We start from the raw sequence: 62,103 nt of genomic DNA, 5'->3' as shown, positions 1-62,103 counted from the left end.
ACATTATCAAACAAACCCATAGGATTTATCATTTTATTTAAATGTCTTTTTACATAATTACTTATATATATATATAACATAGTCAATGGAAGTAATTATTTATTTCTATCATCTCAATATTTCTTTATTTTGGAGATAATGATAACTTAAATATCCAAAATTCTTAAGCATGATGGACTAATGGAATTTTAGCTTAGTGGAAGTGAAGGCAGAGTGCACCTTTGAAATGATGGCTGAACAATCCATGTTCACTCCAACTACCAAGTTGGAATAATTTTCAATATTGAGATTGAAAATTTTGCTATAAATAAATATTAAATAGTATAAAAAAAAATACATAATAGTTAGATTAAGAAGTGAATTAAATCCAAAACCTTCCTTTACATATATTTCCTAAATAAAAATCTACATAAAAACTCTCATACAAAATGTATAGATTTTTATGTTATGTTTTTAAAAATTTTAAATTTTGAAATAGTAAACATTTTTAATACCTCATTTTTTTAAAATTAATTATTAAATATTATTACCTTTTTCAATGTAACTCTTATATTTTATATAGAATTTACTACTAATTTTATATTTTAAAAAATATAAATACCAAATGTATCATAGGAACACTAAATTATTAGCATATTATGGTTAAAAATAAACCTCCTATATATATAAACCTTGACTTATATCCAATTTTATTATAATTAAAACATTATATATTTCATTCAAAAATCAATTAATTATAGTTGTGAATCTTGTGATCAAATTAATCAATTTTTATGTGGTTTAGTTTTACACTCATTTAAAAATTCAAGGGTGTTTGATAAAACTTAATACTTATTGCTTATTGATTTAAGTTAATTTTAAGTTAAATATACTTAGGTTATTAATTTAAAACTTATTACTTAATTCTTACTTTAAATATTAAGGTTATTTGATAAAATTAACTTAATTTTTTTAAAGAGATTATCAAATTAATATATTTATCCTCATAAATTATAATAAGGTATAGGAAGTTGAGTAACAATAAAGGTCATGGAGTAGTAAAGGAAATTGTGGGGCTAATTAGGGCAAATGAGGGTAAAAATGTAAAATAAAAATGTTGACTTAAAAATAAGTTAATTATTTTTACTTATTATTTAAAGTTATTTTTAATTTTAAGTTATACCATTAAATTATTTTACCAAATATACTTAGTTTACTTAATAATTTAAATTAAGTTATTAAATTATTTTAAGTTAATAAGTTGGTTTACCAAACACCCACTTATACTCATCTTAAGTAGGGTTTAAGACTTTATTGGAGATGCCTTTTTGTTTTTGACTTTCCATTGAAGTTAAAACCAAAATCATGATTTTCAAAAGATAATATTGGTATTGTAAAAGTTTTATTAAACTCGAAAAAAGTTTTTATATAAGTCAAAATTAAACTAGGTTTCATATTAAGTTATTATTATTATTTAAGTTATAAGCTCTTTAAATAAAATTAATTACGCAATTCTCAAAGTTCTTATTTAATTTTAAAAAGAATTAAACTCAAAAGATGAGTCAAATAGATAATAAAAGGGTGTTTGATAAAACTCAATACTTATTACTTCATGATTTAAGTTGACTTTAAATTAAATTATACTTAAATTATTAACTTAAAACTTATTATTTAATTTTTTTACTTTTAAGTATTAAGATTGTTTGATAAAATTAAATTAAAACATATTTTAAAACATCAAATTTACATATTCATCCTTATAAATTATAATTAAGATAAAGAATGTTGAATAACAATGAAGGTAGTAGAATAGTAAAAGAGATCATAGAATTAATTAGAGTATATGACGATAAAAATGTAAATTAAATATGCAGAATTAAGAATAATTTAATTAGTTTTACTTATTACTTAAAATTATTTAAAAATTTTTATGTCATACCGTTAGATTATTTTAACAAATATACTTAATTTATTTAATAACTTAAATTAAATTATTAAATCAAATTAGTTTACGAAACATCCATTCCTTCCTCCGTAAGTCTTATGAAAAATGGCATTGTTTTATACACACTTTCTACTTGTCATCACCCCATCCGGCATACAATTGTCCTAAAAGCTCTTCACCTATAGGTTATATACTCATTTTATAATTTGATGAAATTAATGTTAAATTTATGAAACCCATATATATATATGATTGGAAATTTGATATTAAATGATTGGATAGGAGGTTTCGGTCGTCTAGATTGCAAATTTGGAGGCTTCTTTTGACCTTGTATTTTCCGTCAAAATCCCACCTCTCTTTTATGTTTTCATACCACTTTTGGATAAAAAGAAAAAGAAAAAGAAAAAGAAAAAGAATTAAATTAAATAAATTAATGATGACGTAATACTTCAGAATTTTGATATAAATTTCATATTATATGTTTTTATTGATGAAAATATTGCAATAAGCACGCGGTATCGTATCGTGTGAGTTGATAAAAAATAATATAATATTCGTCTAATTGCATATAGTAAAAATAAGCTTTTCTTCTTCTTCCTCTCTCTCTCTCTCTCCCACTAATAGCATTTAAAATTTTCAATTTTGCCCCTCGCCGCCGGTAATGCCGCCGCCGCCCACGATGATGTTAGTGAACTGCGCCCACTGCCGCACCCCGTTGCAGCTGCCGGCGGGGGCGAGATCGATAAGGTGCGCGATATGCCAAGGCGTGACACAGATCGCCGACCCGCGCGCCGTTCCTCCTCCTCCTCGCGCGGATCACGCGCCGCCTCCGCAGCCGCAGCTGCCTGCTCTGTCACCGTACAACCACGCGCCTCCGGGGCCTCCGCCCTCGGCTCACGGCCGCAAGAAAGCTTTGATCTGCGGCATATCGTATCGGTATTCGAGGCACGAGCTCAAGGGTTGTATCAATGATGCCAAGTGTATGAAGTATCTTTTGATGAATAAGTTTCAGTTTCCTGAATCTTCAATTCTTATGCTTACTGGTACGCTTCATCGATTAATTAATCTCCAAATCTCCATCTTCATGTACATATGGTATGGATGTGTTTGATTTAGCCATTTAGGTTGTGTTTAATGTGATTGCTGTTCAATTTATGGAAATACTGTTTGCAATCACTCTAGAGTTTTGAAGATATTTCCAAGTCTGATTGATTTAGGATTTGATTTTATCTTTTGTAGTTATTTTTTTCCTGTGGAACGCTGAGAAGTTTACTGGTATAGTTTATATTTGACGTTGGGCTTTGATATATAGTAATGCAATTTGGAACAAAAATGGGAAGGAGAACAATGAAGCCCAACATTTTCTAGGCAAATAAGACAGTAATAATGTAGCCCGACTTGATTGATTTTTTCTTTTTTCTTTTTTCTATTTTGTGCAGTATTGTTTGCTTTTACATGTGATTTTAAAACCTTTTCTTTGATTGTATGGCTAAATCTCCATCTCTCTTATAGTTTTGATTAGTTTAGGTCATTCATCTTGTCATCAATCATATCTTGGATTATACTTTAATTGTCAATTCTTGTGTTGTAGTTTTAGGGGCGTGGAATGCTTAGAATTTTACTGGTATTGTGTCTATTTGATGTTTAGTTGATATGTGATAATGCAATTTGAAATAAGTTTTTGAAAAAAGAACAAAGAAAAAAAGAACAATGATAGGAAACCTGTAATGAAATTCAAATGGAGATCTCTGACTGCATAAAATAAAATGCTTAGACCTGTATGGCACTGAGTGGATTACTCATTGATATAGTCATTTAGTAATTTAGGTTGAACATGAATATTTCAGCTTGAAGAGTAATATTTACTTAACTAGGAATCCGCCAACCTAAGCTCCTTCGACATTGTTCAACGATGAAATACTTTATCATTCGGTTTTCCATTAATGGTTGTCAATGATTTTTGAGATTGTTAGAAATGAAATATTTACATTACTAGATATAAAGAGTTTGTATGTGTGCACATGTGTCCACTGAATGAAGGAGATGAGTTAAGTGCTCTTTAAGGATTAAGTGATGATGGTCATTCCTCTTAAAAGTGGTAGTATTATTTGTTGAGGAGATGTAATTCTTAGTTTTGCAGGGAATAAATTTTGGTAGTAATTGCTTGAACTTGTCTAAAGACAATTAAGGATTTATCTAATTTTACAATTGTGCTGGGAATTGGCTTATAATTAATTATATTTTATATTTTTTTCTATTGGATTCAAGTGTGGTATAGCAGGCATAATTACATCAGTAAACAATCTTTACTTAAAAATTAAAATAAGCAGTTAAAAGTACACTAATGCCAGGATCTTGGTTCTGGTGGGATCTCACACTACATGGCGTTGTCTCCCTGTCTCTGTCATAAAGGAGCCTCCTTCCAGAAAGGAGATCTACAGATGCCCTTAGAGAGATGCCTATATATTCAATGGGAATAGAACCAAAATTGGAAAGAACATTGGAATTTAATTGAGGTTAGGACTGTAAATTGAACCACCTCAATTAGTAAAATTAAAAAGAAGAAAATTACACGTGTGAACAACTGCATGAGTTTATGTTGCTAGATAGAGAGGATACCAATTTATCAACAGAGCATGTCGCAGGGCTCGCTCTTTTTGTTGTTTGCTTCAACACATATTATTGAATGTAAGTTGGAATGTAACCTTGTAGGGAAATAGAGTGGATGTTGATAAGAATTCCTTAGTATTTACATGTGACATGGAACTATAAATTGCCCTAGAACATAAGTTATCCAAAATCTGTTTCCCTTTTTAGTTCTTTATATAATAACTTATTTTAGTACATTTCACCAATAATATCACTTTTGGTTGCTTATGGTCATCTTTTATTCTGTGTAGACATTAATTATTATTATTATTATTATTTGATAGATAAATGGTGGAACATATTAAAAAGCGCTAGTAAAAGATGCACAAGTGCACACAAAGTATACAAAAAAGGCCTAAAGGCTAGTGTTAGCCCTTGACATGGACCATTCAACACTAAGGCATCATGGGGTGGCACCTTGGCCTTATGAGTGACCTAGGACGGTAACAAGGTGGCACAAGGGCACAATGCCTTGTGCAAGGAGATGAAAGGGGAGTCGTGGGCACAATGTCATGACTCGGGTGTGCTGACCAAGAAGAGGGCTTGGCTTGCACAAGGGTTGTTGTACATAGGTGGATCCAATAGCAACACAAGGAACAAGAAAGCAGGTTGCCTCGAAAGGGCTCCAACACTTGGCCGGTTGGAGCCACGTGCACGTAGGCCACGCGCACAGGAAGTGCACGGAACACGCACAAGCTGAGTGCATGGGATACGCACAAGCTAAGTGCATGAGCTGCGCACATGAGACGACTTAGATGAGTGATCCCAAAAAGAGAGCTTGGACAACACGTAAGTTATATATATGCATGGCCTGCAGCATGAGGAGAGAGACTCTTGATGCATGAGACTCCTAGTTAGAGTAGGAGATTGAGTCCTAATGCTTGAAGAAGACTCCTAATGCACGAGACTCCTAGTTCAGATGTGAAGCAGAGTCTTGATGCACAAGGAGATAAAGTCCCGAAGCAAGAAAACTTGAGAATGAGTAGGAGTCCTTATTTCCATTGTGATTATAATTGTAGTCTGAGAAAGACTCAGAGTCCTAGTGGGAATGGTCGGTGTCATGGCATATCAGGAAGAGTCCTAGTTGAACTAGGATGAGGAGTTCTAGTCCAATAAGGAGTGGGTGATAGCCACTCTATAAAAAAGGGATGGGAAAACCTCCTTGAGCACTTTTATATTCACATAATCATACAGAGGGATCTAGAGAGAGAGATCTTGAGAGATCATGATCTCGTCAATGCTATTGTGGGAGCCTTGCTAATCTGTGTCTTGTATTCTTATTCGGGATAGTAATAAAATACAAGTTGGGGGTGGTGCCCTGTAAACTCGTGTGTGCTTGTGTGGGCTCTTTGATTTAATCTTGTGTGGGTTGTTGGAAGGGTGGCTTAGAGGGGTGGTTAAGCACCTCACATACGTAAAAATTGGGTGCTAGATTTTGTGTGTGTGATAGCTAGCAAGAAAGAAAAGGGCAGAGCTAAAACTGACCACCCTAACATCATCCAATCCCACGCCCAACAAAACTGGACGGACCTGGCAAGAAATACCCAAAACCTACCACGCAAGAAACAATTAAAGCCTAGGATGGACAAGAAACCACTTAAGAGCCCTTCTGCAACCAAAAACCATAAACCAAGTTAGGGGTGAAGAAAGCGACCTCATAGAGAGAGAACTGAAACCCCATTGCTATCCCCCTTTTCCCCTGATAGAAAGAGGAGAGCAATTGTAATTCATTGGACATTCTAGCTTTCGAATTTCCCTCTCCAAACGAGTAGACAAGAATTTCCTACTTCCCCTTGAGACCTTAATCTCACATCCTTTTCTTAACTTTATTTTCCTCAAAAGGAAAGTAATTTCATTTTCAAATCCCACCACTAGCAACCCTAAAAAATTACTAAAATCAGCAAACTTACTGGGAAGACTCGCAGAGTAAGCTCCTCCCCCTCTAACAAGCAATAGGCCTCCATGACTTGCTCACCAACTCCTTACCTGAAGGACACTTCTCTCCACTCCCTGTAAGATCCAACATCCTTCCATCTTGGAGCATCATTTGAAGAGGTCGAGAACTATAAATTAGAGTCCCCGAGGGAGGCGTCACCCTTGCATGACATGCTGACCCAACATCGAAAGCGAGAGACCTAGCCAAAAAAGAAGGAGGTGAAGGGGGAGACCTACCTTTGAAGCCTATTGCTTGTGCCATCAAGGCTTCATCCATACTTGAAACCCACCCTATCGAACTTTAAATCGCCACCTTTAGAGGGGATTGGCAAAGAACACCAAATAGGAAGCAAAATCGCCAACATTAGGGTTCCTCTGACGCCCTTCTTAGGCACTAAAAACTAGGGTTCCAAAAGACATGGGCCAACCTAGCTCCTACCCTCGCCTAGACTTAGGAAGCCCAACTTGGCTCCCTTTGGACAAACTTAAAGAAGAGGTTTTCGGCAGGCCCTAGAAGAAACATGGGCTCCCTTCACCAGCATCCAATTCATTTAAAGCCTTATGGCCCAATGACCTGCAAGGAGGCCTAAGAAGCTCCCCATCTAAGTTGTTTCCTGACTTTGACTGCACACGCTTCTCCATATCTTTCACTAAGAGACCAGGCACAACCCTTAAGGCCTGCTACTCAGTCATCTCTTTCTGCATTACATCTACAACACATCTCCCTTCTTTCACCTCCACTTTCCTAACCGCATGTGAACTTCCTTCTCTAACTCTAGACTTTTGCAACTCCTCTTTGAAACCATCGTTGACAACCATGGCGGAACTTCCCACCACAAATGGATGACAAAAACATTGTCTCTGTCCACAATCTTTAACTGATTAGACACCTTTTTTCCACTAGATTTAACGAGTAATCTAGCCCATTTCAGGTGATGCCTCTCCTCTGCCTCTACATCCATCATCATAAAACCTCCTCAGGCATCACCCATCCTTTAAAGAACTCTTTTCCCATAGATGCATTGGTAGACCCAACACCCTCACCCACACTTCACTGATGCAGGCACCTTCTTTGAAGCAACCAAGATCCGACTTCCACCAATCCTGCTGCAATCTTCTTCCCTTAAACATACTAGACCCCAAAACAAAACCCTTTTGACCTCAGAACATTTTCAAACTCAAATAAAATGAGATTGCCTCCCAAAAAAAGTAGATTCAAATCCCCTTTCAAAATGTCGAGCCCACAAATTTAGTGCATCCAAAGTTGGCAACCGGTTTGAAGAACCATCCCACCTCCCCACTAGACACTTCTTAAGAAACCCCAAGTTACTTAATACCTCTCTTGACTCACTCTCAACCCACACTTCATTGCCCAACTCCCTCTTGCCTCAGTTCGACACATCTACAAAAGAAGCTTCCTTAAACAGATTATCGCCTCTCTTTTCCTCCCGATGCCTAACCTGCTCCTTTGACTCCTCCAAAGGCCTAGACACAGGGACTACCCCAATTCCTAAGATTTGAGGTAAGAATCTTCCAACCCCTTAGGGAGCCTTTCCTTCTAGAAAAACCAAGGAAAACCTTTTTTCCTTTATGCATGCAACTGAACACAACAGAAACCTTCCAGCTTTGTTGCTGCACAACTCCAACTTGTAGCCCCTTCCCCCTTCATTCCACACCTTTTTGAAGGCTCTCTGAACTTCCCTTCACAACAATCTTCCACCCCCTCAAACTTAGCATGATAAGGAACTTCTTAATTAGCTTAGACTGATGTATCATCAAACAAATTTCTTCCCTGATGAATAGAATATTTTGTTGAAGAAAAGGTAGAACAGAGGGAACAAACTGTATGTCCTAAAAGACTCTCAATTAGGAAGGACAAGCCATGTAGGAATACCAAAATCACCAGCTTTTTAAAAACCTCCAACCTCCAACCCCAATGCACACAAAGATAAAGGTACAAGAACCACTTCTTCAAGTTTATCAATGGGAATCATTGAAAGTATGTTTGTTCCTCTCCTTCCATCAAAACTATTGACTTCAATGAGCTCCAGATGAAGAATAAGAGTTCTCCTTGTCCATATAAAGTCCACTATATTTAAACAAAATAACATTGGATGGTTTCAACTACCAAGTCATCCCATGTTGTTTCCCGAATATGTCTATGTTTTTATTTTCTTTATAGGTATCAAAGGTCCAGCTTTGGTTGAAACTTGTTTGCACCCAAGTGAGATTGCATGCTCATGAAGAGACTAGTTCAAAAAGGCAAAAATTTCTCCTTGTGAAGTAGAATTTCTACAATGGTCATTGTAGAGTTTATGTCTTCAATTTATCACCATTGAGGGAAAAGGTTAGAAGTTTTTGGAGGAGCTTATCTGAGCCCCCTACGCATAAACATCCCCTACCAGTATTGAGAAAGCCTGAATCCACTGAATGAATAATGTCAAAGAAACCATATCAGTATCTTCAAAACCTTTTTGATATGATAACTTTATGAAATAGACTTTCTATAAAGACAAGTTGAGACATTGACTTGACAGCTGGTCAATGCATTAGTAACCCGCTGGTTAACAACACTCTCCCAATGGTAGACAATGTGTCTAGTTATGGGATTGTCATGGAGAGTCCTTTCTCCATCCTACAACACTATACCTTACCCAACAACTGGCTAACCAACATTGGAAGGAGAATATTAAGTGTAGTTTTCTTAAATGTATAAGTGTTTAAGGCCAAAAATTTATCGATTAGCTTAACACCACTAAGCGCATCTTTGAATATCATGAGATACTTGATGATAAGAAGGTCAAGCTTGTTATTTGGTTAAAAGGAAAAGTTTTGGCATAGCACAGATAAATATGTACCACGAGAGAGTTTAGAGATATGCCTAGAAATTTGGATTGAAAAAATAAAGAAAAATGAAAAAAAAAAATTGCCTTTTAATTATTATGGTCACACAATGAATCAACGTTTTGAATGATCTGAAGTAAAGAGGTTGTTAGATAGTGTATAGTTATTTAGGTTATTTATTTTTCCTTTTCCTTTTCTTTCCTTATTGTATTGTGGGTCCCACTAACATGTATATATATACCCAAGTCCAATGTGTATTCTTTACAGTTTTTCAATAACAATAATTAGGGATTCTCCCTTTTCTCTCTTTTCACATGGTATCAGAGCCTAGGGAGAAAAAAACCCTAATTATTTCTGGTTTATCCGTGAATCCATTCTGGGAAATCTTTCAGTGACGGTGTTTCATTCCGGTCACCCTTCCCATCTCCTAAAGCTTTCCGATCAATCGTATTGCCGTCAGAAAACCCTCACCGCCGGCAACTTTTCTGGCGACCTTTTTTCGGTGCAGTCCTTTTCCAACACCGACCATACCATTAGGTGCGCAAGGAGGAGATCTTCAAGTTTTCTCAAAGCACCGGAGGGAGAATCTCATCCACGCGCCAGCCACGCGCGTTTCTTCTCCGGCGCGTGAGGGCACATGGAGCACTTTTCGGCCACGCGCCTCCACCTCCAGCCTCACCTGACATCGTCTAGCCACCCTCCATCTGTGCTTATGTCATCCGAGCCCTGAAAGTGCATTTTTTGGGGTTTTTTGTCTCCGCCGGCCCTCTAAACAGACTTTCTGGCGACCTCCAGTGACTTCCTCTCCACCCCGAGCCCTGCACGTGTCTTAGGAAGTGTTCTTCTACCCTTCCAGTAGTGCCACATTTGTTTTTCTTTACTATTTGGTCTCTTACAGTCGCGGACCTTCGGTTTTTCTTCTTTCAGCCGCGATTTGAAGCCGTATTAGGGCTCTCTTCGATCCAAACATATTTCGTTATCCAGATAAGTAGATATGGCTACTAAAAGTTCCACTTTTTCCTCTGTCATATCTGGATCTCCTATGATTACTTCGAAGAAATTGGTTGGCAGTGAAAATTATTTGTCCTGGTCTGCCTCTGTGGAGTTTTGGTTTATGGGTCAAGGTTATGAGGATCACCTTGTTACGTAGGAGGCGGATATCCCTGAGGTTGACAGAGTATAATGGAGGAAGATAAATGCACAGTTATGTAGTGTGTTATGGGAATCAGTTGATTCTAAGATTCTGCTTCATTTTCGGGCCTACAAAACATGCTTTAAATTTTGGAATCAGGCAAAAGGGCTATACACGAATGATATCCAACGTCTTTATAAGGTGGCTTCTTCTATTGTCAATGTCAGACAACAAGACATGGATTTATCTACTTATATTGGCCAGATTGCCTCTCTTAAGGAGGAATTCTTGACCGTGATGCCTCTTACTACTGATGTTGGGGATCAACGAACACAGATTGACAAGTTCTTCATGGTTCTTACGCTTATTGGCCTCCGTCCAGATCTCGAGACCGTCCGCGATCAGATTCTTGGCAGTTCCTCCGTTCCATCTTTGAATGATGTGTTTGCTCGCCTCCTCCGTATCTCCTCTACTCAGACTTTGCCATCTGATAACACTTCAGATTCTTCTGTGTTAGTTTCTCAAACTAACTCTCGAGGAGGACGCAGTGGTAACCGAGGTAGAGGCCAATGTCCTCATTGCAACTATTGCAATAAGCTTGGCCACACTCGTGATCGGTGTTATCAGTTACATGGGCAGCCTCCCCGCACTGCCCACGTGGCCCAGTCATCTGATCCTTAGTCGCCTCAGCCTCCCAGTTCCTCCACATCTCAGGGTATTTCCCTCACTGACAGTGAGTATGATGACTATCTCCGCTATCAGGCCACCAAGTCAGCTTCTGTTGCTTCTGTTGCCCAGACTGGTAATGCTTCTGCTTGTCTTATCCACACATCTTCTCTTGGACCTTGGATTCTAGATTCTAGCGCTTCTGATCACATATCTGGTAATAAGGATCTTTTCTCTTCTATTACTACTACCTCTGCCTTACCTACTGTTACTTTAGCTAATGGTTCCCAAACTATGGCTAAAGGTTTTGGTTTCGCTCATCCTCTTCCTTCCCTACCTCTCCATTCTGTCCTTTATGCCCCTGAGTGTCCTTTTAATCTTATTTTCATCAGCAAAATAATTCACTCTTAACTGTTCTATCACTTTCTCTGATAAATTTGTGACCATGCGGGACCGGAGTACGGGGAAGACGATTGGCATAGGACGTGAGTCTCAAGGCCTCTATCACCTCACCTCGCCTTCAACTCCTGCAGTTTGCATTTCCACTGATGCTCCCCTCCTCATCCACAGTCGCCTGGGCCACCCTAGTCTATCCAAGTTCCAGAAAATGGTCCCTAGTTTTTCATCTTTGTTGTCGTTTGCGTGTGAGTCCTGTCAGCTTGGGAAACATACTCGTGTCTCGTTTCCAAAGCGTTTGAATAATCGGGCAAAGTCTCCTTTTGAACTTGTCCATACTGATGTTTGGGGTCCTTGTCGGACCGCGTCTACTTTAGGATTTCAGTATTTTGTCACTTTCATTGATGACTATTCTCGATGTACTTGGTTATTTTTAATGAAAAATCGAGCTGAGTTATTCTCTATTTTCCATAAATTTTATGTTGAAATCCAAACCCAGTTCAATATTTCCATTCGTGTGTTGAGCAATGACAATGCCAGAGAATATTTTTCTGCACCATTTACTTCATTTATGTCTCAACATGGGATCATTCATCGGTCTTCTTGTGCTCATACTCCTCAACAAAATGGGGTAGCTGAACGTAAGAATCGACATCTTGTTGAGACAACTCGTACTCTTCTTCTCCATAGTCATGTTCCTTTTCATTTTTGGGGGGACGCTGTTCTTACAGCATGTTATTTGATTAATCGTATGCCATCATCTGTATTACACGATCAGATTCCTCATTCCCTTCTTTTCCCTGACCAACCACTTTATTTCCTTCCTCCTCGTGTTTTTGGTTGTACTTGCTTTGTTCATATTCTCACTTCTGGACAGGACAAACTTTCTGCCAGAGCCACAAAATGCATCTTCTTGGGATATTCCAGACTTCAAAATGGTTATTGTTGTTATTCCTTTGAGACTCATCGCTACTTTTTCTCCACTGATGTCACTTTCTTTGAGGACTCACCGTTCTTCTCCACCTCTGAGTCTCTTTCTGTTTCTGAAGTCTTACCCCTTCCCATTATCTTCCCACCTGATGCAGTGCCTTCTCGCCCACTTTAGGTTTATCATCGCCGTCATCGTGTCGCTGTTCCTCCTTCTTTGGCCAAGGTACCTGCTGACTCACTTCCTATCCCTTCGACTTCTCCTGCCCCGACTCTGCCTCCTTCTGCTGACTTACCCATTGCTCTTCGGAAAGGTAATCGCTCTACTCGTAATCCTCATCCCATTTACAATTTTTTGAGTTACCATCGATTATCTTCACCCTATTTTGCATTTGTTTTTGCTATATCTTCTGTTTCTCTTCCCAAGAGCACCCCCGAGGCTCTTTCCTATCCAGGCTGGCGACAGGCAATGGTAGATGAAATGACTGCTTTACACTCCAATGGCACTTGGGATCTTGTTGTTTTACCCTCTGGTAAATCTACAGTTGGTTGTCGTTGGGTCTACATAGTTAAGGTTGGCCCTGATGGTCAGGTTGATCGCCGTAAGGCCCGCTTAGTTGCTAAAGGCTATACTCAGGTTTATGGTTCTGATTATGGTGACACTTTCTCTCCTGTTGCCAAGATAGATTCTGTTCGTCTATTGCTCTCCATGGCTGCTATGCGTTCTTGGCCTCTTTATCAGTTAGATATTAAAAATGCTTTCCTTCATGGGGATCTTGCTGAGGAAGTTTATATGGAGCAACCACCTGGTTTTGTTGCTCAGGGGGAGTCTAGTTTAGTGTGCAGGTTACGCCGTTCTCTATATGGCTTGAAACAATCTCCTCGAGCATGGTTTAGCCGTTTTAGTTCTGTTGTTCAGGAGTTTGGCATGTTCCGCAGTACAGCAGACCATTCCGTTTTCTATCATCATAACTCTTCGGGACAGTGTATTTATCTGGTAGTTTATGTGGACGACATCGTCATTACAGGCAGTGATCAGAATGGTATTCAGAAACTAAAGCAACACCTTTCACCCACTTTCAGACTAAAGACTTGGAGAAACTCAAGTATTTCTTAGGGATTGAGATAGCTCAATCCATTTCCGGTGTGGTTCTTTCCCAAAGGAAGTATACTTTAGACATCTTGGAAGAAACCGGTATGTTAGACTGTAAACCGGTAGACACTCCTATAGATCCAAATGTCAAACTTATACCAGGACAGGGAGAGCCTTTAGGAGATCCTGGGAGATATCGGCGACTTGTAGGTAAACTGAACTACCTCACCATTACTCGTCCAAACATTTCTTTTCCTGTAAGTATTGTTAGTCAATTCCTACAGTCACCATGTGATAGCCATTGGGATGTTATAATCCGCATTCTTCGATATATCAAAAGCACACCAGGCCAAGGTGTGTTGTACGAGAACAGAGGTCATACCCAGGTTGTTGGTTACACAGATGCAGATTGGGCTGACTCACCCACAGATAGACGTTCCACTTCCGGGTATTGTGTTTTTATTGGAGGTAGCCTAATATCCTGGAAGAGTAAGAAACAAGATGTAGTGGCCAGATCTAGTGCTGAAGTCGAGTATCGAGCTATGGCTCTGGCAACATGTGAACTCATATGGCTGAAACATCTTCTTCGGGAGTTGAGATTTGAAAAGGATGAACAGATGAAGCTCATCTGTGACAACTAAGCCGCTTTGCATATTGCATCCAATCCAGTCTTCCATGAAAGGACCAAACACATTGAAGTTGACTGTCACTTCATTAGAGAGAAGATCGCATCAGGATGTGTGGCGACTAGTTTTATCAATTCAAATGATCAACTAACAGATATTTTTACTAAATCTCTTAGAGGTCCTAGAATTAAATACATTTGTAACAAGCTTGGTGCATATAACATATATGCTCCAGCTTGAGGGGGAGTGTTAGATAGTGTACAGTTATTTAGGTTATTTACTTTTCCTTTTCCTTTTCTTTCCTTATTGTATTGTGGGTCCCACTAACATGTATATATATACCCAAGTCCAATGTGTATTCTTTACAGTTTTTCAATAACAATAATTAGGGATTCCCCCTTTTCTCTCTTTTCACAGAGGTTAGTATTGAAAATTACACTGAAGAATTCAATCAATTAATTACATGAAATGATTTGTTTGGAGAGCAAGGAATTGATAGTGCATTCTATTACTGGTTCGAGGCTAGTATACAACAGGCCCTAAACTTATATTTGTTTTAGTCCCTTTGGAATACCTCCTAGAGATTTTTGGTGGTAGTGGAATAACAAAACAAGAGCACTTCACAAGTCACATGCAGACAGTAGTCCCTTAATAATGCAAGCCACTTTTAAGATGAGATGACCCTTATGGTTGCATGAAATAGTGCCATGAAGGCTGGAATACAATAGCAACATGCGTTAAGAACTAGAAAGTAAGCTTCCAACACTAAAATTCACCAAAAGGCTAAACTCTATGAAGATTTTGAAAGGAAGTAGTGTGGAAAGGTAGGGCATAAGTTAATGGGTTGTCTAAAAATGATAAGTGGTCATATCGATAAAGAAAAACAACATTTAGTAAAGGGGCATGACAAAAAATATAACTTTGACCTTGAGAGTGAAATAAGTTTGATAACTCTTTTATATTATGATACAAGCAAATTCTTTATGATGTGTAAATCCTTGTTGCTTCTGATACATAAGAAAGAAGAACTAGTTTATGGGAAAAATTATGAGGGAGATCCTATTTATGATGCTTATCCCAAGGAGGATGATGACGATATCTTACATGGTGACAAGGGTGAGTCTATAGTTGCATAGATGAGTTTGTTAAGCCCAAAGTATCATAACAAAAAAGATTGGCATACCATACTACTTGCAATTGGACTTGAGAGTGCAATTTGATTATTGATAGTGGAATTTTATGGTAGCATGATTTCTCAAAATGTAGTAGACAAGTTTAGGTTGAATCCTGATAAACATCATAAGTCATACAAGGTATCATGGTCTTGTAAAAAACATATGAGCTATTAGTTAGTAAATGATTCTTATTCCTTTATGAGGTGTTAGTAAATGATGATTAGTTTCTTTATTTATTGATTCTTAACCTGCTAATAAGGGTCAGTGAGATGTGTTGGCTGTAGTTCCATGCCATCTCTCATTTGGCGAGTTGTGGCAGTATGACAATAAGATGATGACATGATAGTTGGATAAATTCTTACACATTCCATAAAGGTAAGAACATTATTTTAGTGTCATCTAAAGAGGAAATTAAGCCTGTTTTGTAAAAAAAGGAGGGTATTAATTTATTATCACTGACAAAATTTGTGAACAATATAAAAGTTGAGAACATGATTGATTATATTTGTCTTCTTCATAATGAAGTGAAGAGGCATTGAGATTAGTCATGTAGAAGTATGAAGCTTTTGCTGATAAATACAGAAAAACATTGGTGTTTGATTTTGGTCATTTTATTTGGGATGTGTTGAAAAAGAATAGAAATCCAGCTGGTGCATACAACAAGTGGAGCCTCAGGAACATTTGTCCTTTAAGATTCTTGAAAGGTGTATGATGTGGTGATCCAGGCAGAGGTGTATAAGTGACAAGCCTACAATATTGCATCCTAGCAATTTTATATTTTCAACTAATTTAAAGATTGATTGACCAAGGAATTCTAGGGTACCTGATTCTATTATGCCTTTTCCAGTTCTTATCACACAAATTTGCTATCAAACATGATAAATATCTTATCTTGTTAGCTGTTACATAACTCATTGTGTTTGGATGGTTTTACAGACACACTATCTTTTGCCACAAAATTTGACAATTTCAATTTTGTGTACTAGCAAGAAAACAATCAAATTAGAATGCTATACAGGTCCTGTCTAAATTGCCAAAGCAAAGAAGCTTTAAGAACAGGAAAGATAGTAGGATGATAAATGGGGAATTATGAACTATGTTATTACACTTGGCCACTAATTTAACCTACTGTAATCCATAAGTACCTTGGATGTAGAGATAAATATTAGCAACCTTACAAATATGGAAAAACCATTGGTTAAAAGAGGAGAGCCTCATGGCCATTCAGCCTCAATTTTATTTTATTTTTATTTATTTATTTGATAGGCTACTCAGTCTGAAAAATTGTGATGAAGCCTACAAGACAAAGAAGAGGACACGGGCATGCATAAATTCTACAAAATATAGAGAATAGAAGAATTATAAGATAAAGGTTCCTTTGACAAACCTAATTCTCTGATCCATGATTGTAAGAATTCTACAACTTACAGTGTTTATTATAAGAAGATGGCTTGGTCATCATTTTTTCAGAACAGCCATTTTTTTTTTTTAAGTTTGACTTTGTCATTAATTTATTGCATTGTTCGTTTATATACCTTATGAGATTGAAATCACTTCAAGAGTTCCACGCCTAGACTTTAGAGATTATGACGTGAGCCAGGTTTTGAGGTTGTTAATTGCCATTGTCAGGTTGACCTTTAAAATGCTAGACAAATGGAATTTGACAGATATTTAGAGTGGAATGGTTCAGTAAGAAAGAATTTGGCCCTTTATCAAGTGGGTTTTCTAGGATTTTAAAGAAAGATTGGGGGCCTTAGTTCTGAAGGAGATGGTTGCTAGAGAGCAAGCAAGGTTGGATTTTCGAAATGGGTTTTTTTGGAAGAAATGAGCTAGAGGCAGAAATCAAGGGAAGTTTGGCTAAAAGAGGGTGATAGAAATACCAGGTTTTTTCATAAAATGGCAAATGCAAACAAAAGAAGGAGCACTTTGGGTAAGATAAAAATTAATGGGGTTTGTCTTACAAAAGAGACTGAGATTAAGGAGGGGATTGTTCGGGCTTTTCAAAACCTCTTGTCAAAGCTAGAGAAGTGGCACCTTAGCATAAAAGGGTATGAATTTTGGCAGGTTAAATAGGCAAGATGCAACAAAGCTAGAGGATCCTTTTGTAGAGAATGAGGTGTTCAATGCCCTTTTAGATCTGAATAGGGACAAAGCTCTAGGGTCAAACGGTTTCTCAATGACATTTTGGAAGTTTAGTTGGGACTTTGTGAAGGAAGAGGTGATGGGCTTTTTTAGTAACCTCCATATGCAAGGAAGATTTGTTAAAAGTATCAATTCAACTTTCTTAGTTTTGGTTCCTAAAAATGAGGGAGTATAGGATCTTAAAGATTTTAGGCCTATAAGTTTCGTGAGTAGCCTTTATAATTTATTAGCTAAAGCATTGGCGAATAGACTTAAAAAGGTGGTGGGCAAAGTGGTTTCCAAATTCCATAATGCTTTGGTAGAGTGGAGGCAAATTTTAGATGCGGTGCTTATATCCAATGAGACGATTGACTCAATGTTAAAAAGCAACAATTTTGGAGTGTTGTGTAAGTTTGACATAGAGAAGGCATATGATCATGTTTGTTAGGATTTTTTGCTTTCAGTGTTGGAGAAAATAGGGTTTGGTCAGAAGTGGATTTGTTGGATTAGTTGGTGCATCTCAACATCAAGTTTCTCGATTCTAATGGATGGAACCTCATCAGGTTTTTTTAAAACCTTTAGAGGTCTGAGACAAGGGAATCACTTTCACCGTATTTGTTTGTGCTAGCCATGGAGGCACTCAACTGTCCACTAAGGAGGGTGGTTGTTTATCAAGTTTTAAGGTGAATGGTAGAGTTAGAGAGGGATTGTAGGTCTCCCACATGTTGTTTGTTGATGATACCTTGGTGTTTTGTGAGGCCTCTCAAAACTGACCAACCCATTTAAGTTGGTTACTCATGTGGTTTGAGGTCATTTCAGGCTTGAAAATTAATCTTAGCAAGAGCAAGCTTATCCCAGTGAGGAGGGTGGAGAACTTGAATAAGTTGGCCTATGAAGTGAGTTGTAAAGTGGGTGAGCTTCCTTCCACTTATTTGGGGCTTTCGTTAGGTGCCTTTCATAACTATTTGGCGACTTGGGACGGGATGGAAGAGCAATTCCGTAAAAATTGGCAATGTGGGAAAGATAGTACATTTCCAAGGGGGGGAGACTCACTCTCATTTGGAGCATCTTATCTAGTTTCCCTATCTACTTCATGTCATTATTCTAGATGTCGAGGTTAGTGAGGTTGAGATTGGAACAATTCAAAGGGACTTCCATTTGGGTGGTGGTTCTTTAGAAAGAAAACCTCATTTAGTGAACTGGACTACTGTTTGTTCAAATAAGAGTAAAAGGGGGCTTGGGAGTTAAGCATCTCCCCTTTCTTAACAAGGCCCTTCTTTGTAAATGGAATCGACATTTTGCTAAGGAAATGGAGGCTTTCAGAAGGCAAATAGTTTGTGGGAAATATGGGGAGGATGAAAGGGGTTGGTCTTTGAAGAAAGTGAGAGATGTGTAAGAGGTTGATTTATGAAAGGCCATAAGGAGATTGGAGGAGTTCATTAACAGTAGTCTCCTTTTCTATTGGCAATGGGTAGAGAGTGAAATTTTTGAAGGATATTTAGTGTAGGGAAGAGCCTATAAGAGTTGTTTTTCCTTATTTGCCATAGCAAGCTCAAAAGAGGCATGGGTAGCGAATTTATGGACTCAATTAGGTGAGAGGGTTGTTTAGTCCCCTAGCTTCTCTAGGCATCTTAATGATTAGGAGATTGAGGGAATGAAGCGTTTCTTGTCAAGGCTGCAAGATAAAGTGGTTATTGGAGACAAGAAGGATAGCATTATTTGGTTGGAGACAAAAGATGGAGCTTCCTCTATTAAGTCTCTTCACACTATTCTAGAGCATGGGAGATCAATATCTTTTCCAGTTAGGGTTGTTTGGAATGTGTGGGTTCCTCCTAAGCGTGTTTTTTTGCTTATGAGGCACCTTGGGGAAAAAAATTGACTCTAAATCAACTTCAAAGGAGAGGATGACAATTGGCTAATATATGTTTTCTTTGTTACTTATAAAAAAAATATATATATATATATAGATATGTCTTCTTTGTCATATCAAAGAGGAATCAATCAAGGCATGAATGTTGTGGAAGCTTTTGTTCTCCTTTTTTGGTGTTCCTTGGGTGTTGTCCTCTTCTATTAAAAAGACTCTACTAAGGTAAAGAGGCTCCTTTATTGGAAGGAAATGGAAAAAAGTGTTGGGAACAACGAGGATGGCAATGGGCGAGTTTGGGACAAGGCACCCCTATCCCATTCTTGTCCCAGTTATATAATCCTTACCCATCCCTATCCAAAACCCGGGATCGGGCATGTTGATGAGTACCCATCCTCGTTTATAGAAAAAAAAAAAATGATAAATTCATCCCTACATTGTCTCAACTCGAATGTGTATTTATGTTTGGATGGGGAGGTTGATTTTTCCAAAACCAACAACATTACATCAATCCAGAAAAATCCCCAATGAACAAATTCACAATCCTCATGCCTCTCATACACTTTTCTAAAAAAAGCAAAGAATACTAAGAAAATTTTTAGAGATCATAATGGCCTTCAGAAGAAAATGTTGGAAAAAAAAAATGAATAGGTCTATGACTTGAGACGGATTCACGCTTGGAACAACACAGGATGAAAGTTTATTCATCAAACCAAATCTCAAATTAGAAAGAAAACAAAAAAAAAAATAAAATTTCCACAAAAATCAAATATCTCTACACAATCCGATTAGACAAAACCCTAAAATATGACTAAGGTTAAAAACCAAATCAAAACCCAAACCTTTAGAAGAGAAGAGGGCTTGAAAAGGAGGCTTTGAAGGCTTTGGCTCTTGATGAATATCGAAGTTGTCGCGATCGCAATGGAGCCAATTGCCATTGTGATCCCACTTCTATTTGAAGAAGAGAAAAAGGTTTCTCCTTGAACGGTTCTTGATTTTGTTGCTATTCTTGGATTCATACTTGGAGATGGATTTCTAAAGTTTGAAGTTTGAAAGAGGCAATATGCAGAGATGATAGGCAAGCAATGAGAGGAGAGCAGCTATTGTTCTAGGGCAAATGTGAAAAAAGTAACTATTTAAATAAGGAGTTGTTTGGTATTTTAAGATACTTCAAGGCTAAATTTGCAACTTGGCAGGGCGGGCAGAGCAAGGTACCAACCCATCCCTGCCTCGAACTTGATTCGGGTTTTGAGAATTTTCCCAAACCGTCCCATTCCCGATTGTTACCTTCTCATACCTGTCTCAATAGGGGCAGGGTGGGTTACCCGGATAGCCTACAAAACTATCATCCCTAGGAGCAGCACCTTTGTGCCTTTTTGGACAATGTGGAAGGAGAGAAATAGAAGATCTTTTGATACTAAGGAGCTTTTGGACTGAGGACTAAAAACCAGGTCTTTTTGTAACTTGATGTATTAAACCAAGTTGCATAGGTGAAGGACCATTATACTTATCCAACTTCATTGGTTGGTTGGGTTCTCATTGAGGGAGTATTTTTTGTTTCCCTTGTCCTTTTTTGGCGCCTTTTGGTGACTGTTGTATAGGTCCTGTGTACTATGGTGTGCCTCTTTGGCGCTTTATCAAATATGATTTGCATTTACCTATCAAAAAAAAAATAGCATAGATTTAGAGTGCCAATAGTCATGTTAATATATTCTTGTATTTTGTGTTAGGGGGTTACTATTGGGTGGAAATGGTAATGAAATGGAAGGCTCATAAATGAGTTCCAAGGGTTGACTAAGTTGCAATTGGGTGACATAAGTTGATTTTTTTTTAGGCCACACCTTGATAAAATGAACCGAGTAATAAAAGGAGGTTTCTTTTATTACAGCAATTGGAGACCACCAGAAACCAACATCTTTGATTCTGTGCTGTAAGGGGGTTTCTTTTATCACTTACATAGTGAATAAAATGCTAAACCATTTTCTTGGAAATTGAAATTGTGAGCTTACAAATTTTCTTATTAAAATTTAGTTGCTATCAAGCTTTTATAAATGAATTTCATTTCAACCTTTTGATTGTGTTTGCTTCTTTTCAATAGAAGTTTTGGAATACCCTTTGCCTTGTGCTTGTTTCCATATTTGTCTAAGGTGTCAGGAGTTAATCCTTTTCTTAAATTTAAACTGCAGAAGAGGAAACTGACCCCTATAGAATTCCAAATAAACAAAACTTGAGGATGGCGTTATATTGGCTTGTGCAAGGCTGTCAACCGGGTGACTCCCTGCTGTTTCACTATTCTGGCCATGGTTCACGACAAAGAAATTATAATGGTGATGAAGTTGATGGATATGATGAAACTTTATGTCCTCTGGATTTTGAAACTCAAGGTATGATTGTTGACGATGAGATCAATGCCACAATTGTCAGACCTCTTCCTCATGGGGTTAAGCTTCATGCAATAATAGATGCCTGCCATAGTGGCACCATTTTGGATTTACCATTCCTTTGCAGAATGAGCAGGTTAGTTTCATGTACCCTTGTTTTAAAATCTAATATTTGTTTTATTATTACTTGGTGAGTAAAGAATTGTATATGGATGCACCTAGAACCTGCATGATATCCAAGCATGTGATGAGATGAATTCCTATTTGTCCTAAAAGAATCCTGAGGATCCACTGTCCTGCAATCTTTCCTTCACATATTCTTACGAACTTTTCAAATTCTTTAATAAAATTGCATGACTTGGCTTACTCTTTCATCATGAACTCTGATTTTGTCCTTTAGAATGCAATATTTTGTCATTTTTCATGAATACAATCAATATACGATATTTTGAAATATTAACATAATCCTATTTAAAATTTTTGGTCTACTAAAATATTCACTTTACTTATTTAGTTTCCATTTGGATACACTCTTTGTTTTTTGTTTTTAAAATCAGAAATTTCGATATAAACATAGAATATCTTGTACAAAAAGTATAAATTACCTTATATCTTTAAAATCACTTTCAGCAATTTTAAAATTTGAGGTAGTAAAATTTTTTTGATGCCTCAATTCTTTTAAATTGTTTTTAAAGTCATTATTTTTTTAATGTAAGTCTCTAAAATTCTTGTATCTTATCTAAAAGTTACTACTGTTTTCTGATTTTAAAACAAAAAACAGAAAGTATATCCAAAGGAACACTTACTTTTTTTGTTTTAATCTTCAGAATGACATAACTTGCTTTTCTTCATCCATGCACCCAAATGCTGGTCTCATTTATTGTTCCAATCCTGATATGTTCCCAAATTATGCTTAGATTTTCTTCTAGAACTTCTTTACTACGGGCTTAGTAACTTTTGACCAGGTCCAAATTGTTCCTCACCCCAAATAGTTTTCCTGTCACTACTGTTTTACATATTTTTCCTTTGGAACAGGAGTGGACAGTATATATGGGAGGACCATCGCCCTCAATCAGGTGTATGGAAAGGAACAAATGGTGGAGAAGTCATTTCCTTTAGTGGTTGTGATGATGATCAAACATCTGCTGATACATCTGTAAGTTTCGGAATGACTGATTAGACATAGTCCTTATATATCTTATTTTCCCAATTGTTTCAAGACCTCAGACCAAAAAGCTAAATATGTGTATACTGATTTCTTTGGGAACAGGCATTATCACAAATTACATCAACTGGTGCTATGACTTTCTGTTTCATCCAAGCAATTGAGCGGGGGCACGCAGCTACATATGGAAGCGTCCTAAATGCAATGCGCTCTGCCATCCGAAGTGCAGGAAATGGCGTTGGTGGTGGTGGTGGTGGTGGTGCTGTGACATCTCTCATTTCGATGCTTTTGACTGGAGGCAGTGTCAGCGGTGGCTTGAGACAGGTATTGGTTCTTATGGTGATTACATTATTGTCATCCTTTGTGATCTGGCTCATCAATTGATGTTAGGACACATATAAAAGGGTTAAAATCATCTCAGGATCCCCAGATTTACAGTTCCTTCAGCCCTTTTGATAGAGAACCATGCTGAACATAAAATAAAATAAAATATGGATTAAAAAAAAAAAACCTTGTCCTTTGTGTAAAATGGGTAACTGGGGATTACCCAGCTTTAGATAAGGGGTGCTGGATATGGATTGCTTACACATCATTTATGCTGAAAATGACCAGAAAGGTCTAAATCATGTCTAATACGCCATTATCTTATTTCCTTCACTTATTGTTGTTTGAGAGAATTTGTTAAGTTGACTTGATGAAACTAAAATGCTTTGATAGAGGTGGCATCAATTGATGACAATGTGAGGGATATTCATCCTGTATATGATAGGAAATATTATTGAAAAGATTCTTTGAAGACTTACAAGAAAAGGGGAAGGTCAGTTCCAATGCACAAGCATTAATTTGGGGCACCAATGATGACTTAAGTTCTTCTTGAGGCTTACTGTAGTTAGTTTAAGTTGAATCTTTTGTTAAGTTTCTATTCTAGGTAGTGGTTTACCTTCTTATTGAGTTTCTATTTCTTGTAATCTTCTTGTTATAGTAGAAAAGTCCTTATTTCTTCTAGTTCCGAAATAACATTCCTTTATTTAATTCTATTCAGATAAGGAATTATGAAAGTAGTCCTGTTAGGGAAGAGAGGCATAAGGGCCTACACATACCTTATATAGTCTTTCAAAGGATATGACCAAACTTTTAATAAAAGTTCTCACCATCTATTATACTTCCATTGAATTTGTGATTGCTTCTTTCTAGGTATGATTACTTAGGAACCTTGGCGTGATTGCCAAGGATTTCTTTTCTTCTTTTCATCCATCTTTAGCCCTTTCATTTCAACTCAAGAAGCTTTGTAGTGCTTGAAGTCTAAGTTTCCTGCATCAATAGGCATGATTGGACCTCCTAATGAAGTACTTTTGTGAAAAGTACTGCCCATAAGATGCTTCTATTGGGCTTTGGGAGATACTGTGCTTCAGACTAGGTTTTATTTGGTATTAGTTAAATTGGAATTGGTGCTATAACTAGGTTCCTATCAAAGCTTAAATATAGATTAGCATTGCTAAAATTCAAGAAGGGTATTGAAAATTTTAAAAAATTAAGAACACAGTTAAAAATGTTGGATTCAGACCATGTTTCATTTCAATATTGGTCAGCTTGGCATCGATAGTACAATTGGGTTTTAGGTAAAATGAAAGATATGCAAAGAGTAGAACAAAATTAATAAATAAAATAAAATCCCACAAAAAATGTCATACAAAAACCATAAAAATTAAGACCACAGTGAACTTGAAGAATACCTATAACACTACATATATTACACGCGATCTGTTCTAAAATGTCATGCTGCTATTGTAGCTTATGATCCTACTAGACAATATGGATATGATACATCCAATACTATCCAACAAAGAAATTCTCTTTATGTTGAATAACTTGAATGATCTACCTTGTATTAAAGATCCATGGGAAGCTGTCTACATTTACTATTCCTAATAAAAACTGAAACTCCAAAAATAGAGAACAATAAAAAAGGCTTTTTCATCAGAAGTTCAGTAAAGGGATTTCCTGATGCGTCCAATGATCTACATATATCAAAAAGCCCTGTGGAATCTACATTTACCATCATTTCCTGAATTCTTTCAAGACTAATAAATTAGATGCACTTCAATGTTTATAATTTTTCAACAAATCATCAACAAGCTAATGTTAAGTACAAAGTCTTTCTATGTCATCTCTAAATGAGAAGATCTCAAAAGACAAATAAATGAAGAAAAAATCATGATAGCATTCTTCAAAGAATAAATGCGGAAACTATTTTTTTTCCCATCAGAGTCCTAGCTTTGGATCTTCATGGAATCTGGATAATCAGAAAATTTAAGCCACAGAGGACTTCTTTGTTGATCAGAGCTGCACCTGCTTGTGAAATTAGACAGAGAAGGAAACGAAGAGGGCCTTTTAAGGTTTTAAAAAATTCTGTGTGCATATTGTAATAGGGACATAATTATTGTGATGGGTGTTCAACCATCATGATGAACCACAAAACAGTTCTGTTCTGTGGGAGAGTCAATGCTGACTCTGGTGTCCTCTTATCCTCAATTGAAACTAATCCTGTTGGTTTGGGCAGATATTCTGTACTATAATTGGCAAGCATTTGGGTTAGGACTCTTCTTTGATTGCAATGGATGGAGTAATAGGAATAACATGTTTTCCTGGAAAAATCTTCATTTGAGAAGTTTTTCAGGCATATATTCTGTTGAGAGAAACCCTTTAAGTGCTCTAACATCCAGTGCAAAAGAAATTGAACTCAAGTTTCAAGCTTTGCCCAAAAAGAAAAATGCACTTCTCCAGACCCATTTTGTGTTGGTGTGGTAAGAAAGCAGCTTTGAGTGGCTAAAACACTCCTAAAATTGCTTTTTTGATGCCCAAAATACTAGGCATTTAGCTGCAAACATTAAACGAGGTCTGAGTACAAAGGAGTAATTTGCTTGGAGTTGAAAGTATCTAAAGAACAAGGGGCCAAAAATAGGTGGTTACATGTCTGCCAAGGATTTAAATGAGGATATGGTGTTTCCTTGATCATTGGATGCTAATAAGGAGGGGTGGGGGGTTATGGGTTTTGGTTGTTTTTGACCAGTAAGGTGACCTCCAGAATTATTTGGGATATGCAAAAACATTTTTCATGTCCAATACTTGAAGACAGGAGTGTGTATTGTACCATAGTTTTTTATGACAAGCTCATGGAATCTGCACGAGCAGATTCAAATTTCTTTGTAGTTTTGAAATTTTGTTCATAAAAGCAGAGTTAATGATCATCAACTTAAATGTTCTTCTGTTTATTTGTTTGGTAACAGGAGCCACAATTGACAGCCTGCCAGCCATTTGATGTGTATACAAAACCATTCTCCCTATGATTATTCATGTGTGTGTAGCGGTTGAATAAAGTCGAACAGAGATTATACTGTGAGATGACTTTCTTCTTTGTTTTCATTACTTTGTTATTTATTTATAGCTTGGTGAACTTGATCAAATTGTAAATGGTGGTGGAACAAGATTTGGATCAGTTACTCCCATAATATTGTACATGGCTTCTTGAATTCTCACATTTTTCCATTTTGTAGTTGTTCTCTTTGAAAATATAATAGAAACTAGATTCAGACAACTCGAATATCTAGATTTTAAAGCTTTTAAGCATCTGTTTCTGATGTATATATATACACACACACACACAATATGGGTAGACACAGAGAGTTGTGACCTTACCTGCAAGTGTAGAACAATTCAATATCGAAATATCGTCTTCTTCAAATCATCTTTTCTTAATATCAGGGTACAGAACTGCTTGAACCCTGCCTCTGGACTTGGCCAACTTAGTATTTTTAGAAGAGAATTTCTGTATCAAACTCTTAGAAACAGCCAATTAAAGTAGTTTTAGTGGGGAATCTTTGGGACACTTTCAGAGAGCATCCACGAATTAAAAGCAAATTGTTAGTGAGGCATTGTCAACTAAAGACTATAGGATAGCTTTGTTCCAAAGCAACTTCACGGGAAAGCCACTTCCAAGTTGCAGTGGGCGGGTTTGGTCAAGTTGAGTTACAATTCAGCCCTAGTTTCAATCTAATCTCAATAGGGCTTGAAGATTTTTTTACTAAAACTTTAAATTAATGGATTCGAAATAGCTCTTCTTCAGCTGATGGGAATAAAGAAACATTTGTGCCCAAAGGGGATAGGATGATCCCCACAATTGGATAAATAATCTATATTTATAGAAACTTGCAAATATAACCTCAATTTGATATTTTTCTCTTCTTTTTTTTCTTTTTCTTTTTTCAAAAAGTGCTTAGATGTAAAATAAGGATTAAAAATTTAATGAAGAGTATTTTTTTTGTCCAAATCCAGTACTTGAATTTTTATCCTTTTTAATGAAATAACCTATAAATAAATTAGTCTTTGTTAAAGCTTATAGCTTATGTTAAATATAAGGGTTAATTGGTTAAAGGAGTCAAAATAACCCTCATATTTGCAAATATAACCCACCAGTCAAAAAGCAAAAAAATTGACCCAATTGAGACAAAAATGCCCTTCTTCTTTTATCTCTCCAACATATACAACTTCTCTTCTTTTCCTTCATTTACAGAATGATTCCTCATATTTTCCAAAAAATTTCTCTCATCATCTTATTCTACTTCATTATCTTTCTTTGGTGCATAAAACGGAAAGGTCATCTCCGTGAAACAGTGACTATGAACTTAACTGTGGTTAAGTTCTTTGTTAATGGAACTCAACTACTGTTAAGTTCATGTGAAATATCTTACTGTGAACTTAACTATGGTTAAGTTTTTTGTTAATGCAACTCAACTACTGTTAAGTTCAGGTGAAAATTCTTTGAACAAACTTTTCACTTGTTCAGAACTAACATTGGAGTCTCTATTTTTTACAAACAATGTTTGAAGTGAGATTTTGAATTTTCAAGAAATAAAATGATAATATAAAAAAGAAATTGTTGGTTGCTTACATTTTTTTCATATTTTCTTGACCAAAAATGAAATATAAATGAAACAATGGTAAGAAGTTAAACTTGATCTCCACAAGAAAAGAGAGAGGAGCAACCAATGACCGAATAAAAAAATTAGAACCTAATCTGCTATAAAACAAAGGGAAAAGGAAAGTTGTCCGGGAGGGAAAAATGAGGGGGGAAAGGGAAATGAGAAGTTGTATATGTTGGAGAGAAAAAATAAGAAGGGCATTTTTGTCTCCATCGAGTCAATATTTTTGCTTTTTGACTGATGGGTTATATTTGCAAATATAGGGGTTATTTTGACCCCTTTAACCAATTAACCCTAAATATAACTCTCAAAGGCAAGTTGTAAGAATGACATCCTTTAGATATTTAAATTAAAATGTGGTATAAGGTAATATAAGAACTTATGGCAAGTGCCAAATTAACATCCCCATATCCTATATAATAATAATATAGAAAAATTTAACAATATGATTTAAATTTCATGTCACATTTATAGTGTTAGTATAGAAGTTTGGTCTGCTCCGTATGCCAACCTAGCATTAGTGAAAATGGGAAGTCCTATGGTTTATTCATTGCACCTCTAATTTTTTGTATCATATTTAACATCTAAAAAGAGTAATCATATTCGCACAAAATGTATCATACATCACACCCAAAGCAAGCCAAAGCAAGCCAGAACAAATCTACATGCTTCTAGTCTTTTAAGCTAAGCAATGCGTTTTGTAATATTGAATTAGGGTTAAATAGGGCTTAACCCTACTTCTAAATTTCTAATCATCATTTTTCTCTCTAATTAAGTTCTTAAAGATATGGGTTACCTACCAATCTAGATCCCTGAGCCTTGGCTTGAAAAGCTCCGTACATTTTTTCTACTTTCAAGAGATGCATTTTAGTTTCCAGTATGCCCCAGGTTGTGAACCAAGACACAGAAAAAACAAACGGTTGCATGGCATGAGATTTGATTCCACGAGCTATGCCATAAGAATAGAGACGAGTGAAGAAATATTTCTACAGAGAAGGGATGTTAAAATTTTGGATGCTCAATTGTACCTTTTCGGCAATTTGCAGTTATACTTTGGGAAGAAATAATACTCAAAAACAGAAAAAAAGAAAAAAGACAAACCCATATATAAAAAGCACCCCCACCTATAAAAGAAAAGACAAGAAAAATATCATCCCTGCAAGATTAGGAGGAGAGGGGGCAAGTACCCTAACGCCACTAGCCAAGAATTTCTTCTCCTAAGATACAAATGAGCATCACTATCCCCTAAATAAATTTATCTAATTTTGCTGATCTGTAAGAAGGATCAGGAGGCCGGAAGTCATCCAACCGCAAATTGGACACTTTGCGAATCTCGTTCAACACATTCTCCCCTTTCTCTGATTTGATAATCTCCAATGTGCTCCCCAGAACTTCAGCCGCAAGCCCGATTTCTCGCAGCCGACCAGGCTCTTCTCCACCTTCAAGTATTATCTGCCCTAACTCCCTTAAGGGAATCACATTCTCTATGATAACCATGGCAAAGATGCGACCAAGAAATTCTGCTGCTTTTGGGGCATCATTTACAGCATCCTCCAAAGCAGTCAGTACAGCTTCAAATCTGGAAAACAAAATGCAGTGCATGATGAGTGAACCTGAGATTTTACATTACAGCAATCAATTTCTATGCTAGCAGGCTGTGTGCATTTTTTACCCTTTGATTAGTTGAACTTGACTTAACATGGCATCCCGAGATTTTGTTAGATTGACAAGAAGCTTAGCCAGCATGTCCATTTCTTTGTCTTTCCTCTCAAAAGAGTCTGTAACCCAAATAGACACCATAGATGGGTAGAAGCCTGGGGAATTTAGATCTTTGATGCACAAAGCAACTTCATTCTCATCTTTGGCACTGAAAATGGAAGAGGTCTTGCTTAGTACTTCAAACAAAATTATAATTGTAATCCTACCATTTCCCTCAATATAAAATGCAAAATAATAAATCTATTTTCCACAAATCTCAGTTGTTGAAAGTGGCTAAATATTTCCATCATCTCTAGAGATATTAATTTAAACATAAACCCAACCAATTTATAGAAGTTGAAGGACTTAACAGACATGGAAGACTAAAAAACAATAAATAAATATAATATATCTATTTCCAAATCCATCTATAGTGAACCAAAAATCAAAGACATCATACTTAGTAACAAGCATGGATCAGATATACACAAAGGAAAGGGTTCTAATAGGTGTTCAGGTTTCTATTGACATACAGCTTGGCAATATGATGATGTTTCTGTTGTTGAACATCTTAAACATTAACCAAAAAAGAAACCTTCAAAAAATAATGTAGCAATGGATTTATGAGTTATCAAACCCAATATCTTAAAATTTATACTGCAACCTCAATTTCTTAGTGAGAGGAATACATTATGTCCTTTGACCTGCGTAGAAACAAGTGTAAGCCTATGCAAGCAGGTTCTCTGACCAGAAAAATACAGGTAGTATTACTAATGTATTGTTCATTTCAAGCTTGTAATCTTCTGAATATTGCCACCTGAGAAGGAAATATGTATGCTTCTGTCTGATGTGATTCCTATTTTTCAGTCAGTTTCAACCCATTTGGCATACATCATTTTTATCACTCACTTTCTTCAATATTTTAAGGGGAAATATAATTACATATGAATTACATAAGTTTCATCATATGTATGCTTTCTTGTGATGAATTTAATCCAAATGAAACAGAAAGAAACACTAGCAGTATTGTGTGTAAAAAGTAAAAAGACTGACTAGTTTGGTGTCAACAACAAATCACGGAATTTAACACAGCCCATACAGTGCCCTATTAGATAATAGTTCGTTTATTTTGTATCACTAACATACTCTCGAATAACTACAGGTAGAGAAGGATTAACCACCCAGGCCTCCACCATAAAACCAACTATCATTATTCTTAAGGAACTCTTCACAACATAGGTTCCACAATTTTCAATAGAAAAAATTAACGACATCAAAGTGCATAGTGGAAAGTTATATTTAGCAGATGATAAAAAAAAGTAGAAGATTATACTTAGCAGATAACTCACCCAATCATAGCCATCTTATATCCTTTGTCTAAATTAGCATGACAACCAAATGCTTCAAAAATATGTTGAAAACACCATTAAAAAATATTTTAATGAACTGTTGGTCAAAAAAATTAGAAATTATCTTTTTCTCGGAAGAATCACAGGAAATGTACAAAGATCCCAAGTTGTATTTGGTTAGAATCTTTTTGAAACTTCTCCAACTCCAACAAAAAAAAAAAAAAAAAAAACCTATTTTGATTTTTCTTAAAAATGATGAAAAAAAGTTGAAGGCGTATGCATTTGTATCATAAGATATGCTTTAAAACAAGATACAAATTGATTTCTATAAAAAATGCATTGTATCATATATCGTAAGTTTTTAACAACTATGCATAAAGGTATCAATTACCAGATCTTTCTTTCATTAACCCAACAAAGTTGTTTTGCCACCTGAAGAAGACATCTCTAATCAAATGAGGAAGAATAACCCAAGAGACACCAAACAAGGTGAAAACCAGAGACTATAAACTTGATTGGGAACCAGAGGCTATAAACTTGATATCCAATCACAATGTAGAAGAATGTACTAGTTTGATTTGAAGTCTTGTTTGCAAAGGCAACACCAATTTAAGAGAGAGCACAACTCAAAAAACTTATGTTCGAAGTTTTTTCCTTATCATGAATTTTTTTTAAAAGAGGAGCAATTATGCATGTCAGGCACTCAGTATTAGCCTAACACTGTTCTAGTAACCTAAGCATATTACGTACTTTCTAGGTTTATATAGAGTTTCATTTTTTTCTTCCAAATATCAGGCACAACAATGACAGACCAGATGAAGGGTTAGACAAGGTACAATGTAGACACAATACTTTTACTCTAATTTAGAAAAGAAAAAGTATGAAGGGAAAGAGAGGGAATATAATTCTACTTATATTTAAACAGAATAACATATAAAAAGTTCTATATTCATTTACCTTCTTGACATGCTGTGTTCCTTTTTAAGAATTAACTAGGATCTATATCGCATGTTTGTGTCCATGGGACATAGTAAGTTCAAAAAAATCACCTGGATATATATATATATCTATTGATTCCACATTATCATATTTCCCCACATGTATTACCTTCCTTTCACATTAGAACCATGTACAAGAAAAGGGAGATGAAGTGACAAGCTGAACAAAGACACAGGCCAAGGCCCTAATCAACAACTGAACCCTAACCTCTACAACAGCAACAAAGAAAGGAAGAAAATGTAGGAAAGGCAAAGGCAAAGATTCACAGCAAAAAGGAATGAGACAAACAAAAGCAAAAGCTAACAAGCTTAATGAGCTCCTATACATTAACTAGGAATCTCACAACTTTGAATTTTATTGCCCAAAAGAAAAATCCTCCAGCTACACCATGATGAAATGTGATGACAGATCAATCCATTTATATCCAAATTCCACTAATTCAAAACCACACTCATCACCAATTTCCCCTAAAACAACCCCCCAATTCCTTTACATTTGAAATTGGAGAAAAAAACAAATTCCTTCTGAAGTTAATTTTAATATTTCATCATAATTTTGCTTATCAACATATATATACTCACCTTCTTAGGATAATCCTAAACAAGTATAAATTCTCTCCTTGTATTGAGTATCTCACTTGACCAAACTGAGAAGCCAATTAGGCTCAAAAAAAAAAAAAAACGAACAATGCTAGTTTATCAACATTCCAGATGAGAAGAAGAGGGGGGGAGATGACAAGCTTTCTATGAAACAAAAATATAGCCAGAGGCACAAACGCCTAGCACAACACCATGATGTTGCTATTATGGTATTTTACACTCTCAACAAGTAAAAGGACAAGAGCCTACAATTTTACTAAATCTGACAAAAAGGGGATAAGGAAACAAGTGTACAACAAACAAAATACAAAATAGGACCATTACTTAGCAGTCAGGTAACATTTTCATGAACAACAAAATTTATGCTTTGCGTGAATTTTTGAAGAATTACCGTACTAGAACTATAATTCAGATTAACTAGTGTTACCCCTTAGGTGTAGCTCAAATGGAAATGGGATGTAATGGGAATAGCAGAGGATCTAGATGTAATTCTGTTACCAAAAGGAGAAATAAAAATAAAAGCAAAATATAAAAAGCATATATATAAAAAAGGGTTACTCATGAAAAAAGTCTAAATTACCCAGTGTTATCAACAAACTAACAAAATATTTGGACAAACATACAATCATTTGTTGTTGACCTTATTGCAATAAGAGAATTAATTGGACCAAAATTGAAAGTGAAAATATCAAGTCTTTCATGACCCTCATCACTAAAAACCAAAAATCTGGACCATGCTTTCCTTTTCTTTTTTGATAGTAAAACAGCAAATATATTTAAAGATTTGAACTACCTAACAAAATGGGGTATTAAAGCATATACACGTGCACAAACGCGCCAAGAGGCCAAATAAAGAAGAGAGAGACCCCCCCAACAAAAAAAAAATATTTAGAACTTGATGAGTAAACAAAGTCCACCATGAAATTGAGAAATCTCCTATGTGCACTAACCCACACCAAAAAAATTACACAAAGGGTTGTGTGATTACTTAATCCTCTTTCAGAATATTCAAACATCTTCCCATTTCTTTCCACAGCGTCCAAAATAAGCACAAAGGTAGAGAGAGCTCTCTAAGCTTCTTTACTCTTTTTCCCAGTAAAGGATCCATACTAAAAAGAGAACCTCTTACTGAAGATTGCATAACTCAAAATAGAGATAAACTAACTACCACAAGATGACTATTTTGAACAATAAAAGGAGGATGTGATCAATTGTGTCTTCTCCTTTGCACATATAGCATCCATTTGGCAACTTTCTTCCCCTCCTTTTAAGTTGATCCAACATCAACATCATTCCTAAAGCTGCTTCCCAAGCAAAAAAAGGCCAATCATCAATGGATCCTAAGGCTGTCAGCACAAAACTGCAATTGACATGATCATATGCCTTGTCAATTTCCAGTGTTGCTGTTCAGCCTTGAGCCTATGGCCTCATTTTCTATAAGGATCGCGTCTAATATGTCACCCTTCCATGAACACGTGTTTTTTTTTTGATAAATAAGCACGCAATAGATTAAGAAACGGCAAAAAGCCACAAGGCATACAGGGAGTATACACAGCAGCCTAAACCAAAAGACAAAAAAAACAAGCAACCTCACCAGCCCTTAAGTGGACACTAGCCACTCCAAAAAGCCTAAGAGTGAAAAGGACTCCTCCCCAATATACACCCTAACCCAACTCTAAAGATTACAAACAAAATAATTTTTGAGCTTCTGTATAGCTAAACACCCCCCCCCCCCCCCCAAAAAAAAAAAAGCTAATTTATTCCTCTCCTTCCAAACGGTCCAAAAAATACACAACGGAATGGAATTCTAAATCTTTTTCCTTTTTTTCCCCACAAAAGGGTCCTTCCAACTGAACAACACCTCTTTAACGGTCTTTGGGAACACTCATGGAACCCCAAACAAGGCAAAAATGATCTCCCAGAGGACCCTGACCACTATACAGTGTAAAAGAATATGATTTACAATTTCTTCTTCACAACCACACAAAAAACAGCAATTGGGGAGCTACAATCCCCGTTTTTTAAGCCTATCCAGGGTGAGAATCTTCGCCCAAGTGGCCTCCCACGCAAAAAAAGCAGCTTTGGTTGGAACCTTATCCACCCAAATGCTCTTCTTCGGGAAAGAGAAATCGTTGGGAGCAACTAGCAGAATATAAGCATCCTTAACCCCAAAAATACCACTTCCCCCGTCTTTCCAAAAAACAGAATCCTCCTCTGAAGATAACCTGCAGTCCCTCAACAATATCAGCAAATCTCCGATCGAATCCAACTCCCAATCATTAAAATCTCTAGAGAAACCGAGGTTCCAACCTCCTTGACCAAAATTAGAGTCCCACACCTCATTAACCGTTGCATTCCTATGGACCGCCAAAGCAAATAACTGGGGGAAGATTTGGGACAGCGCTGCATTGCCACACCAATGATCAGTCCAGAACTTGATTTTAGTCCCTTTACCTACTTTAAACTGGATATTATCCCAACACCAGTTTGCCTCCTTCAGAATCTCCTTCCAGACCCCCACTTCAAGCGTCCCACGAACCTCATTAGTCCTCCACCCAAGACCCTCTTGGCCATACTTCACCAACAGCACCTTCCAAAGATTATCCTTTTCAATGGCAAATCTCCATATCCATTTTCCCAGCAAGGCCTCGTTCAGAAGGATAATCTTCCTTAAGCCTAGACCACCCTTCTCCTTTTGAGCACACACCACCTCCCAATTGATTAAGTGGACTTTCCTTTCCAAGCTTCCCCCTCCTCAAAGGAAGTCTCTTTGTAATTTTCCAAGCCTTTTTGCAACAATCTTGGGCATTCGAAAAAGGGATAATTGGTAAATCGGCATGCTGGCCAACGTGCTCTTAATAAGGATGATTCTCCCGCCTTTGGAAATATATTGTCTTTTCCACAGAGCTAATCTTCTCCTTATTCTCTCTTCCACCCACATCCCACATAGAAGGAGCCTTGTGATAGGCTCCTAAGGGCAGCCCCAAGTAAACAGTGGGCAAAGACCCCACCCTGCACCCTAGCTCCACTGCCATTTCCTCAATCTCTTCCACCTCGAAATCTCCTCCAACACACTAGAAGTCATACCAAAGCCCTCTTATATCACCTCACCCATAAGTCTTCTCTCTCCAACGATGGCTGACCCACACAGCTGAGAACATCCAAACAAAGCTGTTTGTGCAATTTTTTAATCAACAAGTTATTGAACACACCCCCATTTCCGTGTCAATTAACTCCAACACCCTATTGTCCAAAAGACCAAAATCCCACCTAGCTTCTAGAGTACCTCATTCTAAGAACCTACCCACTCCCAAACTCCCCACCATTCACAATCTAATCAGGGATTTAAGAATTTTCTGTTCTCCCCCCTTGTTGACTCTCCAACATTCCAAGAGAAAATCCAAATGTAAATGGCAGAAAATGGCAGAATCTATATCCATGTTTTCTTTAAAAATGGTGACCTCTTAATCCATTGTATATAGAACCAAAGCAGTTTATTCCTCCCCATCAAGAACTCATTAAAAAAAAATTGTACACTTGTGCATTTCCAGCATAAAAGCTCTATTACAAATCTAAACCTAATAAACCACATGGACGAATCTCCAACAAAATCAGACCCTATTTAACAAGATCATTTGCATAACTACACACCCTTTAGTAGAACTACAAGTTCTTCCACTTTCTATAGTTCTCAATCCAATCACAATGCAATACTGTACAAAATCATAAAGAAATTTCCATTATTTTCTCAGGATAGTACAATGAAACTGCAATCAGCACCCACCTAAATAAGGCAATACCAAAATAAATAAACTGTTGACTTTTGTTTACTTCCTTCAAGAATTTCCACCCTCCAAATTGAAGCTCTAAAACATGGTTATATGTGCACATGGGTCAGTCTTATTGCTTGATTGGTCTAACATCAACCAATATTATGGAATGCAAGGTATCAAACAACTAGACATTATTCTAATTTACATGCAACCAGGCCAAACCTACAGAGACATCTTTGCCAATCTTCTCTGCCTTCCATTGTGTTGACATAAGCATACAGCTATTGTTCTCAAAAAATTAGGCTCAAATTAACCAAGAGATTCATCCTTGCTCATCTTCTCTTTACCTTTTGACCTGACATAAGCATACAGCTATTGTTCCTAAAAATTTTAGTATAAAGCTTCCATTGACAGTGAACATATAAATATTATCATTCAATAAATACAAGTAGATATCTGTATAAGCACCAAAAACTCACATGCTGCCAATGCATAGTTCTTTAATTAGAAGATCAAAAAATTACTCAAATTGTAAAACATACAGAATAATTAGAGGCATCCAAGAGACAAGATGATACCTGTAAAATTCTTTAATTGCTGCTATGGACATGTCACGTAAACGTTCCTCGGGCCATACCTTCTCTGGAGGAACATTTTGTGAGACAGCTGGTCCGTGTGCCCGTGCAGGTGGAGAGGTGGCAAGAGATCGATCAAAGCCACGATCTGGGGTTCTTACATCCCTGTTTACATACTGCAGATTTCGGTCTTGTGTACTTGACTGGTCATAGGCAGATGGACCACCAAATCTCTCGGGGATGTACCTTGGCATGATTTCCTCTCTTGAACTGTAAGTTGTCCTATCCGGTACAGAACTATAACCATTCAAACCGGCTGTCAACCTTCTAGAGTCTCCTGAACCAGGAGAAATATCACCCAAAGGACCACTAGACATAGCTGGTGGCCCTCTAATGGACATTCCCCTAGCAAGACCACCCTGAGGACCAAGAGTAATAGAATCATCACCAATGGATCTATGAGGCAATGGAACTGATGGAGTCCTGCTTTCATAAGATTGTCTATCCTCTAATCGAACATCCTGAGCACCAAACCCACGAACCTGAGGAGATGGCAAACCCCGGAAACCACCCATTTGGGAATTTGGAGATGATAACATAGTTGAACCTCTTGGACCAAAGTCCATAGGAGGGGCCCCCCTTCTTGTTGATGAATTCATGCTTGGACCACGAGATAGCCTACTAGCTTGAGCCTGTCTTTCTTGAGCTGCATCCCTGTGCACTTCCTCAATCTTCTTCGGCCCTTCAACTTTTCTTCTTTGTTGCCATTTATTTTTTCGCAAATCAATTGCATCCTTCAACATGAACCTTACCCTAGAAGATAGTTTCATGTTGTTCGATAACTTCGCCATCCTATCAAAGTATACATCCATATGCTCCTTGGCTTTGGGATGATCAATCATCTCTCCAATTGTGCTCATCAGTTTGCACAAAGATTCTATATCTTCCTCATCAGGATTCTGATACTGCCCTAACAACTTCTTGATGCACTCATGCATTATCCTCTCGGTCAACATCCTCTTCTTGTACAATTCCCCAATCAATCTAATGTTGCCCAACATCCTTCTTCGTGCTTTGATTCTCTTCTCCTCCCTTTCCTCTTCAGACTGTTTAATCTCACCCTCCTCATCAGCTCTATTAGCTTCTTCTTGTTCTCTTTCCCCTCTCTCAAATTCCTCCTGACACTTGTTGAGAAGCAATCTTTTGAAAGTGATCTTTTCATTGTCTTCACTGAAGTCGGGCAGCTCTCTCGCCAGATGAAAACAGAAGTTAGCATACATTTCACAGAAAGTAGGTTCCATTAAAGCTTTGTCAAAGATCTGTGAGATGACACGAGTGAGAGTGTCTGCATTGTCAATATTAACTGCTTTTACTTGCTCAAAAAGCTTTTCAAAGTTCTGAGGAGTCAGCTTGTTCAGGATAGCTTTCAACTTCCTTTGTTTTACCTCTTCCTCATCTGTCGCTTTACCCACTTCATACTTCTTCTCAGCTCTGTGCATCTGTACCGAAGTTTGAGGAGAAGGAATTAAACCCTTCTGGAAGCCAGTAGCACGCTGCCATCTATCAGCATCAGGACTATTCCGTTGCCCTCCCTGAGAACCCATTGATTGCATTGGTCCAGAGAGGATTCCTCCAACATACTGCATAGTCGACTGCCCACGTGGGTTCCTTAACACACCATAGTTTCCTCCTTGGACAGATCGAAAGCCTACCACATTACCCCCATAACCAATATCTGGTCGCAGATCTCGTCCAGAAGAGAAAGGCCCAGGAAGTTTACTCCATTTGTCATCATCCACCACACCACTCCCACGGCGATCTGGTCGAGAACCCCCTGCCTGCCTATCCACAATTCTTCCAGGACTTGGGTATGAGTCACGATCAATAAGATGAGACATATTAATATTAGAAATCATCAGTGCCTCAGCTATATCAGATGTAATTTCAAAACCCTCCGGAAGATCATTACATTGGTCTGCAAATGTCAGCAGGAAATCTCTGGAATACTTTTTGCCCAAAACCCCGTTTCCATCTTTGTCATCAAGCATTGATCCTCCATTAGCGACACCATTGTCTTGAGTTTCCAATTTCGGTGTGGAGATGTCAGCTGCATCTTCCCAATCATCTGGCTCAGCTTTAGGCTGCTCACCTATATCACTTCCTACAACATCTTCCTGACCAGCATCAGCACTGACCTGTTTTACATTACCAGCAGAAGTGCTTTCTGAAGAGATGATAGTTTCTTTCTTCTCCTCTGGACCCTTGTATGCCATATAAAGATCAGAGGTTGTCCCAGCAGCATCAGCTTTCTGAAGAATTTCTTTCCTCTTCTTTTTTTTAACCGTAGTCTTGGGCCTATTTAGTTCTACAGTGGGTTTATCCTTGGAACTTGATACAGGATGGGAAACCAACCCACCACTACCATTTTCCACACCTGCCCCTTCAGGTTTTACAGTTGATTCTGAAAGATATGGGGTGGGAACAGGAACAGATTCTTGATCTGATGCAGCAGATTTTGCAACAATAATTTCTTTGACACCAATACTATCACTTCTACTCAAAGAAGCATCAAAAGACGAATTCTTATCACCATAAGAACTAGTGGGTAATACAGCATTGGATGGAACAGTTTCAACATTTATGGATTCCAAAGTTGTGGGAGTAGGTGCCACTGAATTTTCAGTTGTCCTATCAATTTCTGTGCAACAACTGACAGAAACATCCACCTCCTGTGCAGTTTCCACTAATCCAACCTCAATGCTGCTTGTTGTTACCTTCAACTCAGAATCTGGTACAGGTTGTTTAACAGCTTCTAGAGATATAGAGGAAATTGATTCTGATGACTTCTCTAAACAATGGGCATCTTGTTTGAACCCTTCAGGCAATTCACTTTCTCCTTGTCCTTCTATTGCCACAGTTGAATATTTTGATAATTCATTTTGCAAAGAAAAATCAGACTGCTTTTCATTACGAGTGTCTTTTATATGATTAGTGATACCAGCACCAGGTGTTTTGGGTGGTCCATGGGCAGACCCTTCCCCAAAACTATCAGCCTTCAATTCAGAAGCATCAGCACTGTCAGCAGTAATGGTAGACACTGGTTCCCGGGTAAAATCCAAGACGTCTTCACTGTTGCCCAATGTACCATGAACTGCCTTAGGTTCCAGAGTCTCAGTGACTCCAATTTTTGAAGAAATACCACGTTCCATAGGCCGAGAAGGCAAGTTTGACAAAGAAGCAGTTTGCCCGCCAACCTTTGAGAAAGGATGAAAAAATCCATGTACACATTATTATGGGATAAACTGGAAGTTCAAATCTCATAGAACAGGTAACATCACAAGCACAAGATAAATACCTGCTGTTGTGGTTGGGGATGTCCTTTCTTTCCAGTCTTCTTCTGATGCTCCTTAATCGAGTTTGACCTGCCAAGGGTTTCTCTTCTTCTGCCTTCATTGCTGGTCACAACTGATGCATTTTCATCAGAAAGGACACTTGGAGCAGAGGACAAAGTATTGGATGCTGAGCTCTCCACAGAAACAGTATCTGTGGCCACAGAAAATTGCTTGCTTGCCCCTGGTAACAATGTGGATGTTGAGGGTTCAAGATCAGTTTTTGGTTGTTGTAAAGAGGTTTCTGAATTGATGTCAGTATTCCTTGGCAGATGAAATGAGCTAGTTTCACCAGGCAGCCTTAAAAGTTTAGGTGATTCAACCTTTTCAGTGGCAGCTGAGCTAAGTGGAGGTAGAGCATCTGTAACCTTTTCTACAACAGAGACAACAGCCGGTTTTATTGTAACCTGTGATGTGGATGATGGCACAGAAGACATTACATTATGAACATCACGGGCATGTTCCAAGTTCAATGGTTCGGCAACACCCTGCATTGCCGTCCCAGTCTTACTAACAGACAAGGAGTTATGAGTAGGCGCATTTATGAATGGTCCAGTTGGTGGACCTTGGCTAACAGGATAGTTAAACCTTGGTGTTTGAGTGCTGGAAGTTAATGGGGTGCTTGTAAGGGGAAGCGAACTTGGAGAAGGAAAGAAGAGGGAACTGGCATTGTAGGAATTGGTATAGAAGTTGATTGGATGTGGGGGTGTAAATGATGGAATAGATTGGGAGGGAGGAGGCAAATTAGGATGGGACCTTGGGCCTGATGGACCTGACGACCCGCCATCCAAATATGGATCAGCCCGTTTATCAAGCCTCAGCTCCTCATGTGTATCAGGATGAGTAATCTTGACAGTAGTTTTGCGAGGGCCACCAAATTTCCCAGGCTGTTGTTGTGTATATTGCGGAGTCATCCCCATTTGCAAGTTTCCCAACTGAGGGGATAGTTGAGGCCCCATTGGAGTTGTAAAACTCAAGCCCTGGCCCTGATGAATCATTCCCTGAGGTTGCAAGGGATGGGGCTGTAGACCTGGAACAAATACCTGCTGCTGCACTTGGGAAGCATTCCCCATCTGTAATGGCATTGGCATAGGCATTTGCAATGAAGTAGCTGTCATGCCTTGAGACTGTAGTTGTGGGTTTGGACCACTAAATTGTACAGAAACCTGTGGCTGGTGATACGGTATTTGCATAGAAATCCCAGTCATAGGAAGGACAGAAGGCTTCTGTGTTTGGTTAGCAGGAGATGCAGATGATACTTGGACATCCCTTTTACCCTTAGAAAGGGGATGAGCCTCCCCAGCATTAGATTGCTCACTAGCAATCACGCCCTTCCTTGGCAAGTGCTGCTTAGGATTGGAAGGAAGCGGCAATGTAGGCACAGCTATAAAAGTATCATGGCGTGCCTGCAACATAAATAATCAAAAGACCCAAGTCAGGAAGGAAGCCACTAAATGACTGTTACAATGAGCCACAAGGGTATCAAAATTATTCTTCTTGAGTCATTACGGTATAATTGTATCTAGAGCCTAAACAATGATTCAGATATTAAAGGTTTAGAATTCGATTGTTCAACAGGCAACAAGTTCCATCCAAACACAGAATGGTGTACCGCCGTCATGCAAATCCCTGGTGTCATTGATATGGTGATTATTCTGTGATTTTTAGTTTTGATATCAAATACATATTTGCAATCAACACTTGCACCACACTCTTTTGCACACAGCCCTCTGCCCCACCTCTGACTGTCCTCCAACCAAACCCCCCCCCCCCCCCCCCCTCAAAACCCAACCATCCCACCAGAAAATAAAAATAAATAAATAGAAATTCTTGTTGGATTACAATCAAGAGATGAATGGAAATAGAACCTCCATACCTGGTCCCGCTTCTGCTCATCCAAATTAGGGGGAGCTGAACTAGTTCGAGCAGGTATCTACAAAAAGTACAAGCACAAAAAAAAATTCACTTAATATAGAAAATAGAAACACTTTCATAGAGTTGCATGTGATACCAAATACCTCAAACTTTGCAGAGTTAAATGAGAGAACAAAAAGATACCTGCATTCCATTCACAAAACCTGGATTTATGGACCCAAACTGAAGAGAGAATTGTAACCTGCTATCGTCTGGGGCTAAGCCATAGGAAAACAGTATTAGAATATTAGTTAATATTAAAGGATTATATAATTTTATAATCCTAGAAACAACTTCAACAAAAACTAAAAATTATTATATAGCATGTTAACTCAAATGATTGACCATCTCCTTCGTAGCAATAAGAACAGCATTCACAGCTCAATCTGGTAATAGAGAGACATACCATTGTCAGGTGCTGTTTGTGATGCTGTGTCAGAACTAACAGCAGCTGTATAAGAAGACGGGACCTTGGAAGATGGGGCCTTTGGAGCTCGACTGATTCTCTGAGGCGCCGAATCAGTGGGTTTGCCAGCTGGGGCATCAGATACTCCTACAATGAAATGAACAAGATTTGTTAAAAAAATAAAATAAAATGAAACAACAAAACCAGGAACGAAAATCAAATCTGGTTTCTTCCATTCCCACACTTCAATACCTATAGAACCTGTAGAAAAGAAATACAACGATTTCATCACAGAAATAAAGAACTAAAAATGAAAAACAATTTTCATTCATACCATGTGACGATGGCTGTGTATGGACACCATTCTGTATACCACGCTGCTGAGATGAAGGATTCGCAGACTCCGAATTTGCGGCGCCAACACTTACCCTAGATTGCCCTCCTTGTGCATTGTTAGGCCTCTTAAAACTGTCGCAACAACAGAAAAACAAGCGAAACATCAAACCCTAATTCGCCAATACAAAGAACACACCAAGACCCACAAAAAGAACCTAAGCACGAAACCCTAATTTCCGAACCCAAACAAAAACCAATTCACCAAACCCTAATCGGCCCCCCCAAAAGAAAAGAAAAGAAAAAAAAACCCTAATTTACCTCCGATTGGAAGACAAGGATGAAGAAGGAACAAACGCCGACGAAGGAGGGGCGTTCCCGCCGCCCTTCCCGGCACCGACTAAGAAGGTCCTCTGCTGCGCGGAGCTACCGGATCGCGCGCCGGACTTCCTGTAATGCCCGTCGTTCTTGTCGGACCTTGATTGATTGATGGACATATATCCCGAAACCTCAGAATCCTCAAATTCCGCTTAGTTTCCCTGCAACCAAACACCAGATCCACCGATCAAAAAAATCCAAAAAATCCAAAAAAATCGAAAAATGTTTCCCTAGGGTTCCATCTCAAATCATTCCAATTCCAACACCAACCATACCTCACAATAATCAAAAGAAAACAGAAAAATAAAAAAATAAAAAAACTAGGGTTCTATAGAGGAGAGAAATCGCATACAATGGCGGGACGCATAGCTTAAGTGAAGAAGAATAAGAGAAACAGAAACAGAGAGGAGGGGAAAATTGAGAGAGAGAGAGAGAGAGAGTTGTTTTTGTTTGTGTGTTGAGGGGTAATAGAAAAGAGGAAGTGACCTGGTGTTGGAGATGGTCAAAATAAATGTAGGTTTTTTAGGAGATCGCATTCGAATCGCGTGCCTCGCGCGTCCTACTTGAGCCCTTCGTTCGCCCCCTTTCCCCCATTTCTCTTTCTTATGCCTTTCCCAATTCCCCTTCTCACCGACCCTTCCCCTCTTTCCCTTCCCATTACGTCTTCTCCTTCCCCACGCTCCCTCCCCTTCCACGCGCCACCTCCTCCTTTCCACTTTTCCTTCCCGAAATATTTTTATTTTACAAAATAAAATAAAATATTTCAATTTTTAAGATTTTCCAATTTGCTTAGAAAAGGGAAAATAAATTTATGCTTGGGAGATTTTGAAAAATAATTTTTAATTATTTTTAGAATTAAAATTTTATTTGAAATTTTGAATATGAAGAAAATTTCTTTTATTACCTACCAAAAAAATTCTAAACTATTTTCCAAATTTTATTTAATTTTCACATATTAATATATTAACAAAATAATATTGTAAAGAAGAATAAGACATAAATTGATTGAGAGATTGGATTTCCCGTTTTAAAATTTGTTTAAAAAAATTTTGAGAGTGACAAAAATTTTAGTACTTTTATTTTTTAATTTTTGTTATCAATTTTAAATAAAGTGAAATTATGTTATTATTGTTTTCAAAAATTAAATTTTAATTTTAAAATTCACATTGAAAATAAGAAATATAAAAAAAAAAATCGTTTTAAAATAAGACCTACTTTGTTTTTTTTCTTTCCATTTTCCCTTATATTTTATTTTTTTAGAATTTCCTACCAAATTGGGTTTGTTTTCCAAATATTTCCAAATATGCTTCCTATTAATTCGGTTTATTTATTACTTATGAAAATAAATAAATAAATAAACCAAATAAGTTTTGAAGTAATTCTCATTAATGTTTTATTTCCTTGTTTTTTTTACATTAAATAAGAAAATTTTAACCAAATTTTTTTTTTATTTTTAATTAATTTTAAGGAAATTATAAATTAACTAATTTTAGAATACCACATACAATGATTTTTATAACCAAACAAATTCTAAGTTTTTATAATTCTTACTTTTTTATGGACTCCGTTAGACAGTGATTTAAGGAAACACATATATCTTTTCTATCATTTGAAAATTTTTATCTTTCAATTATTAAAAAGATTAATAATGTGTTTGAGAGTAATTTTAAAAAACGTTATAACATTTTTAACACTTAAATGATAAAAAATTTCAACTATTAGAAATATTAAAAACGTTTTTTATAATCACTATCAAATGGGCTCTAAAAATGCTTTCTAGAATTATTGTCAAATGCATTCTAAGAGTGCATTTAACTATGATTTTAAAAAGTGTTTTTAGTTTTTCTAATAGATTGTTTAATAAAACTTAATATTTATTACTTAAAGACTCAAGTTAACTTTAAGTCAAATATACTTAAGTTGTTAATTTAAAACTTATTACTTAATTCTTACTTTAAGTATTAAAGTTATTTGATAAAATTAACTTAAAATTTATTTTAAATCATTAAATTGACATATATATCTTCATAAATTATAATTAGAGTAAAATAAGTAACAATATAGGTATGGAGTAGCAAAAGAAATCATGGAGGTAAATAGAGCAAATAAGAATAAAAAGATAAAATCAAGATGTGGATTTAAAATTAAGTTATTTGCTTTTACTTATCACTTAAAGTTAAATCATTAAGTTATCTTGACAAACATATTTAATTTACTTAATAACTTAAATTAAGTTATTAAGTTGGTTTACCAAATACTCACTAATACTCTAATAGATAAAAAATTTCAAATATTAAAAAGGTTAAAATCACTTTTTGAAATCACCACTAAATGCACTTTTATAGCCTGATTGACAATAATTTTATAAAGCATTTCTAATACTTATAACACTTCAAAAAAATTTATCATTCAAGTGTTATAAATTAAAGTGTGTTTGAAGATTGAAGTGGTTTCTTTAGAAGTGTTTTTAAAAGAATCACATATTTTCTTTAGAAAACACTATTAATGACTTTTCACATATTTTTAAGTATTTCCTAAATTTTGCCAAATATATTTTTTTTCAAAAACACTTCTTAAATTAAAAGTGTTTTCTAAAATCATTGTCAAATATATTTTTGGCCTGTATCAAAGGAAAAAATAATCAATTATAGGATTCAGTTGGATTCTCGTAAGGTTTTCAATAATTTATTTATATGAATTAATGATAAAATCAAAATTTGATATGGGTAGGATAAAGAAATAAATTAAAAACATACTTTCGAAAAAGAAACAAATAAAATAAATTCAAAGAATGGCTTTGGAGAGATTTGCTTTTGGAAAAATAATTAAGAAGGGACGTTTGAAAAAGGAAAGATTTATTCCAAAGTTTTAGATATATTCTAAAGTTGAAATTATTAAAAAGTTGTGGGTTAAATTAAGAAAGAAGAAAATAACAATAATAACATGAAATTTTCTTATATTGTACCTTATAATTTTTTTATTTTTTATTTTTTGAAACCATATCATTAAGAAATTTTGAAACCCTTTAGTGAAATACCCAAAGAATATTAATTTATTATATTAAGGAATTATAAATAAATAAAAAATAATTATTAATATATATATATATAAGGGTTATTTGGAGTCAAAATAACTTTCAAATTCTAAAAATGACGTCACCCTCTAATTTTATAGAGAACAATCCCCTTTCTATATTTTTACCCTCCCTATTTCGTTTGTCATAAAAAAACATTATCTTTTCATATATTTTATTATTTTATTTATTTTGATTCGATAACGAAAATAACTCAAGCATAAGAGGGGAAGTTATTTTGAAGACATAAAGAAGGGTAATATCGACCAAAATGAATAATTTTTTAAAGAATAATGAAAGAGGTCATTCTTCCAATTTCAGAAATATTTAAATTCGTTTAACCCAATGTCTTTATTTATAATGATACAAAAAAAAAAAAAGTAATTCTAATAAATCAATTAAATAGAGATGGTTTAGGATTCTAATTTATTGTATTGAAAAATTAAAAATGAAAAGTTTCTATTTAAACAAATTATTAGAAGTGAAACTCATAAATAAATTAAAATAGATATTTCATAGAATTTGATTTTATTATATCAAGAAATTAATAATAAAGTATTTTACAGAATGTTTTAATTTAAAAGAAGCATTTTAATTCAAAAGAAATGAAATTTATAATAAAAAATTAACAATAAAAATTATTATTTTATAAAAAAAATAAGAATAGAATAAAAAAGTTATAAAAATTTAGAATTCATTTGTCCATGTTTTTTGAAATTTGTTTCTAAAAACAGTTTTTTATTTTTTAATTTAAAAATAAATTTTAGAAAACATGACAAAACAAACTTATGTTTTCCTGTTATTTTTTAAAATCGGTGAAAATAATTCCTACTTATTTTCTACAAATTGTTATTTATTTCATTTTGTCTTTAAAAAATGTTTTCAGAGAATAATGGTTAAATAATATTAAAAAATTTTAAGATAATTTTTTTATTTTTAAAAATAGAAAACTATTTTTAAATCACATGAACAAAAATGCTCTTATATTTCACTCCTCATGTTTTGTTATAAGTGATTAGTTAGGTCTTTATTATTAAATAGTGGTTTAAAATTTCCATTATAAAAAACACTAAGTTTATGTTTGGTTCGTGGAAAATATGAGAGAAAATACCAGAGGAAGAAAACAAAGAGGAAAAATAGAAAAAATTAAAAAGTGAAAAAAAAAATTTTAAGTAAATAAATTATTTTTATGTACTATTTCAAATTTTTTTACTTATTTAACTTTTCTATATAAAGATTAAATAATTTAAAAATATATAAATCTCTTAATAATTCTAATTATATTTATTTATTTTCTTATTTTTCATATAAAAACCAAATATGAGAAAATCATTTTCCTCAACATTTTTTTCCTAGTACATTATTGGGACCAAACATAGCCTATAAAATGAGATGCACCATTTTTCCCATGAGGTAAGTTATTTTATCAAACACCTTTTGACATAAATAAAATAAAATAAAAGTCATATTTAGAAGAGTTTTCTAAATGATATATTTAAATTGTTGATTTAAAACTTATTACTTAATTTTTACTTTAAATATTAAGGTTATTTGATAAAATTAACTTAAAATTTATTTTAAATCATCAAATGACATATTTATCATCATAATATTATAATTAGGGTAAAGGAGTGTAACAAAAGAGATCGTTGAGGTAATCATGGCAAATTAGGATAAAAAGGTAAAATAAAGATATAGACTTAAAAATATTACTTAAAATTAATGAAAATAAATATGAGCTAAAGTGATTTGATAATTTATAATAAATTTTAAATTAATTCTATAAAATAACCTTAATATTTAAAGTAAAAAAATAAATAATAAATGTTAAGTTAACAACTTAAAAGAACAATTTAATTTAAAGTCAACTTAAATCATTAACCAAAAAGTATTAAGTTTTATCGTACAAATCTATTAAAGTTCCACTAGTTCTAAATCCTTGTAATTAGTGACATAAAAGGACCTATATTATATAATATATAATAATAATTTTTTGAATCATACACTAAAAATTTATACACTATTATTTATTTTGTAACATTGATTTAACAATATATATATATTACAAGAAAAACAAAATTTTCTCAAAAAATTGAATTTTTTTTTAATCTCTAAATCCAAGTAATTTAGTCTAACAAGAAAAAAAAATATCCATTAAAGATTAAGAATGATAATCTTTCCCTCATATAGTTTTTTTTTTAAAAAAACCATAAATATTTTATGATATTATGTATATATATTCCCATTAAAAAATTAAAGATTTGGTATGGACGGCAAAGGAAAAAAATTAAAAAGATACTTTTCAAAAGGAAATAAATTGAAAAAATTTATTTAGAAAATAAAATAAAAATGCAAAAGAATTACTTTTGGTAAAAGTAAATCTAAAAACTACTTTTGGAAAAATAATTAGAAAGAGACTTTCGAAAAAGAGGAGACTTTTGAGAGACTTTTTGTATGGAAAGAAATAGAAAGTATTTAAGTTGTGTATTCATGGATAGGAAGGTGGGTTTTAGGGAAAAAAAAAAAGAAAAAGAAAAGATTACTTTATCCATATGATACTTTTGGGCCGATTCAAAAGTGGAATTTGTACTAGAAATTAGATTATTAAAGTGGGAAGTGCACGTATGACACCTTCACACCTTCGGTATAATATTGAAAATCTCATAAATATCCATTTTCATTGAATTTCTCATCTTCTATGAAATCAATATTCTTTTGATTGCACAAGAATATGTAGACCTCAACATGTTTGGAAGCACAAGAGAACGTTCTCTTATTGATATTATTATCAGTATTTGATACCGAGTCATTCATAGCATTGCTAAAATTAAAAAATAATTTAAAAAAACATGTAAAGTTGTGAATACTAAAAGATGAAATGTCAATAGTAGAGATATGATGTGAATAGTTAAATAATAGAAGACAAAATAATAAAATATGTTCAAGAACCATTCAAGATTCCCAATAAGCTTCAATATGTCAAAGGATTTTAATAAGTTTCAAGTCCCTTAATTTCAATAAGTTTTAAACCTATGGATTTTAACAAGTTTCAAGTCCCTTAATTTCAATAAGTTTTAAACCCATGGATTTTAACAAGTTTCAAATTCGTTAAAATCCTCTATAAATAAAGTCATGAAGTTCATTAGAGGCAAAGACAATCAAGTGAGAGTTAGAAGAGTGTTCTAAAAAACCTTCTTAACTTTTTTGTAATCCCTCTTATTTAAAAAATCTTTTATTTATTATCAAAACTCTCTATTGTCAACAAGTTTGTATCAAAATTTAAACTCTTATCAATTCAATATATTTTCAATTCTAGTACATTAGATACAAATTGCTTAGATATCTTATTTATATGTCAAATATTATACTAACATTTAAATTTTTCTTACAAATAGAGCCAAAATAGATCAATTTTGGGAAATTTACTCTTCTAGTATTTTCTAAAAGTAATCTATCATTTAAGATTTATTAAGACGTAGAAAATTTAGATATGTCATAAAAATGTATTTTAGACAACCTTTGAAATGCACGATGTTTAAAGTTGAAGCTTTAAATACATCATCCTTTTATTTTAAACGGATTAATGATGATTTATACTTCAAGTTTCGATAAACATTGCACCACAATTGATATAGATCTTGAAAATTTCAATTATAGGAAACAAAAAAAAATTTATGGGAAAGATTCAAATGTAACATTTTCAAAAGTTTTTCAAAATGAAATTTCAAAAGATTTTTAAAATGTAATTCCAAAACTTCAAAAAGAAGTTCAAGATTTTCAAAAAATAAGGTTTTCATTTTATAAATAAAAGATTTTAAACCTTCCTAAAGACATTAAATGATAAGCTTGAAGGCTCAAGTTATAGGACAATATGAAAATATTGATGATTGAATTTTACAAAAATATAAAAAAATATTGAAAATATTAGTGGTTGGTTTTTACAAAAATCTCAAAAAAATATTGAAGGTATTGAACAAAAATTTAAAATAAATATTGATGGAATGAAAAAGATTTTTTTTTTTGGTATGCTACGTAGTTTAATGTGTTTGAAAATATTAAATAGTATTTTCATTAAATTTCATATTTTAAAAAAATACTTTAAAATTTTATAAAAAATGATAATTAAGTATGTTATTATTTTATCTTTTCTTTTATATGATAGTTTTTAAAAAATATTTGTAATTATATTTACAAGTTTATATTTTACTTGAATATTAAACATAAATGAGTACTTTGTGATAATATTGTTACTATAATTTTTATATTTGTACAATGTAATTAGAAAATTTTGAATATGAATAAAATAATTAAAATTTATTTATTTATCATAATTGATAATATATAGTTTGGTTATCTTAGTAGATAAAATGGCCATGGCCGTGCCTTTTCACATGGGGATCTGGGTCAATCCCAGCACTCCACCAAACTTTCAGCATTTTCTAAGAGAGCTCCAAAATGGGTCCGAAAAATGACCGAAAATTGAAAAAAAAAAAAACCCGAAAATTTTGAGTTTCGTCTCAACTAGCATGTGTTAAAAAATAGGTTAGGCCAAGTTGAGCCAAATTACATTTTTTCAGTTCCAAAAATTATTCTTATTTTTTCAAGTTGCCCAATTTATGTATGTATTTGTAATATGAATTTATTTATTTATTGAAATATCTCACAAATGGGTTTATTTGACATTTGGGTTTATTTTGGAGTTAATAGTAACAACTAAATTAAAGCATAAATGAAAGCATTTGAATAATTTTTTGTACTTTACATTTCTTCTAAATGAAAAAAAAAGTCAATTAAATAATTTATAAGTTTTCGCTAAGAAAAAAACTCTGTTAATCCCTTTTACTTTACATTTTTTAATTTTTAATTATAAAATTTGACAATAAATAATCTTTTAGTATATCTAGTGTCTAGCATTATGTGGAATGAGTATTTAATAATCAAAATTACTCATGAAATTTTTCTGGCCTATTGTTGCATCTTTCTTTTGCTTGGGGGCGATATATATATATATATATATATATATATATATATATATATATGTGTGTGTGTATGTTTGTTTGAATTTGTTTCACTTATCTAGCTTTGAAGAATAATCATCCTTTTATAGTTGTTTCATGAATGGCATCATGGTAATATTTTATAATTACCACGCATTACATTAATGATACCATGAATGGCTTGTAGCATAATAGTATGCAACCATCTAATACGTTCCATCAATTATGGCTTAATTGATTATCATCGATCTTCAAGATGTGTGAGACTTTGTAGTACTCGCTTTTAATTAGTTGATTCTTGCTTGTGGGCATGACTCATTAGGTGTTCAATTTCTCTTACTTAGCTGCAATTGAATAACCATGGACAAGAAGGTTAAGGCGTTGGCAAACTTTACATAACTCTTCATGTAGTTGAGCATTTTCTTAGGTAAGCTCTTCATTGCACTTATTTAACTTTTCAAACTACCACATCATCTATTTTGTTTCCTTTTAGAGTCTCCTTTTCATCTCCTTCATGAGCTCCTAAATTCGTGATAGTGGTGGCTTTTGACGAGGATGTTTATTATTTATAACTATGACTAAGTTAAATGAATGAAGTAATGACTTTTGCTTACATTTTTCATAAGTGGTGCTAATTTGTTGTGTCATTCTACTTAGGGATGACCTCTAAGATTCCTCCACAAATGGTCTACACAAAGAGTATCGTAAAAATGATGGATTATTTAGGCTAACCCTTCTCCGATCAAGTTAGCCATAGATGAGAAAATGGGTTAACAAATATAAAGATAAGAATGAGTTTGTTTCACCCATCTTGCTTTGAAGAGTAGTTTATAGCTATTTCACATCATCTTGGTGATGTTTGATTATGATGGTATATTAATAACAATAGTCAATCAAATTGATTTCTATGACTTGTAATGTTGGGGTCATCCATTAATGTAACAATATGAATAAATATTTAGGGGTAAATTAGTAAATTAGAAACATAAAATTAATTAAATAAATTTAATAAGGGTATAAAAGTCTTTTCACATTAAAAGCTTTAGGTATAAATTAGATTTTTATTATCTTATCTATTTAAAATCCTTTTTATATAAAGATTATAGAACGTAAGATAAGACTAATATTAGTTTTTAGGTAAAATTTTAACCTTTATATTAGTATTTCATATTTATTAAATAGTTTTAAATGCTTTAAAATTTTTTTGGAAGATCTCAATTTAGATTAGAGTTTGTTTATCTAATTTTTAGATAAAAAAGATTGAAAATTTATGTACATAGTTGGATTTATTGATGGAAATTACAAAATTTTGAATATCTAAATGAATAGATGTAAACAATAAAATAAAAATAAATGAAAGAAAATAAATCTTATATCTTGTAAAAAAAAAAAGAACAAGAGGAAAAGAACAAGAAACAATAATGGAAAAAGGAAAGTAACGAAGGATCCGTGTATCATTGCCTTACAAGGTAAGAATTAAATAATAATAATAATAAAAAATTAATAAATTAATAAAAGTCACGTGAAGTGGTGGTTTGGGGGGAGAAATAGTGTTTTGGTAGACAATGAAAAGCAAAGGCATAAAAAAGTTTAAACTATAATAATAAAAATAATAAGGGAATGGGAGGTGTGTGTTGTGGGAAGAAAAGAAAAAAATATAATAAAAATAATAATGAAAAGAAACTTAGAATTAATTGTGTACTATGTGAGAAATGCTCGAGATGTTTATGATTCTAAAACTTTTAGAAAGGTAATATAATAAATATAATGTAATAATAGAAAGAAATATATTATAATAATAATAATAGGAAAATATATTTGTTTAAATAAAAGGAATAAGTTTTTAAAGAAATTTAATTTAAGCAAATAAGTGAAAATAGAAGATTCTTAAAATTAAAAAAAGGGACAAACTTTGGGAACAAGAATTTTACATAAATTAGAAATTTAGAAAACTAATTAATCAAATTAAAATTGATTAAAAACAAAAATAATTATAATAATAATGTTTAGTTTTAAGTTAATAAGTAACATAAAATTTTGATTTAACTAAATCAAATTATTATGTTCCTAGAAAATGGATTAGGGAGAGAGTTTTGAATTAATGATGGTAACTCCTATTAATAATATTAATACATAAAATTCTTAAGAATGTCAATTTATAATTTTATAAAAATAGTAATATATGTTATTTTGAAATATGCAAAATGTTATTTTTGATTTTACGCATGGATCAAATATATTTTGTACAAAAAAATGTGATAACATTTTTTTTATAACAAAAAAATATGAAAATACTATGTTTTTGTAAGTTTGAATAAATGAAATAAAGTGTTTGGACTCTAGTTTATTTGACCCTAGAGATATAATAGTTGACTTTCTACCTTTATTAATAGGATATAATAGTCGACTTTTATAATTTTTGGTGAATAATGTAATTACTATGAATCCCAACATTTAGGGATTTGGTTAGAGGTTACTAGTATTAGTAGTATTTAGTTCCATCCACCTTAAAATAAACAAATTTGAGGCTAGTCACTTATTTGTAAAGTTTCAGCTGATTGGACACTATTTGTTATTTGATAACTAGAGTAAAAATATTTTAAAAACATTTGATTTGGATTTTATATTAAATTGTTTTGACATAAATATGAAAATGTTTTATTGAAATTTTTTTGATGATTTAGCATCTTTGAATGAACTCAAAAGTTTTTGTGAGAAATATTATACATTATATCTTCTATTTGCAAGTATAATTGAAAATGTTTAATTCATGAAATTGTATTAATATTTCTTATTGGACTTTGAGTTTATTCCCTTTTGTTGACATTTTTTCAGATATTCTCAGTTTGGGCGATGAATGAGTAGTTTATAATTTGACTAGCTCTCTACTTCATATAATAAATTGTTTAAAGCTTACAAAAAGAAATAATGAGGATATAAACAAAATTAACAGGAATTTATTAAGGTTGCCAAATTGAGGATAATAAACCTAAATGGATTCCTTTGGTAGCTTGAGAAAAAGTTTGTAGACCTTAATTTGAAGGAGGTCTAAGAATTAGGATGAATGAAGATGTTAATGAAGCTTCAATTACTAAGTTACAGCGGAGAATCCTCCCAGATGGTGATAGCATTTGGGTTAGGATCATGAGAAAAAAAAAAATATTAAAAACAACAATTATTTTAGAATCTATAAAAAAAGGAGATTCCATTTTTTGGAAGAAAGTTATTAATTATATAAAATATATTGGATTTGAGCTAAAATGGTGCATAGGAAACGAAGAAAAAGTTTGCTTCTCCATAGACTTTTGGGTTTATATGTCGCCTTTTATTTTTTTCGTGGATGAAAATTATTTCTATTGCATCAATTAGGATACCAAAGTATATAACTTTATAAATTTCCCCAAATGTTTTAGCAAATGTTAAAGCAATTCCTATCCTATCCTCTCCCACTTGTGATAAGATTTTTTCTATTGCATCCTATTATTTCTATTGCATCAATTGATTTGTCTTTGACCTACTATGATGTTTCTCAAAAATTATCGAAATATCTAAATTCCTTAATTTTATTTATTTTATATTGATTTTTGGTTTATGCCTATTGGCCCAAAATGTTGTTATAATTGTTCGAATATCGTTTTCATTTTGAATATAATTGGTCTAATATTGATGTATGACAAATCGGCCTAAGAATAAATGAGAATTATAATATACCTTAATTTTTCACACTAGGACATTTGGTTTTAGCATTATTACTAATAATAATAATAATATTCAAAGCTATAAATTAACTATTTTAAAATAATTATATGGTTTCATTTTAAATATTTTCTACTTTTTTATTTCTTAGTTAAAAATAAAACTCAGAGCTAAAATAATTATTTTAAAGAAATAATTATAATATTATAAAAATTCATCTTGATTAAATATTGAAGTTGAGAATAAAATTATAATTTTAAAAGCATAATTTATATATTATGCAAATTTATTAGATCAAAAATAATTTCTTAAATAAATTGAGGTTTCATTTGGATAATTTCATTTTTTTCGGATATTTGAAAGCTAAATTGAAGCCAAAAATTACGATTTTTAGAAAAATATTCTAAAATTTTATTAAACCTCAAAAATTTTATTGTATAAATCCAAATAAAAACTGATTAAATATGATAAAATTTTATTAAACTTTTATATTTAATTTAAATTAATTCATTAGATGTGATAAAAAAAAAAGATTCAAAGTGTATTTAAAATAATAAAATCAAAATTTCATAATTACTAATTACCTAATTACCTTTTCAATTATTATTTTTTAGAAATGATGTAATTTAAAGAATATAATACTAATTGTCACTAGTTATAAAAATAAAAAGTATATAATTTAAAGAACATAATACAAATCATCACTAATTATAAAAATTAATAATTAAAATTAATTTTTAAACATTAAATAATCCGATATCTAAAGCTACCTTGTTAAAATAATGATTAGATGATTATAAAAATAAATGCATAAGATAATTTTTATACAACAAATTTATCATTTAAAAGTCAAGATGATTATGAAAATAAATGTATACGAATGACTGTATGCATATAATATTGAAAAAAAATAACATACCATGCACGTGCATAGCATGTGCACTCTAACATGCATAAGATTTTTTTTATACATAACATTTCTTCTCTTTTTTTTTCCTTGAAAAAAATGACATTTTTTTTTTCTTTCATTCATTTCTTTTATACATGTACTCCTCTTTTATATATATATATATATATATATATATATATATATATATTTGCACATTTAACTTACAACAATCAATATCATGAATAAGTAATTGGAAGTAAATGAAAAATGGAAGAAATAGATTTGGTGATAAACAATGAAGTCATAAAATCAAATTATTATCAATAAGAAAAAAATAATGTCTTTTAAAAAAATTCACAAAGATAAATAGAATTATAACTTTTTTAGAAAAAAAAAACATAACAAATTGCAAAAAAAGAATGCAACAAACTTGTTTGATTGTTAGGCCAAGTCCATTTCACCTATTGGATTTATAGCGAAAGTTTAATAAATAAATGTTCTAAGGCATCTTGTAAAGGGAGAGACTAGTTTATACTATGTTATAACATGCAATAGGATTCACAAGTAAAATAGAGAATGATAACACTTGTGTAAAGCTATCAAGTATGCAAGACTTGGTAAGATCACCTTAGAACTCAATGTTAGCCAGATTACACAATTAGGAAATATTTATTGAAATTAGAAGCAAATAATAAAATTCCACACTTCTTGCATCATGCTTTAAGGGATCCGAACTTGTCCCACTAATGCTCACCTTGTCTTTCCTAATTAAGCCATCATCCTGATGAAGTATAATATTTAGTAAAAATGTCAAACAACCTATAACAAATGCTTCTTATGAGAAAGGGACAATTGTCATATCATTGATTTGCCAAATAAGAAAACATGACATTTTTTTTTAGTGGGGCACACAATAACAAAAGTCTGCTTCAAGATTAAGAGCCATCCAAGGTATAGACCCACCTCGAACTAGTATTAACTAGATCATGACCTATAATAGCCGTGAACTCATTGATGTATTGTGGCATAAAAAAGCCCATTAAAATTGAGAATTCTAATATGAACTTTGTTTGATAGTTGTTCAAATTGTAGAACTAAAGAAAGCTCAAACCTCTTAAACCTGCAGTTGCAAAATGAAACAGAAGATATTATAAAATGAATGTTTCCTTATTAAGTAAGAGATTTATGAAAAGACATAAAATGGAAATTCTAAATTACAAAAATTATATGACCTATAAGATAAATCTAGCCAAAAAAAACTAAGTTAATTATAAAACTTATAAAATAAAGGATAATATTATATTATTATAATGTATTACAATATATTATATATTAATATAATCATATATAATATGATAACATATTTGATAAACGTTTTTATAAAGATTATTTATTAATAAATATCATATTCTTAACCAAATATATATTATATTATTTTAATTAATTTTAAATTATTTAAAATAAATATATATAGAAAACTCTTAGATTTAATTTAAATTATCTTATCAAATAAAAAAATCACACTAATTGCATGCATTTAAAAAATACTAAATTCAAATCTTAATAATCATTAATTACCTTTTTTAATTACCTTTTTTTAGGTGTGTTCTCTTTAAGCTTCATCTATATAACCTACTATTTAATTTCTCAATTAATAATTCTTAATAATAAATAAAATGAGATTTAAGTAGGTATTGAGGAGTTCCTCAAGAAGCATGTTGATGCTATGTTGAGGACATAAAAATGAGTAGGTGTTGACAAATATAAGACCCATTGGGAGAAGTTTCAGTCATAGCGAAAACGAGTCTTCATAGGGCAACTGTCACTGCTATGGACTCGAACTTGGGTGATCTATCCATGACCAGGATGAAGCTTGGGTGAAACTAAGTGGAGGTCCAAACCGAGTGATGTTGAAAAGTCAGTGGATGAGTTGTGGTTAGGGTGAAATGTCACTTGAACCCAAAGCTAGCTAGGTTTCCTTGAAATGCCATGAGCTGCAACGATTGATTGGACACCAAAGGGTGGCCACAAGAGTAGTACCAAATCGAGGCAAACTTTGAATACTAGATATGACCTCAAAAGGTCAAGGTTGGCCGGTGAGACAATGGAGGATAAGCTTCATCATTAAGAGGGAAACAACCTAGATCACCAACTAAGGCAAGTCAAGTAACTTTGTAAAATTTAAAAGAGGGTGGGATTTGAATCCAAGACCAAATGGATGAAATGAGCCTTACATAACCACTAGGGTATTTACCCTGGATAATAAATATATAAAAAATCACACAAATACCTTGTTAGACATTTACACTTTAGTCCCTCAATCTTTTGATACTATATTAACACTTTCTTTTAAGACAATTGTACTTTAGTCCCTCGGTTTTTTTATATTACATCAACAACTCCTTGATAGATGTTATTGTAACCAAATCACCTATTTGATTAATGGTGATGGTTGGTAGTTGGCTAACTATTGAAATCATGGTTGAATATTTAAACAAAATACCTCAAATGATCTCAACTACTTTATCTTACAAAAAATGTCTAAAATACTCTTATAACCATATCTTAGCTTGTTTTCAAGTGTGAAGTCTATATGTTAGTATATTTAAAACTTTCATGATTGTGAATGAGAACCTCAAGGCATTAGGGTTTCAAAGGTCTCTAAGTCCATTAATTTTTAATTTTGTTTTTTATTATGATTACATTTAGTGTTTGAATTGAACATGGATTAGAAGTAACTAAATTCAATAGATTTAGAATTTCAATTGAAAATGGATGAAAAGAAAGATGGGTTGAATCAATTTAGAGTTTCAATTGACATGGAATATTATGTTTAACTGGGATGAAACTCATGAAACTTAATTAATTAAAATTTGAAGAAAAAAAGAAAAAAGAGAACAAAGTAAGGAAGAAGATGATGAACAATAAAATGAAAAAAATGACTTCATGTGATTGTTAAAAAAATAAAAAATAAAACAAAATAAAAACAATATTGTTTTGTATTTTACAAATAAGGGTATTTTTGGTATTTCAAGTACTCTTTGTAAAGTTAGTTACAAGACCAACACAAGTGGTGGTGTTAGTGTAATATAAAAAAAATTAAAGGACTAAATTATAATTGTCAATTTCTTTAGTGCAATATCATAAAATTGAGGGTTAAAGTATAATTGCAAGTTACTTCAATGTAATATCAGAAAATTGAAGGACTAAGGTATAATTGTCAATAATTTTAACGGTGCTCTTGTAATTTTCCCTAATAAATATCCATATATATATATGGAAAAACAAAAATATCAGAATAAATTTTTAACAAATTAATTAATTTTAACTATCTTATTTTAAATTTTATTTAATTGATTTTTAAAAATCTAACACCTATCATAATAATTTTTGTAATAATTTTTTCTTTATATCTTTTGCATATTGATTAAATATAAATATTTTTTAAAATTATACATATATCATAATTTCTTTATATCCTTGAATAAATTTAAATTAGATGTTTGTTTTTGTAAAATCTAATAATCCATATTTCCACAATTTCTGATATATTTAATCATTAGGGAGATAAGATAAAGTTTAAGTTAAGTAAAACTGCATACTTATCCTTTTATAATTAGTGAATTTGCTATAGGGTTGATTGGTCCATGGTTTTTACATCGACATAATTTTTTAGAAACTCCGATGATGGTTTTTCATGTACATCATCTGTCAATTATGAGATTATTCTTTATATTGATAAGTGAACTCTCACATAATCACCCATTTCTAAGTCAAAAGTATTGGTTTCCTAATAAAAATAATAGCTTCTCTATAGTTTTAATTTTATTATATCAAGCAACTAAAGATTTTATTTTAGAAAAAGTTAAATATTGATAATTAAAGGTACTTATCATAATTTTAATTTTATTGCATTCATAAAAGTAACAATAAAACAACTTTGTTTTAAAACAAAGTTAAATTCTATAGTAAAAAAGGATTTATTGGTATGTCATACAATGATATGGAGCTAAAAATGAAATTAAGAAAATGGATTTTTTTTTAATTTATTTTTATTTATCATAATCATGGCCCATGGATGGTTCTTCAAGCTTAAAACTTAATTTTAGGACCTTTAAATGTAATGTTTAGATACTCTGATTGGTGATGCATCATTCAAAAATTCATCCAACTAGTTTTTTAATTGATCTAATCTCTTTCAAAATTAGATGATAAGAAAACTAATACAAAGTCAATGTTTTTATCTTTAAAAAGGTTTTCAAATGCTAAGGAGTATGTTATGGTCAATTTCCCCAATTTAATTAAGCCTAAAAATTCAATATTTACAAAATTTTGAAAATTAGATGAATTCGAAGGACTTGTAAGTAAATTGTGTAAGAGAATAGAATAAACCAATTGACTACCTAGTAATGGTTGATGGCTAACCATCGATTGAGGTTTTACCTCAACTACTCGACTGGTCCTCAATTGGTTGAGCTTTTTGTAACTTAATGGTCTCCTACACAACGCTACATTTTTCCTAATGGTTAGTTTATGGTTGATTGTAGTTGATTGATTGCATTGAAATTGTGCCTACAATTAGTTTCACTCCAAAACTCCTATTTAAAGCTCTTCAAGTGCATTTATTAATGAATCAACCACTTGAAATTATTGTTTCATCATTTGTTGAGTTCTAAAGATTGTTTAAATGCATCTTTTCATACAACTTGCTAATACATGGTGTATCTTCAATCTTAGTTTTTCTTATATACTTGAACTTCATTTGCGAACTAGAAGGATAACGTTGAGTAAATTTTATCTTTTATTAGATAAAAAGTGTCATTCAAGTATGAGGTATCACTTAAGTATTTTTGTTTAAGAGTAAGGGATCTTATGAGGGAATTGTAAAAGTCCATTCGTATCTAGAGACTAAGTGTATATTGAAATATTCTTTGGTTTGAAGGATCCTTGGTATAGTGGAATATCTCAATGCTTAGGTTGAAGTTTGAGGACATGGATACGGGTGGGGTTGTACTAATCACATTAAAATCATTGTTTATATCCTCTTTCCCATTTCTTTATGTTAGTTCACTTTATAAACCTTTCTTTATATCCTTATTATTTATAATATTGTGACTGAGCAAGATTTTTGAAAGTAACCATCACCCAATTCAATCCTACTAGGTGATTACCATATGTTTGCTATTCAGATTGACTTCACAATTGGTCGGAAGCTTTACGTTATAAAAATTTAATGAAAAATGTACAAATCTAAAATTCACTAACCCTACCATACTCTAATATTAATCAAGTCTCTCAATGTATAATGTGATTAAATCACAGCTGGGTTAGACTCTATGCACCACCAACAGCCACGTTGTCACCAACATTTCCTAAACTAGACATAATTGAGTTGAGAATCATGAACTACTAGTTGCAACATCATTACTTGTATTCCCTAAATTAGTTATAATCGAGTTGAGCTCCATGCATTGCTAGCGATGATCATGATTACTTATATTTCTTAAAAATCAAGTTTTGTGCCCCATAACAATAATCATAATTTCTTAAATTCCCTAACTTTTCTATGATTGAGTGGAGTTTTATTCACCATATGACAGAAACCACACACCAAAGACCAAAATTAGCAGCCTTAATCTCGTTTGACATAGTCGACTTGTGTGAAAATGCAAAGTTATTATGACATGAATAACAGGTTCTATATAGAGCCCTTGCATGACAGTCAAACTCAATATAGGAAACTTATTTAAGCTAAGGGATTTTGAAGGAAAAAGGAAAATAAATAAGTAAAACTCACTTGCAATTGAAAATGAGAGTTGCACTGCCATTTTTTTACCATCTTTTTACCATCTTTTTAAGTCACATGTAGTGATTTTATGTTAAAAGCTTTTGCATTTAATAAATATTGATAAATTTTTATCATATTCAGTTGTCATCTTTAAAATAAGTTGATGGTAAAGACAACGGTGAAAGAGTTATATCTCTCAAATAAGTTTATAATTGATAAAAGTAATATTTAAAAAATATAAAGAGCTAAAAAAAAAAAAAAGACCAATTTTTATTAAAGTAAAAAGCTTTTTTTTCTTACATCATAGGAGCCCTTACATGCGTGTATGGTTTTAAAGAAAGTGTATTTTACTTTAAAAAGATTTTACATG

General features: G+C 33.6%; 2 protein-coding genes and 1 long non-coding RNA gene across 7 annotated transcripts; 1 reads left to right on the top strand and 2 right to left on the bottom strand.

The window, feature by feature from the left end:
- Positions 1 to 2,416: 2,416 nt before the first annotated feature.
- On the top strand, positions 2,417 to 26,493 carry LOC100249579 (metacaspase-1). The gene is made up of 5 exons (XM_002268488.4): positions 2,417 to 2,967; positions 21,539 to 21,869; positions 22,769 to 22,889; positions 23,004 to 23,222; positions 26,186 to 26,493. Exons 1-5 carry the CDS (start codon positions 2,586 to 2,588, stop codon positions 26,243 to 26,245), a joined length of 1,113 nt encoding a protein of 370 aa, XP_002268524.1. The 5' UTR covers positions 2,417 to 2,585; the 3' UTR covers positions 26,246 to 26,493.
- On the bottom strand, positions 22,829 to 26,934 carry LOC132255194 (uncharacterized). Its single transcript, XR_009467797.1, has 2 exons — positions 26,595 to 26,934; positions 22,829 to 23,366 (listed from the first exon to the last, which is right to left on the bottom strand). It is a non-coding gene; the product is annotated as an uncharacterized LOC132255194 (long non-coding RNA).
- Positions 26,935 to 28,877: 1,943 nt separating this feature from the next.
- LOC100261523 (eukaryotic translation initiation factor 4G) lies at positions 28,878 to 43,863 on the bottom strand. 5 transcript variants are annotated; one of them, XM_059743195.1, is made up of 10 exons: positions 43,777 to 43,863; positions 43,234 to 43,451; positions 42,914 to 43,047; positions 42,580 to 42,726; positions 42,318 to 42,391; positions 42,136 to 42,192; positions 40,226 to 41,665; positions 36,874 to 40,124; positions 29,550 to 29,744; positions 28,878 to 29,456 (listed from the first exon to the last, which is right to left on the bottom strand). In XM_059743195.1, exons 2-10 carry the CDS (start codon positions 43,407 to 43,409, stop codon positions 29,123 to 29,125), a joined length of 5,808 nt encoding a protein of 1,935 aa, XP_059599178.1. In that variant the 5' UTR covers positions 43,410 to 43,451; positions 43,777 to 43,863; the 3' UTR covers positions 28,878 to 29,122. The 5 variants fall into 5 exon arrangements, with proteins under 5 accessions (XP_059599178.1, XP_002269466.2, XP_059599179.1 ...); XM_002269430.5 differs by having other exon boundaries at positions 43,643 to 43,817; XM_059743196.1 differs by lacking the exon at positions 43,777 to 43,863 and adding an exon at positions 43,566 to 43,770.
- Positions 43,864 to 62,103: the final 18,240 nt, after the last annotated feature.

The sequence above is a fragment of the Vitis vinifera genome, chromosome 15, assembly GCF_030704535.1.
Source record: "Vitis vinifera cultivar Pinot Noir 40024 chromosome 15, ASM3070453v1".
Classification (NCBI taxonomy): Eukaryota; Viridiplantae; Streptophyta; class Magnoliopsida; order Vitales; family Vitaceae; genus Vitis; species Vitis vinifera.
The sequence above is the reverse complement of the archived record's forward strand: the minus strand, read 5'-3'. Positions and strand labels throughout refer to the sequence as shown.

Excerpts from the sequence above, each read along its gene's own strand:
- LOC100249579 (XM_002268488.4), top strand. The coding sequence starts at position 2,586 with ATGCCGCCGCCGCCCACGATGATGTTAGTGAACTGCGCCCACTGCCGC. Across the intron at positions 2,968-21,538 it reads TTCAATTCTTATGCTTACTG|AAGAGGAAACTGACCCCTAT; the intron begins GTACGCTTCATC and ends TTTAAACTGCAG. Across the intron at positions 21,870-22,768 it reads TTCCTTTGCAGAATGAGCAG|GAGTGGACAGTATATATGGG; the intron begins GTTAGTTTCATG and ends CCTTTGGAACAG.
- LOC100261523 (XM_059743195.1), bottom strand. The coding sequence starts at position 43,409 with ATGTCCATCAATCAATCAAGGTCCGACAAGAACGACGGGCATTACAGG. Across the intron at positions 41,666-42,135 it reads ATGAGCAGAAGCGGGACCAG|GCACGCCATGATACTTTTAT; the intron begins GTATGGAGGTTC and ends TTTATGTTGCAG. Across the intron at positions 29,745-36,873 it reads GCAATTAAAGAATTTTACAG|TGCCAAAGATGAGAATGAAG; the intron begins GTATCATCTTGT and ends TTCCATTTTCAG.